At 46.6% G+C, this 63,943-nt stretch overlaps 2 protein-coding genes and 1 pseudogene across 4 annotated transcripts; all 3 read right to left on the reverse strand.

Annotated features, from left to right (window-relative positions):
• Window positions 1-9,494: 9,494 nt before the first annotated feature.
• On the reverse strand, window positions 9,495-16,238 carry LOC123062597 (translation initiation factor IF-2). Of its 2 annotated transcripts, none has more exons than XM_044486184.1 (7): window positions 15,891-16,238; window positions 15,658-15,748; window positions 14,438-14,504; window positions 13,657-13,973; window positions 11,969-13,003; window positions 11,404-11,553; window positions 9,495-10,332 (listed from the first exon to the last, which is right to left on the reverse strand). In XM_044486184.1, the coding sequence occupies exons 2-7, from the start codon at window positions 15,703-15,705 to the stop codon at window positions 9,898-9,900; spliced, it is 2,052 nt and encodes a 683-aa protein (XP_044342119.1). In that variant the 5' UTR covers window positions 15,706-15,748; window positions 15,891-16,238; the 3' UTR covers window positions 9,495-9,897. The 2 variants fall into 2 exon arrangements, with proteins under 2 accessions (XP_044342119.1, XP_044342114.1); XM_044486179.1 differs by having other exon boundaries at window positions 13,657-13,987.
• A 5,862-nt stretch (window positions 16,239-22,100) lies between these two features.
• Window positions 22,101-26,930, reverse strand: LOC123062607 (2-oxoglutarate-dependent dioxygenase 11). Of its 2 annotated transcripts, none has more exons than XM_044486197.1 (2): window positions 26,554-26,930; window positions 22,101-22,969 (listed from the first exon to the last, which is right to left on the reverse strand). In XM_044486197.1, exons 1-2 carry the CDS (start codon window positions 26,782-26,784, stop codon window positions 22,139-22,141), a joined length of 1,062 nt encoding a protein of 353 aa, XP_044342132.1. In that variant the 5' UTR covers window positions 26,785-26,930; the 3' UTR covers window positions 22,101-22,138. The 2 variants fall into 2 exon arrangements, with proteins under 2 accessions (XP_044342132.1, XP_044342140.1); XM_044486205.1 differs by lacking the exon at window positions 26,554-26,930 and adding an exon at window positions 25,647-26,515.
• Window positions 26,931-28,756: 1,826 nt separating this feature from the next.
• Window positions 28,757-33,426, reverse strand: LOC123042284 (TLC domain-containing protein 4-B-like; annotated as a pseudogene).
• Window positions 33,427-63,943: the final 30,517 nt, after the last annotated feature.

Consider the following 63,943-nt stretch of genomic DNA (forward strand, 5'->3'; position numbering starts at 1 on the left):
GTATTGCAACATCTTCAACTCATCCGCGGTAGCTTCACGGTTTGGTTCTCTCCCATCAAAGAAGTCACCTTGCAAACCAACACACACAATAGCCCAAACGGCGGGGTTATGTCCAAGAATATGCATTTTCATTTTATGCTTCCAACTAGCAAAATTAGTACCATCAAAGTAAGGACCTCTACGGTGATAATTTCCCTCGCTAGATGCCATACTCTCCTAGGTTGTGAAACCAAGGCTATGACCACCAAAAGCTATGGAGATCAAGCAAATGGAGACCAAAGCTCTGATACCACTTGTAGGATCGAAAGTATGTCTAGAGGGGGGGTGATTAGACTACTTGACCAAATAAAAACTTAACCTTTTCCCAATTTTAGTTCTTGGCAGATTTTAGCTATTTTAGGACAAGTCAAGCAATCATCACATAATTTAAGCAAGCATGCAAAGAGTATATAGGCAGCGGAAAGTAAAGCATGCAACTTGCAAGAATGTAAAGGGAAGGGTTTGGAGAATTCAAACGCAATTGGAGACACGGATGTTTTTCCCGTGGTTCGGATAGGTGGTGCTATCCTACATCCACGTTGATGGAGACTTCAACCCACGAAGGGTAACGGTTGCGCGAGTCCACACAGGGCTCCACCCAAGGGCAACGGTTGCGCGAGTCCACACAGGGCTCCACCCACGAAGGGTCCATGAAGAAGCAACCACCCACAAAGGGTCCACGAAGAAGCAACCTTGTCTATCCCACCATGGCCATCGCCCACACAGGACTTGCCTCACTAGCGGTAGATCTTCACGAAGTAGGCGATCACCTTGGCCTTACAAACTCCTTGGTTCAACTCCACAATCTTGTCGGAGGCTCCCAAGTGACACCTAGCCAATCTAGGAGACACCACTCTCCAAGAAGTAACAAATGGTGTGTAGGTAATGAACTCCTTGCTCTTGTGCTTCAAATGATATTCTCCCCAACACTCAACTCTCTCTCATAGGATTTGGATTTGGTGGAAATAAGGTTTGAGTGGAAAGAAACTTGGGAAGGCTAGAGATCAAGATTCATATGGTAGGAATGGAATGTCTTGGTCTCAACACATGAGTAGGTGGTTCTCTCTCAGAACATATGAGTTGGAATGGTGTGTGTATTCTGATGGCTCTCTCATCGAATGAGAAGGAGGTGGAGGGGTATATATAGCCTCCACACAAAATCCAACCGTTACACAGTTTTCCAATCTCGGTGGGACCGAATCAATAAGCTCGGTCGGACCAAAAATGTAAACCTAGTGACCGTTAGTGATTTTCGGTGGGACTGACATGCAACTCGGTAGGACTGATATGGTTAGGGTTTGGGCATAACGTAATCTCGGTGGGACCGATTACACAAACTCGGTGAGACCGAATTTGGTAATTAGCTAACCAGAGAGTTGGTCAGGCAAACTCGGTGGGACCGATTTGCTCTTTCGGTGAGACCGAGTGGAACTCGGTGAGACCGAAAAGTTACAAAGGGGAAACATTGAGTTTACATTGCAATCTCGGTGGGACCGATTCGCTCTTTCGGTAAGACCGAAAAGTTACGAAAGGGAAACAGAGAGTTTGCAACCCCATCTCGGTGAGACCGAGATCCTTATCGATAGAACCAAATTGCTAGGGTTTGGCAGTGGCTAATGACAAGTGAACTCGGTGGCGCCGGATAGGAAGAATCGGTAGGACCGAGTTTGGCTTAGGGTTTAGGTCATATGTGGATATGGGAAAGTAGTCGAGGGTTTTGGAGCATATCACTAAGCACATGAAGCAAGAGGCTCATTAAGCAACACCTCATCCCTCCTTAATAGTATTGGCTTTTCCTAAAGACTCAATGTGATCTTGGATCACTAAAATATAAAATGAAGAGTCTTGAGCTTTTGAGCTTGAGCCAATCCTTTGTCCTTAGCATTTTGAGGGTTCCACTTTCACATCCATGCCATGCCAATCACTGAGCTTTCCTGAAATAATCATCTTGGAACAGCATTAGCTCAATGAGTTATATGTTGTTATGAATTACCAAAACCACCTAGGGATAGTTGCACTTTCAGACTAAACTTCCCACCACCTTGTCATGCCACCTACATGGGCCCTTAGAGATCAATCTGAAATTGTCATATGGGCTCTAGGCCCATCTCATAGTTCAACAATCCCCCACCGGATCTCAGGGGCCCAGTTTGTCCTTTGTTCCAAACGCTGTTTTGATATACCAGCATCTCAGTGGAGACCGATTAAGGTTGAGCTCCACCTAGACCAAGTAGTTACACTCCTTCACAACTGAACAATGGACTATGCTTTGAATTGTCAGTTTGGCGTCAAGAAGTTTCACCACAAGTCTCACTGATACGAGGCTGCCGAAGGCCGACCCCTCGGGTGGAGCATATTAGTCACACTCCTGGCCTGTTCATGAGCTTGCTAGAGATCACCCCAATCTCATAGACTGTGACCAGCAGTCGGGCTCATATACGTGTGTGTTCCTCCAAAGATCGCTCTGTAGGATAGCATCTTGCTTGTGCATATAAGCCTTGGAACACATTAAGAAAGTAGTCATCGTTCCATACAGTTTCCGAGAGTATTGCATCTCCAATGGAGTGGGTTAGTAAAGTTACTCTCCTCAGTTCACCACTGGCTTGTTTTCCCAGGTCCTACTTCACGGGATCTCTGATCACATAGATTGGGTTACTAACATGGCAACTCATGTGGGTCTCATACCCATCTCCATTGATGTGTTATCTATCACAACACGTGATAGCCCTTTAGTAAAGGGATCTGCCAGATTCTTAGCCGTTTGAATATAATCTAACGCTATCACTCCGGAGTTCCTCAATTTTCTGACAGCTTTCAATCTCATTCTTATGTGTTTGTTGGACTTCATGTTATCCTTTGAACTCTTCACCTTGACAATAACTGTTTGATTGTCACAGTTCATAAGGATGGACGGAACCGGCTTCTCAACCACTAGCAAGTCCATCAACAGATCTCGAAGCCATTCTGCTTCACCACTCGATGTGTCTAATGCTGTTAATTCTGCTTCCATTGTCGATCTTGTTAAGATCGTTTGCTTGCAAGATTCCAGGAAACAGCACCACCTCCAAGAGTAAATATATACCCAGTTGTGGCCTTCATCTCATCAGCATTGAGATCCAATTCGCATCACTATACCCTTCAAGTACCGACGGGTATCCGGTATAGTGAAGTCCATAGTTCATAGTACCTTTCAGATAGCGCATAACTCTCTCAAGAGCACGCCAATGTACATCACCCGGTTTGGAAACAAATCGGCTCAGTTTGCTAATAGCAAATGCGATGCCAGGCCTCGTTGCGCTCGCTAGATACTATAGTGAACCAACAATCTGAGAGTATCTCAATTGATCTATAGCTGTGCCTTTAGACTTTCGAATCAGCACACTAGAATCATATGGTGTTTGAGATGGTTTGCAGTCCGAATATCCAAAACGACTCAACACCTTCTCAACATAATGGGATTGCAAAAGTGTAATCCCACCCTCATCATCTCTCAATAGCTTGATGTTCAAGATAACATCAGCCACTCCAAGGTCCTTCATCTCAAAGTTCTGAGATAGGAAAGACTTAACCTCCTCGATTAACTTGAGATTAGTCCCAAATATCAGTATGTCATCAACATACAAACACAGTATAACTCCTTCGCCCCCACCATAGCGATAGTATACACATTTGTCAGCCTCATTAACAACAAAGCCAACAGATGTCAACGTTTCATTAAACTTGTCATGCCATTGCTTAGGCGCTTGTCTCAGGCCATACAAAGATTTCACCAACTTACACACCTTTCCTTCCTGACCATCCATCACAAAGCCATCAGGCTGTTGCATATAGATTTCCTCCTTTAGCTCTCCGTTCAGGAAAGTCGTCTTAACATCCATCTGATGAATGAGAAGACCATGCGAGGCCGCCAACGAGAGTAATACTCGAATGGTGGTCAGTCTGGCCACAGGTGAATAAGTGTCGAAGAAATCTTCTTCTTCTTTCTGGGCGTAGCCCTTGGCCACAAGCCTAGCCTTGTACTTTTCTATCGTACCATCGGGCCTAAGCTTCTTCTTGAACACCCACTTGCATCCCAATGGTTTGCAACCATAAGGACGTTCAGTAAGCTCCCAAGTCCCGTTAGCCATGATGGAATCCATCTCGCTACGGACCGCATCCTTCCAGTAGTCAGCTTCTGGAGATGCATACGCTTCTGAAATAGAAGTGGGATTATCCTCCACGAGGTATATGAAGAAATTATCACCAAAGGTCTTTACAGTCCTTTGTCTCTTGCCCCTACCAAGGGATTCCTCATTATCCTCCTCAGGATTTTCATCATGTGTTTGATTATAATATTCCATCGGAATGGCAGGTTCAGGAGTCTCCTCAGATTCCTGTCTAGAAGTGCTTTGTACATCTCTCATGGGAAAAATGTCCTCAAAGAATATAGCATCTTTAGACTCCATAATTGTACTGACTTTCATGTCAGGTACCTCAGATTTCACTACTAGAAATCTATAGCCAACACTATTCATAGCGTAGCCCAAATTAACACAGTCCACAGTCTTTGGTCCAAGCTTACGCTTTTTGGGGATCGGCACATTAACTTTCGCCAAGCAGCCCCAGGTACGTAAGTACGAGAGTGTTGTCCTTCTCTTGGTCCACTTCTCGTAAGGAGTGATCTCGTTATCCTTTGTCGGAACTTTATTCAGGACATGACAGGATGTCATTATAGCCTCCCCCCACCATGCCTTGGATAAACACGACGTATCTAACATGGCGTTAACCAAATCAGTTACAGTACGATTTTTCCGCTCGGCAACCCCATTTGACTGGGGTGAGTAGGGAGGCGTCCTCTCGTGAATAATGTCGTGTTCCACACAAAAGGCATCAAACTCTTTCGAGAAGTACTCTCCACCATGATCTAACCGGACTCGTTTAATTTTCTTTTCAAGTTGATTCTCAACTTCTGCCTTATAGATTTTGAAGTAGTGTAGAGCCTCATCTTTAGTATTTAACAGATACACATAGCAATATCTAGTGGAATCATCTATCAAAGTCATGAAATATTTCTTTCCACCTTTAGTCAACACACCATTCATCTCACAAAGATCAGAATGTATGAGTTCCAGTGGCGCCAAGTGTCTCTCCTCTGCTGCCTTGTGAGGCTTGCGAGGTTGCTTAGATTGCACACACGAATGACACTTAGAACCTTTGGCTAAAGTGAAACTCGGGATTAAATTCGATTTTGCTAGCCGCGTCATAACACCGAAACTAATGTGACAAAGACGTGAATGCCATGCTTCAGATTCATTAACACTCAAATGAATATTGTTCACGACTTTATTACATAGATCTGCAAGAGAAAGGCGGAACATGCCTCCGCATTCATAACCCTTTCCAACAAATAGTCCATATTTCGTAACAACTAATTTATTAGACTCGGATACCAACTTAAACCCTTCTCTACATAGAAGGGAGCCACTAACGAGGTTCTTCTTGATGGCGGGGACATGCTGCACGTTCTTCAGCTGCATGATCCTTCCCGAAGTAAACTTCAGATCGATCGTGCCAACACCAAGAACAGAAGCACTCGCGCCATTCCCCATCAGTACGGACCCGTGACCTGTGGCCTGGTAAGAAGAAAATAATGAAATGTCAGCACACACATGAACACCTGCACCTGTGTCGACCCACCAATCGGTGGACGGCCAAACTGGAAATACAGCAAATAAATTACCGTACCCAGATGCACCACTCTCATTGTTGCTCACAATCATATTGACAGACTTGGAGTCCTGCCCTTGCTTCTTATACTTGTTTGGGCACTTGTTGGCCCAATGTTCAAGCGAACCACAAGTAAAGCAGCCCTCATCCTTCTTGTTCTTCTTGAAGGTCTTCTTACCTTTCTTCTTAAAGTCGGCACTCTGTTGGACACCGTTCATTCCCTTGGGCTTGTGGGAATTGGAGTTCTTCTGATGCACCATGTTGGCCACAGAAGTTCCTTCGACCCCTTTTCCGTGCGAGTCATTTGCCCTTGAATTCTGCTCAACACTCAGATGGCCAATGACATCCTCCACAGAGAATTCACGCCTCTGATGTTTCAGAGTGGTGGCAAAGTTCCTCCAGGAATTGGGAAGCTTAGCGATTATGCAGCCCGCGACAAACTTGCCCGGTAACTCGCACTTAAGAAGCTCAAGCTCCTTAACAATGCATATTATCTCATGAGCCTGCTCCAATACAGGACGGTTTTCAACCATCTTGTAATCATGGAACTGCTCTATAATATACATCTCGCTCCCTGCATCGGCAGCCCCGAACTTAGATTCGAGCGCCTCCCACAAGTCCTTGGCAGACCGCACATGCAAATATGCGTCAACCAGCTTATCTCCAATCACGCTCAGAACTGCCCCGAGGAACACGACACTGGCCTCCTTGAACGCCTTCTCCTGATCAGGAGCGATCGTTCCTGTAGGAGTCACACCGGCGACCCAGAACACGTTCATGGCAGTGAGCCATAAGGTGGTTTTAGTCTGCCAACACTTAAAGTACGTCCCCGTAAACGGCGACGGTTTCAGTGCAGCAGCAAAACCAGAATTAGAAAAACTCCTACACACATTAGGTTTTTGGATTGGTAAGCAAATAGGCAGTTTTCCGATTAAATTAATCCATGAATAAATCATGAGCATGACATTGACAGCATTGATAACACACTGGTTACGATCTAATAGAGCATGTACTGCGCATATAGTAGAAACATCTACGCATATCGCTAGTACTGCTACAACAGAAAGAAACATGAGAGGGGTAAACGATGTATACCCTCCAATCGGCCATGCGGCGGCGGTGGCAGTAGCCGCGGCATCCTCGGCGGCCTTCTCAGCGGCGGCACGATCGGCGTCGGTCGACATGGTGATGTGGACGTAGATGAACAGAAGCGAGCAGTCGCGTAGTCGCCACCCAAAAACCTAATCGAAGCGCATAGAAGTGCGCTCGGCTCGGCTCAATGCGTGGCGTGGCGAGGCGAGCGGAGGAGGAGGAGTGCGCGTGGGCCTCATCTCTTCACAAGCTCCAATGGCATGAGGAAGAGAATCCCTTATAAACCACTCCAACTCTCCTTCCACTTCCGGGGTGGGACTAAACTTCCCACCACCTTGTCATGCCACCTACATGGGCCCTTAGCGATCAAATCTGAAATTGTCATATGGGCTCTAGGCCCATCTCATAGTTCAACATTCCTTGCTTGGAGAAATTGTATATCAAGGTGGCCTTCCTCATTTATACAGTCCATAGCGTACTAGTGGTCACTGTTCACCTGTTCTATTGATCTACCAGCTGTTTTCAGGTGGTTAATTTTTCTTTTCCATGCCTATTTTCAGAGAGCTCAATCAGGAAAACCAAATTTGTGGCGTCAGAAACATCACAGTCTTCTCAGATCTCTTGACATCCGTTTGAAGACAATAGTGATGGGATTATATCCGGGCATCAAAACACAAGTTAGCTTTTCCCAATTCTTTGTGCTGAACGCGAGAGTCCTAGAATCACTTAAACTGGAGGTTGAATCTTGTGATTACAATGATGAATTTTTCGCTGAGCAAACATAGGATGCTTCAGATGGAGAAGAGGGCTTCTAGAGGTGCTCGTCTTTGTTTCAAAAAATATTGCCGGCATGCTGCTTCGGGTATAGTTCATCTCGGTGATTTGGATTCGACTGATCCCTTCACATGTGAATGTTGGAAATTGGGTTGGCCTTTCATTTTTCTTGCCTGTCTCGTTTTGTGCGCTTTTAGTAAGAAACGCTTGTATTATACCAAACCTTTATGATATCTAAACAAGTCATTTGATGGAGCCATGCACAATCGCACTGAAAATAAATTCAGGACTGTTTTCAGCGAGAAACTCCTCGCGGTGCTGTTTTTGATTCTCCAGCGGAGCATCGTTGAAAATTTGCATGCTACTGAACTCCATGATTTGACTGATGCTGAGTGCACAAAGCCTGAAGAAACAAGTTGGCTTTCTGAGACATGCTGCCGAGATTGTATTTTGAAAAGAGAGTTGCGGGCATAGAGGAAATGTTCGCCTAGTTTATGGTAACATTAGTTGGTCTGGTGGAGTGAATACTGATGTACACCTGCAATTTCTGGGCTGAATCACGCTGTCAGCTACTGGTGTTCTTTATATCCACCTTGTGGCTGAAGCTGCAGGAAGGAATGTTCAGGTAACAGTTAAACTGACGACTCGGACCCTCTATTTTTGCTCTATAAGGCGAAATTGTCATAGTATTTCAACTTTCAACACTGCAGGTTCCAGTACTGCAAATAAGCCACAAGATCCACCGCCCGATACATAGCAATTGTAGCAAAAACATGCCGCCAATCTTTACCTATATAATGCGACATCTACTTGCATTAGCTCTTTTAATTTAATTTATGTTTTGATGTAATTCTGCATGGGAGCACAAAATTATACATACATTAACACAACACGGACATAACATTTTCTGGACTACGAAACCAATGCTCTAAGGTAGCCTTTTCAAGTACTTTTTTAATTTTGGCCGAGATCAAAACATATGACATTTCGTCATGAAATTTTGCACGCAGTTAGAAGACATTAATATGCTGTTAAATTTTCCAAAAAAAAATTCAAATTACTGTTCACCCAGGAGCATGTGAGCTTGAGCTCCATTTTGAATATGTTCGAGCCATGGTATCTATAAGCGGGTAAGCGCTTCATATCTTCCATTAAGGATTGAATATTTGAATCATACTTCAAAATATGCTTGACTCGGTTCATTAGTTTGTCAAACTGGGAACTATCTACCATGGCACAAATAACGAGCGCCTCACTTTTGCCTGAATGGCAAATTCCAGCAATTGTATTGCATGGCGAAGTGATCATTGAACAAACATGATAAACTTATTGTTGTGTTTAAGCCTAAAGTTAGCCTGAAATTATGATTCACTCTTAATCTTTAGACCACACTCTATCCGCTCTAAAATATAATGTGTACACGCTTCTTAACTTTTATCTTAACGGGAAATTTGTTTAAGAATATTTGAACTATGTGAGACACAATCGATATTGATGTGTTCATATCAACAACACTTTACATTGGCATCAATTTTGTACCAAAAAATACACACAATTAACTATCGAAAATATCCACACGAATCTCAATGTAAGATCAATGACATAGTACTTAGATGTGCAATATTTATGACACATCTAGATATGTTTTAGCAAAACTGTTAACTAATAACCTGCCAGACTTGTATCTTTGAAGAAATCTATTTTAGTTGTCCAAGAAATTGGCAATCCTAAACAATGACAATAACACATTTTAGTACCAGTCATGCTTCATCCCAGTAATTACAAATATGCCAATCACTAGTCTAATGATGATTTAGAATCTTAGCTAGAACATTCCGTTGGATCACAACCGATTGAAAAAAAAAACAAGATATTGAATGCAATAAGACAACAGCCGGTTAAATATTAGCTTCTCAAATATGACTTCTAGTTTCAGACGTGCAAAGCATCAATACGATTATATAGTAGTAACATTGAATTGCACCCTTTGGGTCATTTGGGGGCTAGTAATTAGCCATCCTTGTACCTTATGAAAACTGCAAGTATATACAACTCGAGTTTCCTCTCTTAAATTTCACACAGTTCGTCATCACTGAAAGCATCACGATTCTTTTTCTAGGCGTAAAACATAAAGGTAACTTGCATCTAGCCGTCTGCGTGGTGCCAAAATAGTAAGCATGCCAGCCTGGTTTTTATCTCGCTATATCGTCAAAACTTCGGTCAGTTCAAAAAAGTAGCTGAATTCGCAGCAATGCGATCATGCCAGTGACAAACAATTATTCTCAATCAGCACTCTATACGGACTGCGCCGCTTTGTGTCGATACGAACTTGGGCTTCCTGATCACCTGCTCCAAGCACTGGATGGTATCCCCAACCTGGTATTCGTCGCAGTCCTCGATCACCAATCCACAGTCGGTACCCTTGTCGAGCGTGTCAGCATCCTGCTTCTCTCGCTTCAGCGAAGAACACGGACCCTCAAAGACAACGTCTCCGCTTCTCAACAGTCTCATGGTTCCAGTTCTGCTAAAGCGCCCATCGGTTATCCGGCAGCCGGCAATCTTTATGTCTGGCCCTTTTGACTTGCTACGCCCTTTCAGCTCGAATATGTTCAGAACCTCAGCCTCCCCTGAAATTTGGGTTTCAGCAGTCCCTGGTGCCTTCTCCACAATCAGCCTTCCCATTTCCTCGAGGAGATGGTAGATCACCTTGTGCAGCAAAATCTGAAGAGTAGGCATGGTCAAGTCAGCTAAATTCATTTTCCAGTTTCAAAGTTAAAAAGACTAAAAAAAATCAACCAGCGAATTTAGACTCTTAACAATATGTATCATATACTTTCCTTTTGGGGAACATATGTTGTGTACTTGTGGAACATATAGAATGGGACCAGATTTAACTCAGGATACTGAGAACTAGCGATATGAGAACTAAATCGAGTTTATATAGGCAATATTAGAGGGACTTTGGGCAATCTCACTTCCTGTATGACATTCAAAATTGATCAGAGGTTGAGATCAGGATTCTCTTATCATATTTCAAGTCCAGTATTTAACGAGGTCAATATGATGTAGGCCATATCCTCAATTCCCCACACACATAAGAGCTGAATTATGTTTACTCTTCCTAAATTCACTATAACATATCCTAGTGTCTACACAATATAAAGAAACATCAGAAACAAGAGAAAGAGAAGGGACGCGGAGTTTCTGCTCCCGGGCTCATCTGCACCCCCTCTCAGAAAAAAAAATCAAAACAAATGCTAAAAAAATTCAAAAAATTCCAAAATTTTTTGGGTGATAGATAATTTGATGTGTGAGGTCCACTCCAAATTTCAACCCATTTGGACATCTGAGAAGCTCTCGGCAAAAAAGACAAAGTCGGGGTCTGTAAAAATGTTTACTGTTCACACACTGTTCTGACCCGATTTGTCTTTTTTGCCGAGAGCTGCTCAGATGGCCAAATGAGTTGAAATTTTGAGCGGACCTCACGCACCAAATTATCTACCACTCAAAAAAAATTGGAATTTTTTTAATTTTTCTAGTTTTTTTTTTTCCTAAGCGGGAGCAGATGAGCCTGGGCACCGAGTTGGATTTCCGAAAATGTTATCTTAAGTAAGATCTACCCTTTTTGCACGTAACCCAGGTCCCAGAAGGCATATTTACATCCTATACTGAGCATTAAAATATGACATAAAAAATCACAACCAATATCCAAGCCATAGAACTTGATTTCTACCAAAGGTGTACACTTAATCAAAAGCAGTACAGGCACTAGAGCAATAATAAACATGGTACCTTTATGTTGGCTTGTGTTGCTCCTAGAGTAATCGCACTCGGTGGATCACGAACGTTGAAACCAACTATGCATGCTCGGCATGCTTGTGCCAGATCAATGTCATGTTCACTTACAGGGCCGACGCCAACATGAACAACATTCACAAACACCTACAAAGAAGGTACCATAGGCATGACTGAATCTAACAGAAATATCGGCATACTGTAAATAGAACATGGGTGTGTCTAGGGCACATCTAGATGTGCCCTAGTTATTGCACATCTAAGTGAGTGAATCAAGTAGAAAGAAAAAAGTTAGAAAGAAAAAGAAAATATTCACACGAATCTCAACGTAAGATCAATGACATAGGACTTAGATGTGCAATACTTATGGCACATCTAGATGTGCTTTAGCAAAACTGATAGAACATATATCATACCAAACCACTGGAACAAACCTACGTTACGTATGGTCTAAAATGCAGTGTCAGCGATCAGGAATTCAGCACTGCTTGAGTGCTTATATAGTCAAGTTTGTGAGACTACAAAAATAAAAATGAGGCATTCAATGTGGTCAAGAAAATACCTGTGGGCTATTAAGACTTCTTAAGGCATCCGTAACTGCTTGAACACTGCCCTGTACATCAGCTTTCACAATTATGGGCATCTCAACTCTTTCAGGCGTCTCTTCTCCAATTTCTGCCTCCTCTGTCATGTTTTCGTCAATCTTCCGAAGCCTATCTTTCTCCTGTTTCTTCTTCCGCCCTTGACTAAGCATTCTTGCCCTTTCCTCGGAGTCAACAACCACTACATCATCCCCAGCCATTGGGAGGCCCCTCAGCCCCTCAATCTCAACAGGCATGGCGGGTTTTGCAGACTCTGTTACTTTCCCTACCGTGTCTCTCAGTGATCTAATTCTTCCCCACTCTGCACCCACAACAATGTATTGTCCACTGACTAATGTGCCGGACTTAACTATAGTTGTTGCAAGTGGTCCCCTGCCCCTGTCCACCCTTGCCTCCACCACAAAAGCTTGAGCAGGCCCATCTGTTCTGGCTTTCAGGTCCATTATCTCGGCCTGAAGGAGCAAAGCCTCTTCCAATTTATCCAAACCAAGTTTCGATAATGCAGAAATTTCAACAACCTGTACATCACCACCCATATCCTCCAAAAGCAATCCTTCAGAACCAAGCTGAATTCTGACCCTCTCAGGGTCAGCTCCAGATTTGTCACATTTGTTTATGGCGACTACAATTGGAACATTTGCTACTTTTGCATGCGACATAGCTTCAAGTGTTTGAGGCATCACACCATCATCTGCTGCAACCACAAGCACTACAATATCTGTGACAGCTGCACCTCTAGCCCGCATAGCACTAAATGCAGCATGCCCTGGTGTATCAAGAAATGTGAGAGAGGCTCCAGATTGCATCTCAACAACAAAGGCACCTATATGCTGAGTGATCCCACCAGCTTCTTTAGCAGCAACAGATGTTTGCCGCAGGGAATCCAGAAGCGATGTTTTACCATGATCAACATGACCCATAACTGTTACAACAGCAGGCCGTGGTTCAACTGTGCCTTCACCTGTGTGCATTCTTCTGATATTAACACCAAGTTCCTGTGCAAGAAGGATGAAAGATATCGATTAATATCATGATTCATAAGAAATAGAAGCTTTCCTAAAGCTGCATAAATATTTCATGATGACAAAGCTTAGGTGTAAACTGGAGACAATAGTACATATAATTAACAACAACATCAGCGTATGTGAAATTTGAACATGTAAGTTTGCGCCAACATAATATCATCAAAAAAAGTAAGAATTCCATTTTTAGTGAATATATGGTCAGAAAGGGGGGGAAACCTGGGCACAAAATAAGCATAGAAAAAAGATTGCAAACCAAGGCACAATGCACGACTACACTTGCTAAATGGAAGTCAACCAGTGAACACAAGTTGGATCCACCCTTCTCATAATCGACAGCTTGAACTTGCTTAATGAGAGCACTAACAAAATAGCAGAATATGAAGAAATAAAGAATGTGTTTTAGCATCACCATATCACACCTTGCAACAAGATCATTTTGATAGATGAGGTCAAATGCAACATCCAGAGTGATTTATAGCCATTGTCATAATGAGTTATAGTCTCATATGACATGATATACAACAAATAAAGTTATCCTGGTACGACTGGTTACTAAGATGAATATGCTTCAGAGTAGCATACAGAAACATAGAAGTCGCAAAAGGAAGATTATAAATACATACCATACCCACTAGCTCAGCTAGATCGATGGTAATAGAATCGAACTCTGATTCAACCCTTTCGCCAAGATCTGCAAGTATGCTTTGAAGCGCATTGATTTTTGCACCAGATCGTTTAGATAGGTCACGCAATGTCATCCCATCAAAAATTTCAACAATTTTATCTGGCGCTGATTTGGTCAGCTTTGGTTTTGGTGCAATATATGGCGCTTCTACAGGAGGTTGACTGCGAGTTTCCTTTCTCACTCGCTTCTCCCTTTTCGGTGCTTTTAGCCCAACAACATCCTCCTTTTTCTGGTGCCATGCCAACATATACACACCTGCATGAAAATTCCTATAAAGAAGACAGTACTGTCACCTAATATATAAATCCTAAAATCTGCATCAAATAACAATGTACCGATAGTAGCATACCTACAAAACAAGACCTACATTTAACGACTAAAAAATCTGAACAGTCGCTCCAGAAGATGAGATAAACAAAGATAGAGTAGAATTAGAGTATGATAAAAGAACCTAGTGAATGCCTTTCCCAAGCAAGGTCAGATAAGATAAGAGGTAAATACATGACTCCATGCAAAAGTTGCAAGATCATTCAGTGGGGTGCAGGAAATTAACATGGTGTCGAGGTTGGCTTTTCCAAAGAAATATGATTCAGATTCCTTGTGTGAGATAACACTCAAATTCAATTTGATGCACTGAGTGCGTGCCATAGTTTGTTGAATATGTCAATGTAACAAGAGTAGCGATGCCACCTGAATAATAGGAGAGCAGATTGACACACCTGATAGTGGACTGTTTAAAGACTGTACAGTTAGCAGCACCTTGGAGTCCATTGCCATGGACGAACTCTGCAATTGAGAATTAAATACTGATCAAATCACTGAAACATAGACTTATGAGGTATCCAATAAGGAAGAAAGTACTTGCTCTTAGAAAAGTGACCAAAAAGGACTTCATGAAGATTCACTATGCTAAGCTAGAGTCTGAGTCCATTAAGTTCATCGTGTAACATATGAAATACTCTTCTCTAACCAATAGAAATCATAAACCAAGAACCGAGTATAGCCCAGCAATGGGTGAGCGGTGGCGTTAGCGTGAAGGTTCAAATCCTATGGTGTGGATTTAGCCTCGTTTATCATTTCCCGGATGGAATAAAGCTGAGCGTATCACTGCTTCTTAAGATATGCTGAGGGGATTCTTCCTGCACTGTAATCTATTTATTTTTAAATAATAACATAGGAGGTACAGACACTATGGGCCCACTTGGAATGCAGGAGTTGAATACACAGGAATAGGAACAACATGGACGAGATATAGGATCTAAAAACAAAGAAAAATAATATAGAAGGGTGAAAGGAGAAGGAGAAGAAACTGAAGTGTGCGTACTCCCTCCGTTTCTTTTTAGTCTGCATGTAAAATCTGTCTGAAGTCAAACTTCGTAAAGTTTGACCATCTTTATAGGAAAAAATATTAACACTCACAATATAAAATAAAAATCATTAGATGCATCACAAAATTAATTTTCATACTATACATGACCATAGTATTGTAGATGTTCATATTTTTTATTATAAATTTGATCAAACTTTGTGTAGTTTGACTTCAAACAAATCATATATGCAGAGTAAATACATCTTCATCTCACTCAAGCGAGGTGCTACACATAAGTGCCCTCCCCGTGTGAGACAGTACTTGTAACAAACTTTGGAGCAGGATGGTACAGAGGGAACAAAGCAATATCACAAACTCACAACTATAGAGATGATACTATGGCAGAGATGGAGGTGACTTTCCAGAAAATGACAGCAGCAGTCAAGAATTATTCATGTTAATGAAACGATAAGATACTTAGCACGCAAATAGTGATCGTACTAGCAATGCTTGAGGCCTTCCCAGAAAACAATGCTAGAGGCTAGAGCTTAATTTGGCAAAACAATGATTGGACAATTAACAAGCTAAAATGGATCTATGCAATTGCGGTACGACATCAATTGAACTTACGTGATAGCTTTCCCAATGTCCCACTGGCGAAATGCTTCGTTCGACCATGATCTGAGCGGAAGGCCAGATTCAAGAGGCCTGTGTGGACATCCTGCAAATTATGTCTCCAATTGTTAGTCCCGTGCTGCGGAGGCTCCAGCCGTATTTGTTCCATGCGAGGAAATCGAGTATGTTCTAACTGCGCGCTCTAGGAACAGGAAATGCAACAGATTTCAGAGAAGAAGGAGCCCTACCTTTCTTCGCAGCATCCGCCAGGCCATCATCGTGCCCTGGGCAAGAGAGGCGCGGCGTCCGGTGGAGGAATGGCAGAGGAGAGGCGCCGCGTGTGACAGAGGAGCGGTGGCGGCGCGGCCGCGTGACCTAGCGCGCTAGCGCCGCCGGCGGGGTGGGGACCGGGAAGCGCGATGCGAGGAGGCTTGGGGTCAGGGTACCCGGCGGCGGGTCCAGGGAGGAACGGTCGCGGGAGCGGCGGGACGAAGGGGACGAGGAGGCGGGATGACGCGGCGGAGGCGGCCCGGCGGCGGAGGGGCGCGGAGGTGGAGAATTTTCCCAGCAGAGCGACTAGGTCCGGCTCCTTCCTATCGACCCGTCGGACCAGCCGCCCACCGTTGGATTGGGTTGGAGCAGTCTGGTCCGTCGATCAGCCGGTAGAACGTGCCCCTCTGCTGTCAAATGGGTGGCTCCACCGTGAATCTGTAGCAGCAGCAGCTGACTGCTGGCGCAAAATCACAAACACAATTGCATCAGCGCTCTCTCTCTCAATAAAAAAACACAACTGCATCAGCCGAAATGTAAAAAATCACACCGGAAACACAAGCAAATCACCACTAATCTCGGTCTCCAGAGTTTTGTTGGGTCCCTACCGTGAAGCTACTGGTCACCTGCTCGGTCATCCGTGGGTGATGGACCTTGGTCACCGGCGTCGTCCTAGTCGTCGACCGTGCAGAGAAGATTGAGGGGTGGGACCGGTCGCCGAAACCCGCTGTCAGACATGGCTGCCGTCGAGGGTCAAAGACATGGGGAGAGATATGGTTACCATATAGGGAGATGGCGAGGAATGGTACCTTTGGATGAAGGTGGAGGGTTGGGCAAGGAGGCGAGCAGAAATCAAGACGGTGGCGACAGCCTGGCGATCTCTAACCCTAGTTGGTCGCGTGGCAATGGCAGTGCGATGTTGGTTTCGTGTGTGCTTTTTTCGAGACAGAGCTGGTGTCATGCGTTGTCGTGATTGGTTTGCTTGACTGTTTTTTGTACATGGACTCAAACGGTCTCAGCCTGCACCAGACTAAATTATCGTAGGGGCCTGACCCATTCCAATCAAACCAAAGGCATCCAAACACGAAACCACTAGTTAAGAGTTACCCCTTGCAAAGGTCACTCTCATCTTTTCGGACGCCAAAGTTATGAGTTTTTGCATGGAGGTTAGGGCAACAAAGTCTACCTATATCAGATGTTGCTAATCACAGACATATTGCGGAATAAAAGTACTTGCTTGGTATGTGGATGGGGGGCTGACTCATGGAGACATTCTTTGCTTGAGTTTCGTATGGCGCCCTGTGTATGGGGCTTGGTGGATGAGGAGCTTTATGATGATATTCGTAGGTGCACCGAGTCGAATGCCAAAAACTGGATGTTTGAGCTACAGGACATGCTCTCTGAACAAAAATATGCGAACGTGTTAGTGACGCTTTGGGCAATATGGAAGGCAAGGAGTGATGTGATATATGAACAGATTTCTCAGTCGCCTTTCGCCACTAGTGGGTTCATTGCAAGAATCATAGCAGAGCTAGATACGGACGCCGTAAGGACTGATCCCCCCACCCCTCACTTAGTCCAGCCGTCGATACAACGATCAGGATGGATTCCTCCTCCTAACGGGAAGCTTAAAGTAAACATCGATGGTGCTATGTCTGAAAGTTGGAGGAAATATGTTGTTGCTGCAATATATCGTGAAGAGGATGAAACTTTCTTGGAAGCCTCGGTACTGGTCATGGGAGGAAATATGGAGCCTAGAACTGTTGAAGCGGTAGCTTGCAGGGAAGCATTATGCCTTGCGCATGTTATGAGACTGAGTTCACCGGTTATAGCTTTAAAATATGTAGGGGTAGTCAGGATCATTGAAGAAGGAACGTTGGGTGAAAATGTTATGCTCATTAAAAAGATCATAGAGCTAAGGCAAGGAAGAGATGATGTCATTTTTAAGTTTGAAATTAGGAAGTGTAATGGGGATGCCCACGATATTGCAAGGTCTTCTCTCAACCTTAGCATAGGGCGCCATTTATGGCACTTAGAGCCTTTGGACTATGTAGAAATCTACTATCAGTGTTAAATAAAGTTTGTGGGTGTTTTGCTAAAAAAACTTCTCAAACGCAGAGAAGTGGGAGTTTTCTTTTTTTTCGTAGATCCGTTTATTCAAAAAGGTTTATCTTTTGAATCATGTGTCCAAATCCCAAACCATTTTTATCGTTAGATTTCTCACGTTGATATCTTCAAAACTAGATCACATGTTACTAGGTGTTAATAGGTTTCGGGTAACTTTTTCCACGAAAAAACAGGAAAAAAAGGGAGCCAGAAGCATTTTTGTTCCCTTTTCCCTTTTTGAGAAGCATTAAATGTATGCCTTCCTCGCCTTAGAGCACAAGCCAGATAGCCAGTTATAGTAGTATATTTTGTTGAATAGATATTGGAAACAATAACACACAAGTATTGGAGTTCATAGGTATATCTTTTGTGTATAAGTTTTTGATCCATCAATCCAATGAAACTTAATTATGGTATGAGGTCGTTGTATAGATATACCATGTTAGGGTTCAATTAATCTTTGCATGAGGATGATGAGCAAAGCTGAAGACATGGCTATGATACGTGTAGCTTCCGGCATGAAAAAAATAAAATAAAAATTAGAATAATGAAGTTCTATAATGAACAGTGAATTAGTCGCATTGGTATTGCCTTTTTAGAAGAAATAAAATAAAACAATAAAAGAAGATAATAATAAAAATAAACACAAACTTACACAAAAATTGTGTTATTACAAAATATGCAAGAATAAACATATAATAGTGGAATTAACCTTAAAGATGAAGAACATAAAACAAATCAAAATAATGAAGTTTTCTAATGAAGAATGAATTGGTGAATTTAGTATTACCTTTAAGAAGAAAAGATAATGAAAAAACTAAAAAATATATAAATAATGATGTTTTGTAAGAAATAATAAATTAGTGGCATTGGTACTACCCCTTAAGAAGAAAGGAAGTGAAACCAATAAAACAAAATGATGACAAAAGTTACACACAATTTACAAGGAAATTGCACTTTTTTATAATATGCAAGAATAAACATATAATAGATTTTTGCAAAATCAAATAGTTTCCTAAGAATTAATGAATTAGGGGTATTGGTATTATCTTAAAAAGATAGAAAATAAAATTACAATAATGAAGTTTTCAAAGAAATAATGAATTAATGGCGTTGTTATTACTACCTCCGTCCTGGTTTATTAGTCCTCCTTGTATTCATGGCCATATTTTGACCAAGATTTTCACTAATAAAATATAAGTTGTACATAGACAAAATAATATCATCGGAAACTATATTCAAATACGAATCCAACAATATTTTTTTATGACACACATTAACATTTTGTTAGGTAAATTTGTGGTCAAAATTTGACACAAAATACGAAAGGGACCAATAAACCAGGACGGAGGTAATACCTTGTAGGAAGAAATAAAACAAAAAATATAAAATAGTGAAAAACAAATGCACACAATTTACATAGAAAATGTGTTTTTACAATATGCAGGAGTAAACATATCATAGTGGAGTTGTCCTTAATGATGAAAGAAAATAAAATAAAAACAAAAATAAAATTTAAAAATAATGAAGTTTTCTAATATAGAATGAATTGGTGACTTTAGTATTACCTTTTAAGAAGAAAGAAAATAAAAACTAAAACTAAAACAAAATATAATTATTGAAGTTACTAAGGGAAAATGAATTAGTGGCATTTGTATAACCCATTAACAAAAATAAAAAAATAACGACAAAATTTACACACAATTCACATAGAAATTGCCCTCTTTTTGTCATATGCAAAAAATAAACATTTAATAGTGGATTTATTGCAAGAATAAAATCTCCTAAGAAGGAATAAATTAGTGGCATCGCTATTATCTTTTTTTTAGAACGAAGGCTCAAGAAGAGCCCGGCTTTGAATTAACGAAGCCATCAACCGGCCAGGAAATTAAGATACAAGGGTGTTGAACGACAGCTTACAACACAACACACACCACAAGGCACTAAGGAAATCTAAGAATGAAACACAGTCTGAAGTGGAGTCGCCCTACAAGAAGGGAAGCCCAAGGAAGGAGAACAGAACAACATCAAAGGACAGACCAACGCTCAGAGAGCGAGCATGGCGACTACAGCACCAGGAGACAATATGACCACACACCCTCCTTCTCCCTCGACGAAGGGGAACCCTTTCCCCTCGTCCAGGCTGGTGGACGCCGCACCGTCGGCCGAGAGGAGGCACTCACCCTAGAGCTGGGAGGAATGCGGACCGGAGTACACCTTCGTCTGTTGATCACATGAGCACCTCATTGCAAAAGATGTCCTTGTCAGAAGCCAAGCCGCACCCCTTGGACGACCAAACAGAGGGGGTAAACTGCAGAAGAAACCTTGGAGCAGAGGAAGCTGGGAGCCAGAAGGCGGCGAACTGAACCGGAGAGGCCTGTCGGTGCTCCAAACAGGGGAGCTCGCCGGACTGGAGTCACCGGAATCCCAACCCACCAGCCAACCGACACCAACCACACTCATAGCCCACACACCTACGCCTCAGGTTCCCCCAACGCCGCCCCCAAGGAGGACACGACGCAAAACGCCGACGGCGCCGAATCCGGAGGATACTAGACTTTCATCCGGGAACCGAGGGGGGGGGGATGGGGAGAACAGACCTTGTCGATGCCTCCAGGGAGGGGCGCGACGTCCGTGGACGTCGCCATCGGCAGGTCATCCGGGACGGCCTAGGGATTTCTCCCGGTCAGGAGCTCACACCACCGCGCCCGGCCGGTAGTCGGACGGTGACCGGGGTCACCAGCAGCTGGATCCGTCGGCGGCAGAGGCCAGAGGAGGTGGGCGGGCGCCATACTTCAGATCCAGGCACTGGAGGCCGACGGCGCGACCCCGGGCCACAGGAAACTTCTGTTGGAGCCTCGCCGCCCACGCGGCCGAGGAGCCGATCCAGCATCCGCGGGCGCCCCTGGCAAACAAGCGGGACCGCGCCACCACCCGAGGCCGCCGCCCCGGCGCACCAGAGACCCTCCGCCCGAACGACGAAGCAGCCGAGAGCCTCGCCATCGCCCTCCTCGACGGCCGCACGGGCTTGCCCGGCGGTTGCCTCCGACGACGGCGAGGGAAAGGGGATCGATGAGGGTGGCGGCGCGGCGGAACCCTAGTCGCCCTCGTGTCGCCCGCGGGGCGACGCGAGGGGGGGGGGATCGCATCGGTATTATCTTAAAGAAGGATAGAAATAAAATAAAATAATGAAGTTTTCTAAAAAACAATGAATTAGAGACATTGGTGCTACCCTTAGAGAAAAAAGGAAATGAAAGAAAACTTAAAACAAAATCAAAATAATGAAGTTTTCTAAAAAAGAATGAATAAGTGGCATTGGTGTTATCCTTAAAGAAGAAAGGAAATAAAACGAAAAGTAAAACGAAATCAAAATATTGAAGTTTTCTAAGAAAGAATGAATTAGTGGTTTTGGTATTACCCTTTAAAAAGAAAGAAAATAAAACAAAAACTAAAACAATCAAAATAATTAAGTTTATGAAAAAGGAATGAATTAATGATATATTGATATTATCTTTTAAGAAGAAGGAAAATATATTTTTCTAAAAGAAATAATGAGAAAATTGACGCACTATTTAGCCCGAAATTGCGCTTTTTTATAACATATGAAAGAATAAGCATAATATTGATTTTTCGTGTTGGGCACTGTGTCTGTTGGTGATGGCAACTGTGTGTGCTGGTTGTGGATGATGCATGGTTGCTCTTCATGTCAGTGGGTGGTCTGTATTAGTTGTGTAATATGTGTGTTGTTTTGGCAGGGCTGTAGGTTAGGATTTTTCGTCATATGACAGACTTGGTGTCGGGTGTTTCAGATCTTTTCAAGGGTTCAACAACGATGAATGCGGCTCCAGGCGCTGGTTCTTATGGGCATGTGCATGAAGACTTTCCGGTTGTCATCGATAATGTCATGCCGACTCAAGTGATGACAGCGGCGTATCGACGGCTCGTTCTGGCGGCGGTAGTTGTAGTTCGATGGTCTTGAAGTCTTGATGTGATTTTTATTATGTTTAGGGTGCTTTATACTACCGGTGAACTTTGATGATATATCGGAATCATTTTTGAAAGGAAAAAAAACACAATGCCCAACACCAAAAATCAATATCTTGTCTTTCTGGCGTCGTCTTTAGACTTCCTTCTCGTCATGCGTTACACTGATCTGGAGACTATCCACGAACCTCGTCCCTTCAGCCAGTGCCGTGTAATTCCCCTCGAAATACTCAGCATACTCGATAGCTCTGTACCTCGCGTCGCCGAGCCCCGGGAGCGGCCTCACCATGCCGCCGACGCAAGCCTCCTGGAACACCACCGCGGTCGCCCGGCCTCTCTCGGCGTCCGCCAGCACCCTGTGCTCGGGGCTCTTGTATCTGCCGTTGGTGAGGATCTGGAGCATGTCGCCGACGTTGATGACGAGGGCGCCCGGCAGCGAGTCCAGCGGGAACCACCTGCCGTCCCTCCTCACCTGCAGGCCGGGGGTGTCGTCCACGTGCAGCAGCAGCGTCAGGCCGAGGCCGTCGTGGTGCGGCGTGATGCCCAGCACCTTGTCCGGGTGCTGGCACGGAGGGTAGTGATGCAGGGCCACGGTTTGCTTCTTGCCCCGGAAGGCCCCGGCGAGCGCCTCCGGCTCCACCCCGAGGTCGCTCGCCATGAACGCCAGGAGCCGGCTCGTGAGCTTGGACATCTCCAGCGAGTACTTGTCCAGTGAGGACCTAAATGCTGCCGGATCGGCCGGCCAGAACTCCATGCTCCTCTCCTCCATCAGCTGCGTCTTGAGGACCAGGCTCTCTGCCCAGTCCAGCTTCCCGCGGGATGCTCCGAGGAAGTGGTGCCCGAACCCTTCGACCCCGCCGGCCTTGGTGGCCACTGCTTTCTTCTTGTCCAGCGGCAGGCGGAAGAACTGCGTAGTGCTATCTTTCATGTCTTGTGCAACTGATTCCTCAACTCCGTGGTTTGTTAGCTGCAAACGAAGAATACTCTAGTAAATTCGATACACACAGTCCCGTAGACAGATCAACGGAGTATATCATCCAGTGCAGATAGTTTTTGGGCGAGTGAATCGTAAAAAATATCGACACTCCAGGCTAGATTTACAGGAACCATATATTTACGGAATTGTGCCAAAAAGCACTACTCCCTTTGTTCACTTCTGTAAGACGTTTACTGTTTTTTGTCTTAAATGCCTAAAATGTCTTACAAAAGTGAACGGAGGGAGTAATTTTTTTCATAATTTTTTTACAAAAAACACTAGTCACTGGCTTAGACCGTTTTGAGCATGATTATGACAGGTGGGTCCTGCCAGAAGGGATGACGTGGCACAACATAACGGTTCGCAAATAGACAGAATAACAGGGACTGATTTGGAAAAGAGCCTGAGAGGATAAGGTCATCTCCTCAGCTGTGCGCACGAGCTCCCGGCCGGCGAGCTCGGCATGGACGACGGCTCCGCGACGCCCCGCCTCCTTCTCCTTCTCCTCCTCTATTCCCCCGCCCCCATCTTCCTCCCACTTCCCGGCCTCGGCCTCCCCTTGTTGCTCACATGCATCGGCTCCGGCGAGGAGAAGAGGATGCGCGACGGCGGCCCGCGTAGGCGTGAAGAGGAGGCGCGACAACGACGGCCATGGATGAGCTCCGGCCGGAGCTGTGCATCAGCGGGGCAAATCCACTAACGGTGGGCATGGAGGTGCGGTCCATGTCCCTCGACCGTGAGCTCCTCTGCCGGCGGTGCCCTCCCCTATCTCTCCCATCTCTCTCTCTGAGGTCGGTGCCTTCCCCAATCTCTCCCATCTCTCTCTGATGCGTGCCTGATGCTCAAGCCGACGGCGCCGGAGCTCAATCATGGCTGCTCGATGCCCAAGCTGGATCAGCCGGAGCTCATCCATGGCCGCTGATGCTCAAGCCGCCGCTGGAGCTCCGTTGCCTCGCCGTCCTAACCGACACCGCCGCTGGATCCACGCCCTCTTGCCCGTCCCAGACAACGCCGGACCTCCCCTGTGCCCCGCCGCCGGCGTCCACCACCGGGGCGGTGAGAGATGAAGGTCACGATCTCACGGAGAGGACCCGATTGCTTTTTTTTTTCTCAGGGTCCTTTTGCAAAAAAAAATTGTAACGGGATGTAATTGACTTTTGTTTGCCACGTCACCCCTTCTGGTGGGACCCACCTAATAATCGTGCTCAAAACGGCCTAAGCCAGCTACTAGTGTTTTTTTGCAAAAGAATTATAAAAAATTAGTGTTTTTTGGCACAATTCCGTAAATTTGTGGCTCCTGCAAACCTAGAATGAAGTGCTATGTTTTTTGCAATTCACTCGTTTTTGGGCCCCCGCTTTCAGTGCCAAAACTTTGCAAAAATTCAGGGGAAATCCTTCCTTTTGCCCGACTGATTTTCTACCCGAAATCAACCGCCTCAAAGGATCGCCACGTGTCCCCGTGTGGGCGCAGGAATTGCTCAACCTCCTCTGCCTTATCTCATGCAGCGAAGCCCCTCCACTCGTTCTTCTTCCACCCACACGCGTTGACTACATCCTTTTGGACGTCGCCGGCATGTCTTCACACGCTCCTCCGCCACTACTCCCTCGCTCAAGCTGACTTGCGCTGCATGGACTACAACGAGAGCACCGCTGCTACAAAACCACGCTGCAGTGCTTTGAGTGGAGGAAAAACATTTTTACGAGCGCCTCGACACCACTGCGAGCTGACGTTCGCCGGTGCTCGCGGGGGGTGACGGCAGGTGGTGAGATGTCGCGGCGGACGCTGCTGCGAACGAACGGGACTGCAACCAGGGGCTCTCCGGTGCTACCATGGAGCATCCTCCGGCCGCCGTTTGCTGTGACGGAGCATCGTCAGAACGCCAGAGCTTCACGGTGCTGTGATGGAGCATTTGTCGTGAGACCTTTTACGGTACATTAAGATAATATGAGCCGTTTATTTTTGTGCATGAAGGGTTCAGATGAAGTAATACTACACCTGAATATGAGCAGTATTTTTCAGACAGAAGGATAAATTTGGCATGTTCAATTCCGCTGGGGGACATGGCAACCGGCGCCGCTGCTCCCGTACGTCGTTTCCCGGAGAGATGTGCACTGGTACTGGCTAGTACGTAGCAGATCAACTGAGCAGCTAGCTTCGTACGTGAGTTCATCAAGGATTCCTGGAGATCAATTTGTATGTTTGTCTGTATCTCGACTATTCCACCTGCCAGGTTGCTTTGGGAGATCAGCTTGTACGTTTGTGTGTGTCTCTCGATCAAAAGCATCGGCAAATCAAGTCGTACAAGTATATGCCGGAAGGTATTTCGTGTATGGGGTTGTGCTAACAGAGATTGATGCACCAGGAGGGCTGAGCGAGACGCGAGCAGTCGAGCACGCCATGGTTAATCTCGCAGGGCTCCTCGAGGCGACATGCCATCTTGCCGTCGTGTTGGTGCTCCTTGTATCATGGGAGGTTGGTAGAGGGAGGCAGCTGCCTGATGGAGGCGGGCAGGCCGCGTCAGGATTTCGGCGAGGTCGCTCCAGTGCGTGGCGTTGTGAAACGACCAAGGGAAATTACATATCTGTCCTTCAGTTAAATTTAAAACTGCAGCATAATAACCGTTGGATCGACTTAATACTACCCACTAATTTCGGTAGTATGATGTACCGTAAAAAATCTCGTCGTCGGGGGCAGCCGGAACATCGCCGTTGCAGGGATGGAGCTTTGCAGAGCATCACCGGAGCATCATCGAGGCCGCCGGAACACCATCATTGCTGCAATGAAGCATCTCCGAGCAGTCAGAGCATCGTCGCTGCTACAACAAAGCATCAGCGGTGTTGTGTTGGAGCATTGCCGGGCCGTCGGAGTATCGTCGGTGTTGCAACGAAGCAGCACTGGTGTTGTGTTCGAGCATTGCTTGGCCGTCGGAGCATCGCCGGTGCTGCAACAAAGCATCACCGTTGTTGTGTTGGAGCATTGCCGGGCCGCCGGAGCATCGCAGGTTCTGCAACGAAGCATCACCGGTGTTGTGTTGGAGCATTGCTGGGCCGACGGAGCATCGCTGGTGCTGCAACGAAGCATCACCGGTGTTATGTTGGAGCATTGCCGAGCCGCCGGAGCATCGCCGGTGCTGCAACGAAGCATCACCGGTGTTGTGTTCCAGCATTGCCGGCCGCTGGAGCATCGCCGGTACTGCAACGAAGCATCACCGGTATTGTGTTGGAGCATTGTCGGGCTGCCGGAACATCGCCGGTGCTTCAATGGATGGTTGCAGCAGCGTCGTTGTCGCAACCTGGCGCTGCACCTGTGGCCGTGCATGGCGACCTCGTGGGCGGTTTCCCGTGAGATGACCTGTGAGTCTGTGACGGGGCTGCCGCAACCTGGAGAAACGAGGATGCTGTGCAGATAGCCGATAGCTAGCTGGTCTAGAGATCAAACGGCCCAAGTCAAACCAAATCAACGGCTGACAAGGCGGTTTATAAATCCCTAACATCAGCCGGTTTACTAGCTACTAGGAGCATGCCAAAATATTTGCATTTTCGTCAAATTAAACTTCGAAATAGGGATGTCTGACCTGGAAGAAGCCCCAGTCTCGACACGCAGAGCCGAGCTTGGCCGTCTCCGCCTCCGAGGAGTCCGGGTCGAGCAGCCTCGCCATGTCTACCAGCGGCACCTCGTAGTTCTCGTCGTCGCCCACGACGACCCCGTCCCCGACCTCGTCCGGCCGGGCATACCTGTCGGGGAGCACAGTGGAGTCCGCGACCTCGGCCCTGCTGAGGACGACCTCGTCGACGACGCGCTCCATCGGTCCTCCCTTGCTCGTCACCCACTGCAGAAATGCTGAACTGCGCTGTACTACTCTCCTGCGTTTAGGTAGGTGCTGTGCTGGGTTAGTTGCGCGCTCTGATCAGACTCCAGTACGCCAGCTGATAATGAGTTGTGATGTTGGTTCGATGGTGGGACGTCCGCATGTGCATGTCAATAATGTATCCATGTTTCAGCTCCACTTTAACACATGCAGACAAGAAGTAGATCATCAGAGCAGTTGTCCGTTTAACTCATCCAAACAAGAAGTGGGTCATGGGAGCAGTCGTTGATGTCCCATATACTACCTTCAATCATCAAAGAGTAAATAAAAGAGAGAGCCCCTACATAATGATGGTTTTCACCGGAAGAAGACTACATTTCCGGTGCGAGTTGTACAATGTTTTCCCTTTCCTGAATAAAGTCACATGTTTGCGTGTCTCTGGAAGAGTTGACGATGTCTTGGCGTTGTCCATGACGTTTGGGAAACACGTGCGCTTCACGTTCGTGGAAAAGAATAGCACCGTGGGACGTAACAAAAGAAACGAACAGACAAAAATAGTTGTACCGCCGTTGCCAGGGATCGAACCCGGGTCACCCGCGTGACAGGCGGGAATACTTACCACCATACTACAACGACTTGCTTGTGCTTGCATCGAACTGAAGCTAACTTGACTGTTATAAACTAGCTCCCTCAGGCCCCACCAAGCAGCTAAGCACGCTGGCTCTGTTCTTGCCTTCACTAGTAGATTCCGCCACAGACAAAGTCCCCCTTGTTTTCTAGCAGCACCGTGCTCCACGTGATCTGTGCCTTCTCCTTCATGAACTCCCCCATCATCAGAGAAATCTTTCTCGTCCGCACGCCGGGGACCAGTACACCACCACCGTAATAACCCTTTTTTTTTCAGATTCCGCAATATAACCCTACTCATGAACGCCAGGGACCGAGCACCCTGAGTTGTGGGAGCTATGGACGTCTACGCAGAGCTAAGCCAGACTCTCGGGATGTGGAGAAGAAGGTTGGACTTGGAGTTGGCCTAGAGATGCCATGCTCACTGCCACATACCAAGCGCTAGTAATCATATTATTAAGATACTGAAAATGGAGGCAGAGATTAACGATTACGGTGTTCTTGCCAGAGAGCTCCATTCTATATATGTCCTACACAGATCACATAATCTAAGCTTTTCAAGGTAGAATGGGCACTTTGTAGGCATCTGATTAGCTGGTATATACTCCCTCTATAACAAAATACTCCCTCCGTCCTGAATTACTTGTCTTGCATTTGTCTACATAGGAATGTATCTAGACACGTTTTAGTGTTAAAGCTACGACAAAATTTTGAGGGCAGAGGTAATACAAGACATGTTTGAAGTTCAAAATTAAAAAACATCTTATATCTAGTTGCAGAGATCGTACCTTGGAGGAATCTCGGTATTTTGATTCACCTACAACATCCTTCACCCAATCTGCCTTAGTAAAGACAAAGCAAAGCCAATCGAGCTTGTTGAGTGTGCTAAAAATTTGTTTATACTGGGCCTCCAGCTCTTCTTTCTTTTATTCATCCTTTGCATGTTGGAACCCACAAATGATCCTCAAAGCACTGCCAAACCTAATAGCCTGAGTTTGCACCAATTCTAACTTATCGTTTTGAAGGCAGACTGTCTAGACCACTAGGGATCTCCGGAACTGATAGAAAATGACAAAAATATGCAACTCAAACACAGAAATTGCTCAAAAGATACAAGCACATATACACAACTAAAAGATTTAACATACAAATAAGTAAACGCAGCTGTAACCAGACATATATACAAATTGAGCACTAGGAAAGGTTGGATAGTCAAACACCGAAACATGACAGCCGAGCTGGAGCTATGGTAGTAACTACTCGGAAGCTATATGCAGATGTAATCAGATCTACAGATGATCGGATGGTGGTTGTATGTTAAATCATGAATATACTCATTCCACTACTCAGTATGCCTCTTGGCTATCGTCTCCTTGAGACCTTTTACGATCTTGGAGAACCAAAGCACATTCATCAGAAAGATTATGCAAGGCGCAATAAATACTAGAAAATAGCCAAAGGGGTTCATCTTCTTAATCTATCAATGAACAAGTATAACTTGGAATTATGTGTGCAGTACCTGTGGTGTATAGTGAACTCGGTTGAATCGTAGTGTACCTGATCATAATGTACAAACATGTGATGGAACAAGTACATGAACAGAATTATCCTTGCAACCTTCATGAAGACATTTGTTTCGAGATTAGGAACCAATTGGTGGTAATAAAAATATATAATATTTGTTTTTTAGACATACACATCATAATACTAATTTAGCAAATAGATTTGAGTAAATCTAAGTGTTTGCATCACTGGTCGTGTTACGGTTGTAAATTTGATAAATTTATCTCAAGTCCCCCAGGAGTTACAAAGGCCACGTTTGCCTTACAAACAATCCAATACTTATATGACCTATCAAAACTTATGTGATGTATGCTACCAATTTGAAAAAGGTGAAATTCAGAAGATCCAACGGATAATTATTCCCTTTGTGGTGTGCAACAGAAAATTCCAGTTTCTAATGTAGGACAAAAAGACTTATGTATCAGTAATATACCCTCGAAGCCAGCCACTTGTCAGATTCAAAGTAGTCAACAGTCAACACAACTACACCGCGTTGTGAATCAGAAAATTGTAGGACTACTGCAGTCAACAATCTTGGATGCGGTTATACAAATTCAATGTTTTCCTAGACATGTATATGATGTGTCATTATAAGTGAATAGTGTCTTGTGCTTATCAGACAAGCAAGAACAATTACAAATAAATGTCATTCATAGCAACTAGTGTCGTGTGCTTACCAGCCAAGTAACAACCATTGCAACTCCGTTAACAAGTAAGCTTTGGAGTTTTTCATTCCAGCAACATCAAGGAACGTTGATGAGATCAGGAGACATAATATCAGTTTAGACGGATTGAAGTATGACAATATATAAACAACAATTGTGTAATTTGTTCACATATCCAAGTTACCATCTTAGACCGATTCCTCGTTGTAGTCTCACTGATGAGACCCATGTATATGTATACATGTGCTTCCCCAGAAAGCATAGCGTACATTGTAGACATAAGTGACAACATGTGGTGGATAACCTAACAAGTAAACAATAGAGACAGAAAAGACAGTTTAGAAGAGTCAAACGAGAGTAGTAGGCAAGATTAGTCAGTTCAAAATGCTAAACAGGATGTAGAGAAGGGAAGGCATGGCAAAAACATATTTACTAACATACTCCATTCCACCAAGGGCAGGGTAAAGCCAATATGTCATGGCATATATGTAATGAAATACCCAATAGAGACCTGGCAAACATGAGATTCAGCTCACAACGAGGCACGGGGAAGACACATGTGCCAAAGAAAAGCTTTTTGTGCATTCTCTCAAGAAAAGTAAATGAAGTAATAGCATACAGATACCCCTAACGTAAAACTGGAGAGGCTTGAACTTCTAACCGTTACTGGTCCATCCTGCTGGTCAGAAAACAAACCCAGGAAGAACACTAGGTATACTGACATAACTGTAATGAATATTGCATGGACATTGGACATGCCCCTAGATCCCGCAAAAAAAGTGAACATGCCCCTAGAACATAAAAGAGTCATAAAAATTATGCATAACAAAGGAGGGAGTTAGATATTACTCCCTCCATCCCATAATATAAGAGCGTTTTTATATTATGGGACGGAGGGAGTAAGTTGTAAAATTAATCTCACCTGTTGTTCCATTAGATCTTTTGCATCTTGTTAAGAGAAGCATAACCTTTGAAGTTAAATGAACCGATAATGCGCGTGAAATCATAGGCCTGAGCTAGCAAACACAAATAGTGTTATGTGATAGTACATAAACTGTTACAATGATTTGAGTTCAGGTATGATAGATGTACTTAGGACTGTGATATTTGTCAACTGTGTGGCAGATTGCAAAACTACCACACGACCCCCTCCTCTCGAACGAATCACTCCCTTCGATCCTACCTCCTCTCGCGGGCTCCTCTTGATTCTGGGCTGCCAGCCTTTGATCCCACCTCCCCTCGAACAAAGCAACTCTTAGTTTGCGGGGTCCACCCGATTTTTTGGGCAGTCAGCTGTTTAAAAATAGGCGAAAAAATGGAACAAATGGGGATCGAACCTACACTGTCACATATACATAATGTAATGACATCCAGCTGTGCTAGCCACCTTTATTGATTAGGTTCAATCTACATGCCAGATGTATCTACTTGAGACGAGATTAAACAAAAAAAAAGACAACCAACAGTAACTGAAAATCCAAAACACCAGCCTCATTTGGTTGGGTTTTAGGACTATGCATTCTAGTTTCATCTTTTTTTTTCTGCATGTTACATATCGATTCACACGGTTCACAAACCCGGAAGTCCCCTTCCTCCTTTTCAGATGCAAATTACCACGGTGTTTGCACTTAAGTTATCAGAAATGAGGGGCATATATTACCATACTATTTACATAGAAATTATCGGGGTATATTCGTAAACAATGTTTTCCCTTTGTCAAATGTTACTGTGGTGACTGTTACCGCAGTGTTTGCACTAAATTGTCAGATATGTGGTTCGTATATTACCGTGCTATTTTCACATAAATTACCGGGGTACAGTTTTCAGTAACTTTTTCCCCTTTGGACAAAGTTACCGCGATGCTTGTACATAAACTATCCACTATGCGGTTTCTTATATTACCGTGTCATTTTCACATAAGTACCGGGGTATGGTTTTTCAATAACTTTTTTCCTTTGGTCAAAGTTACCGTAGTGTTTGTACATAAATAATCGGGTACGTATATTACTGTGCTATTTTCACATAAACTATGGGAATATTTTTCACCAACTTTGTTTTTCTTTGGTCAAAGTTACCATGGTGTCTGTATGTAAGTCATCGGGAATGCGGTGTTGTTTATCACATAAGTTACCGGGGGTGTATATTTTTCAACAACATTTTCCCCTTCGATCAAAACTATCGCGGTGTTTGTAATAAGTTAACGGGTATGCAGATAATATGGTACTGTGCTATTTTCACATAAGTTACCGGGGTATATTTTTAACAACTTTTTTTTCATTTGGTCAAAGTTACCGTGTTATTTGTGTCTAAATTATCACGTCTGCAGTGAATACATTATCATGCTATTTGCACAGAAGTTATTGGAGGAGGGTATGTTTTTTCAACATTTTTACCCGAGTCAAAAGTTACCGTGTTATCTGTATATGAGTTATCAGCTTTATTGTGTGTATATTACCATGTTATTTTACACATGAGTTATTGGGGTATATTTTTCAATAAATTTTTTCTTGGTTCAAATTACTGTGGTGCTTGTATGTAATTTATCAGGTTATGGTGTGTATATTATTATGCTATTTGCAAAGAAGTTACAGAGGCATGTTTACAATAACTAATTTCCCCCGGTTCAAAAGTTACCACATTGTTTGATCATGAGTGATGTACACAAAAATTACCACGCTAATTTGGCTAAAAAGACCTGCTACTCTATTCTGCTCCCTCCCGATTATTTTTCATGAATACAAGTTCCCTGTTACCCTTGATCAGATCTTTCGCTTCAAATGGGTAAATGTTTTGTAATAGTTCTAAATAAATGTATTTTAGAATAAGCTTAATCAGCATGAACATTAATTAGTGTTGCAGGACACACTCTCTATTGAAGCTCTTCCACATGAACTAAGCAAAATATACTGCTCACAGATGAGATGTAAAAGGTCAACAAAAGAGGTGACTCATATCTCATAATTCATACTTGAATATAGGCTCTGAAAAGAAGCCCCAAAAATTCGTTCAAGAAAATTCCAAATGCTAATCACTAACACAAAAATGTGAGAATCCTCAAAACCCAGTGACCAACTCATGTGCCCAAAGATTATAGATCATGGTAAACCTGATCCTGACCCCAACAAAATGGGGGAAAAGGAAGCCAAAAATCTGCCGATCAGTTTCTTTTGGTTATTGCTCGTCCACCTATCTGAGTATAACTTCTTGCTCGTCAGCATACTGATCCACTTGCTTCTTCTATCCTAGGTGATGTTAACAATTAAACTGAAGCAAGGCATGGGGAATTTGTTAAAAAAAACATGCAAATATTTTTGCTTTGTTTTTTCCACCAAGTTTGCCTAAAATGTACTTCCTCCGTCCGGAAATACTTGTCCAAGAGATAGATGCATCTAGACGTATTTTAGTTCTAGTTACATCATTTTTATCCATTTCAAAGACAAGTATTTCCGAACGGAGGTAGTAGTAAGTACTACTTGTATACTAACCATGTCTTCATCTCAATGAACCGTCTTGCAAAAAATAGAATTGTTCATTCAATCATCATCATCACCTTGCGGGATTCATCACGAGTGGTTAGTAGGCGCTGCTGGAACCAGCCACAGAACTAGTTCAGTAAGGTAAACTGAACCAAGGAGAACACACCATATTCACAGACGAATTCAATAGCAACAGTGGAGTGACGACGTTGTGTGCAGGAGCTGGTGGCTCGGGGCGTGAGTCCGTGGAGGCCATGGAGGCTCTCGTCGGCGGAGGTCTGTGGCTGCTTCGGGTATAGGAGCGACATGCCGCTGCCGATGGCCAGCGAGTAGGGCTGCTTCTGCGGCTCTGGCGCGTGCCTGGGCCCAACGCCCGTCCGCCGCTGAAGTGCTCCTTTTTCAGAATTGGATCAGCACGTGCGTCTGCAGCAGAAGCGCTTCTGTTCATGGTCCCCTATGTTGGATTATGGATGGGCTTAGGCCTATATAAGACACTAATCCCTAGTTAATTTTGAGGCCCATGCATGAGATGGCAGGTGGTGGGAAGTTTAGTCTCACCTTGTTAGTTGAGGAGAGTTGAGACCTCTTTATAAGGGCTGCTCTACCACTTGTCATTGGGAGCTTGGGAAGAGGAGTGATACACGCGCGCTCCTCCTCCGCCGCCGCCCGCCTTGCCGCACGCGCGCACACTATGGGAATGAGCCGAAGCTTATTTTTGCCGCTCAGGAATGAATTAATTAATCAGGGATTAATTAACGAGTCGCTAACATGTGGGCCACTGGCCAAGACGTTGGACTGTGGGCTGACTTGCGTTGCCGGGATTCGTCGACTCCCTTGCCGGGGCGCGACCCTTGCCGGGACCCGCATATTCGTCGACTCCCTTGCCGGGAGTGCAACCCTTGCTGGGAACAACGACTCCCTTGCCGGGAGTGGGCTGACTCGGTCGTGGGCCTCGGCAAGGCCCACGACTTTCTTCCTTACGGACTATATAAGAAGGCTCTGCCCAGTGAAATAACCTAGTTCGGTTCACTCACTCCCTCTCGCGTGACCTAGCCGTCATCTACTGTTCCTCACTCCGTGCTGCCTCCGGCGATCCCATCCCGACGACTGCGTGCACGGCTGCTCGGGAGAGCAGGTGCCTCCAGAACCCTGTCGTTCGAGATCCTGCCCGAGAGAACAGCAATAAGGTTTTTGGGGAGCGTCTCGACGCGACTGCTCCCGATCCGTCCCCAACTATGTTCGCCTCTGCTTCCACTACTTCCTCTGCAACGACACCATGGCCGACGATGCCGCCGCTAAGAAGAAGGCCACGGACGACGCCGAGGCTGCTGCTGTAGCCGCCGTGTTGGCCTGGCCAACCGGAGGGTATGATCTGTTCATCCCTCGTTTACTCGTACTTATGCTAGCCGTATATGTGCTGCTCATAGAAGGTTCGATTCTATGTTCTGTACGTGCTAGTATGCTTAGGTATCGCTATGAGATGCATACCTTTTATGCCATGCTTACTGTTTACTCGTGGATAAGGCTAATCGGAAAAGTGCTAATATTTCCAACAATCCCAAAACCTTATTTTAGGCACTTTTCGATTCAAGGCTTTGCTGCTACTGTGAAACCGAAATTTTTTATCGGGACGCATTTTAAGCGTTGGCAGACTAGGACCACCTTGTGGCTCACAGCGATGAACATGTTCTGGGTTGGTGGTGTGTCCCTCACAGAAACGATTGCTCCTGAACAGGAGAAGGCGTTTAGGGAGGCAACCACAATCTTTCTGGGAGCAGTTCTGAGTGTGAAGACAAGTTGGTTGACGCCTATATTCATATGGGCGTTGCCAAAAACTTGTGGGATGCGCTCGAAGTCAAATTTGGCGCAACTGATGCTGGCAGTGAGTTGTATGCCATGGAGCAGTTCCATGATTACAGGATGGTTGATAACCGTTCTGTATTGGACCAGGCTCATGAGATACAGTGCATTGCTAAGGAGCTGGAGCTGCTGAAGTGTGAGTTGCCGGACAAGTTTGTCGCGGGTTGCATCATTGCAAAACTCCCTCCTAGTTGGAGGAACTTTGCTACTTCTCTCAAGCACCTGAGACATGAATTCTCTGTTGAGGATGGCATTGGTCATCTTAGTATTGAGCAGAACTCGAGAGCAAAGGACTCACACGTGAAAGGGGCAGAGGGTTCTTCTAGCGCCAATGTGGTGCAGAAGAACTTCCAGAAGTTCAAGGGAAAGAACTCTGTCCAGCAGAATACTACCTTTAAGAAGAAAGGTAAGAAGAAAGACAAAAAGAGAGACGGCTACTTTACTTGTGATTCAGATGAACATTGGGCAAACAAGTGCCCAAACAAGTAAAGCCAGCACAGGACTCCAAGTCTGTGAATGTCACTCTGAGCAACAATGATGCGGCATCTGGGTATGGTAATCTGTTTACCATACTTTCAGTTTGTCAGTCCACCGATGGGTGGATTGACACTGGGCCAATATTCATGTGTGTGTTGATGTGTCTTTGTTTTCTTCCTACCAGGTCACACGAGATTGTTCCGCCCTGATGAGGAATGGCTCGCATGCTTCTGTTCATGGTGTTGGCATGGTAGATCTGAAGTTTACTTTGGGAAAGATCGTGCAACTGAAGAACGTGCAACATGTCCCCGCCATAAAGAAGAATCTCGTTAGTGGCTCCATTCTATGTAAAGAAGGGTTTAAGTTAGTATTTGAGTCTAACAAAGTAGTCGTATCTCTGTATGAACTATTTGTTGGAAAAGGATATGATTGTGGTGGTTTGTTCGGCCTTTCCCTGGAGGATTTCTATAATAAAGTCGCGAAACCAAATTCATTCTCATGTGAACGAATCTGAGGTTTGACACTCACGTCTTTGTCACATTAATTTCGGTTGTATGACGCGGCTAGCTAAGATGGATTTAATCCCGAGTTTCACTTTAGACAAAGGCTCTAAGTGCCATGCGTGTGTGCAAGCTAAGCAACCTCGTAAGCCTCACAAGCCTGCGAAGGAGAGACACCTGGCACCTCTAGAGCTCATACATTCAGATCTCTGTGAGATGAATGGTGTGTTGACTAAAGGTGGAAAGAAATACTTCATGACTCTGACTGATGATTCCACTAGATTCTACTATGTGTATTTGTTAAATACGAAAGATGAGGCTCTACACTACTTTAAAGTCTATAAGGCTGAAGTTGAGAACCAACTTGAGAAGAAAATAAAACGAGTCCGGTCTGATCGTGGTGGAGAGTACTTTTCTAATGAGTTTGATTTATTCTGTGCGGAACATGGTATTATTCATGAGAGGACACCTCCCTACTCACCCCAGTCAAACGGGGTTGCCGAACGGAAAAACCATACTCTAACTGATTTGGTTAACACCATGTTAGATACATCGGATTTATCCAAGGCATGGTGGGGGGAGGCTGTATTGACATCCTGTCATGTCCTGAATAAAGTTCCCACAAAGGATAATGAGACTACTCCCTATGAGCAATGGAAAAAAAATAACTACACTCTCTTACTTGCGCACTTGGAGCTGTTTGGCGAAAGTCAATGTGCCGATAATCAAAAAGTGCAAGTTGGGACCAAAGACCGTGGACTGTGTTTTTCTTGGCAATGCCAAGCATAGCGTTGGCTATAGATTTCTAGTGGTGAAATCTGAGGTACCTGACCAGAAGGTCGGTACAATTATAGAGTCTAGGGATGCTACATTCTTTGAGGATATTTTCCCCATGAGAGATATGCAAGGCAATTCTAGACTGGAATCTGATGAGACTCCTGAACCTGCTATTTCGGTGGAATATTATGAACATAAAAGTGATAAGAGTTCCACGGAGGATGACGAGGAAGCTCCTGTTAGGAGCAAGAGACAAAGGACTGCAAAGTCCTTTGGTGATGATTTCCTCGTGTACCTCGTGGATGATGATACTTCCAGCTCCATTTCAGAAGCTTATGCATCTCCGGGTGCTGACTACTGGAAGGATGCGGTCCGTAGTGAGATGGATTCCATCTTGGCTAACGGGACATGGGAGATCACTGATCGTCCTTATGGTTGTCGACCATTAGGATGTAAGTGGGTGTTAAGCTTAGGCCCGATGGTACTGTTGAGAAGTACAAGGCTAGGCTTGTGGCCAAGGGTTATACCCAGAAAGAAGAAGAGGATTTCTTTGACACTTATTCACCTGTGGCTAGACTGACAACCATTCGAGTGTTACTCGCTTTGGCTGCCTCGCATGGTCTTCTCATTCATCGAATGGACGTTAAGACGGCTTTCCTTAACGGAGAGCTAGACGAGGAAATTTACATGCAACAGCCGGATGTCTTTGTAGTAAATGGTCAGGAAAGAAAGGTGGGTAAGCTAGTGAAATCTGTATGGCCTGAAACAAGCGCCTAAGCAATGGCATGAGAAGTTCAACACTACTCTGACATCTGCTGGCTTTGTTGTGAACGAAGCTGACAAATGTGTATACTATCACTACAGGAATCAGCTATTTTGCCATCTGCCACGGCGGACGGCAAAGGCATGAACGGCGGACGGCAAAGCCTTTGCCGTCAGCCGCGGATGGCAAAAGGCTCCGACAAAGTAGGCTACGGTAAACAGCTACTTTGTCGTCTGCTTCCTGGCGGCTGTAACGCCCTCGATTCAATCGTACACTAATCATACACGCAAATGTGTACGATCAAGATCAAGGACTCACGGGAAGATATCACAACACAACTCTAGACACAAATTAAAATAATACAAGCTTTATATTACAAGCCAGGGGCCTCGAGGGCTCGAACACATCAGCTTGGATACAAACGAGTCAGCGGAAGCAACAATATCTGAGTACAGACATAAGTTAAACAAGTTTGCCTTAAGAAGGCTAGCACAAAAGCATCTACGATCGAAAAGGCAAGGCCTCCTGCCTGGGAGCCTCCTAACTACTCCTGGTCATCGGCGGTCTTCGTCACGTGGTAGTAGATGCCCTCGGTGTAGTAGCAGTCGTCAAAGGTGTCATCTGGCTCCTGGACTCCGTCATCTGGTTGCGTCATCCGAGAAGAATGGAAAAGGGGAAAAAGAGGGAGCAAAGCAACCGTGAGTACTCATCCAAAGTACTCGCAAGCAAGGATCTACACTACAGATGCAACATTATCAAAGAGGGGTTGTATATGTGGACTGGGCTGCAGAAATGCCAGAATAGAGAGAAGGCCTAGTCCTATCGAAGACTAGCATCTTCTGGAAACCACCATCTTGCAGCAAACAAGAGGGAGTAGAGTAGCATAAAGTAAAGTGGTAGTAGTGTTATCAACCTCGGCCAGAGATCCTTTCTCGACTCCCTGCGAGAAAGCAATCCCAGAGCCATACTATCCAGTTATCATCACAATCAAATCCTCATCACCATCCAGTTCTCATCACAAGTATCCAGTTCTAGTTGTATCGATCGGGATACAACTCCAAGTGTCCGTTACCGTAGGACAGGCTATCGATAGATTAGTTTCTTCCCTGCAGGGGTGCACCAACTTACCCACCACGCTCGATTGACTCCGGCCGGACACACTTTCCTGGGTCATGCCCGGCCTCGGCCAAACAATACGCCGCAACCCGACCTAGGCTTAATAGAGAGGTCAAGCACGCCGGACTAAACCTATGCCCCCAGGGGTCATGGGCCATCGCCCGGGAACTCCTGCACGTTGCGTGGGCGGCCGGTGAGCAGACCTAGCTACCTCCCTAAAAAGGCAGGAGCTTACCAGTCCAACCCGGCGCGCGCCGCTCCGTCGCTGACGTCTATTAAGCTTCGGCTGATGTACACGACGCAGAACGCCCATACTATGCCCACGTGATGGTTAGTGCTATCAGGCCAGAGGCCCCTCGGATCAAATATCCAAATCGTAGTGGATTAGGAACGCGCGGTAACAAGCAGAGACTCACGAAAGATGTGACCCCGTTGCCCCGTCTCGAGGACTTGCGGCAAGGGCTAAGAATGCCCGGCCACGCCTCGTAATTATCTCTCGGGCACCTTCCAGGTCAACCCGACTCCACATCACTCGCAATTATGCTCGCGCGGGCACCCCTCAGGGTCGACCCGTCTTTAGTAACATGGCTCAGTGTAAAGTCATAGTAACCATAGTAACTGTGTGTTTAAACATCAAGGGGAAAACCCGAGGAATCACCCCCGGTGATTCCACTCAATGTAATCATCAAGGTGAACGTAAGAGGAATCACCCTCGAGGTTCACACTTGAGGGGTTGCACGACAGAGCCGTATCGGAAGTGGTTAAGGAGGAAATCACCCTCGATGACCACGACCGAATAGCTACACTACAGGGTTAACATCAGAAGTGCTGTAGAGGTCTCACCCTCGGCACTCGATAGTAACCAGCAGTGTCGAGCAACTAAGGGGAAAGTGATGTGCGGTGCCGGGGCCTGGTCTTCGATCCCGTTGATCGGGTCTTCAATGATGAAGCAGGGGCAACAAGGACAAGGTGGGGGTCACTGATGGATCACTAACCAACCTATACTAAGCAGTTTAGGATAAGCCGGTAAGGTAACAATAAGCAGGTTACAAAAGCAGGCTATGCATCAGAATAGGAGCAAACAATAACAGTAGCAAAATCTAATGCAAGCATGAGAGAATGGAATGGGCGATATCGGGATGATCAAAGGGGGGCTTGCCTGGTTGCTCTGGCAAGGAGGGGGTCGTCGTCGACGTAGTCGATCACAGGGGCGGCATCGGTCTCGGGGTCTACCGGAGAGAAGAGGGGGAAGAAACAGTAAATATAAAGCAAACATAGCATCACAAAGCATAACGTGGCAATATGTTGTGCCGGGAGTGACCTAACGTATGGCTACACGATAAAGGTGAAGGGGGAATTCAACCGGGAATGTTTTCCCGGTTCCGGACCTGTGTCAGACAGATGACCGGAGGGGAAAAGTTCCATGTTCAGATAGTTAGAGGCATGTGACAGATGAACGGACCGCGTATTCGGATTCGTTGAATTTTTCTGAGCAACTTTCATATAGAAAACATTTTCATCCGAGTTACGGTTTATTTTCTATTAATTTTCAAAGTTTAAACAATTTTCTGGATTTATTTATATTAACAGAAATGGAATATGACGTCAGCATGATGTAGAGGTGATGTCAGCAATCAACAGGACGGTTGACTGGGGTCAAACCTGACCTGTGGGTCCAGTGGGACCCACTGGTCAGTGACTGGACTAATTAAACAGTGTTAATTGGACTAATCTAATACTAATTATCAAGCGGGGCCCATTGTCAGTGTCTAATTGGTGAATAGATTAATTAGTCAATTTAATTAACACATTTTCTATTTATCTAAAACATTTTATTGACTCGGCCCCACATGTCAGTGGGTTGACTCAGTCAACGAGTCAACTGGGCCCACCCGTCAGTGGCTCAGCGGGCCCCATACGTCAGCGCCAGGTCAGCCTCACCGGCGTTGGCGCCGGAAGTACTCCGGCGAGCCTCCCGCGGCGGCGCACGTCGGGAGAGGGGGTCGGGTTTCGCGCACAGGGGGTTTCCGGGGTCGTAGCTAGGTGCGTTCGACGCGGTTCGACGTCACACGCAAGATGGAGGCGACGGCCGGGGCCAGGAACGACCGGAACGGCGCCGGCGACGAGTAGAAACGGCGCCGGAGTACGGGCGCGAGCGGGTTCAGCGTTAGAGCGCGCGAGCGGCCAAACTAACCAACTAGGCGGGGTCTACGGCGCTCCAGGAGCTCGTCGGAGCTACTAGCTCGAGCGGAGGAGCTCGGTGGCGAGCCCTACGACGGCAATGGCGGACGGCGGAGCTCGGCTTGCGGGCGAGCTGGCTACGGCGAAAGGCACGGCGCGAGGAGAGGAAAGGAGGAAGGGAGGAGCTCACCGGGCGGCACACACGATGGCCCTCGGAGGTTTAGGAGCTGCAGTGCAGTGGATCGATGCCGGCGAGCTCCTGTGATCCGAAGTGGAAGACGAGGCCGGGGGAGCGTTCTGGGGCGCCCGGCGTCTTGCAGCTCGTCGGGGAGGCGTAGCCGAGGGAGGCGGAGCGGTTGGACAGGTCGGCGAGGCGAACGGGTCTTGGTGGCCGCGAGGACGACGGAGAACGGCGGCGACCGCGTCGGTCTCCTCTCCAGAACGAAGGAGAGGGAGAGGAGAGAGCTGGATCTGGGGGAGAGGGGGCAAGTGGGTGAGTGGGGAGGGAGCCCGAGGCGTCGGGCTGCCCTTATCCTCCCCGCGACGCTTGTAGCGGCGTGGCCGGCGAGGTGGTTCGGCGGCGACGTGCACGCGCGGTCGCTCGCACAGTGGAGGAGGGGGAAGCCGACAGGGGGGGAGTGGGCCGGCCTAGCCTGGGCCAGTTGGCTCGGGTGGGCCGAAGCCCACTGGGAGGCCAGGGGCTCTGGCCCCTTTCCCCTTTTTTTTGCTTTCCCTTTTTTTCTTTTTCCAGCAACTTTTGCCTCTGCTTTTAGCCACTATTGACTTTGCAAAATTATGCCACTGGCCAAAACAATTTCAAATAATGATTGGGCACTGCCAAAAAAGATTGTGAGGCTTTAGAAATAGTTTGCCATTTTTATAAATTAAAAAGGCATTTAATTTATTTCTTAGGTCACTGTTTTAAGTAGTTTAGACCACTCAAACTCTTTGCAAAAATGTTGGTTCACCACCAATATTACTTGTGGATTATTTGGCACATGATGAACATTTTAGTTTTCATGTTTGACCAATTTTGAATTTCACTCAGAATTTGAATTTGAGTTCAACTGGAATTTGAAAAAGATAAGAACAATGATGAACAAACACTTGTTTAGCAAAAGGATTATATTAACCCCAGGGATTACTATAGCATCATTACACCGGGGCGTTACAACTCTCCTCCTCTAAAAGAAATTCTCGTCCCGAGAATTAAGAGGTAGAAGGGAAAAGATCGGGGTATTCAGCTCGGAGGTTATCCTCGCGTTCCCAAGTGGCTTCATCTTTAGTATGATTTGACCATTGCACCTTGAGGAACTTGGTAACCTTCTGGCGGGTTCGACGTTCAGCTTCTTCAAGAATGCGGATAGGATGCTCTTTGTAAGTGAGATCATCTTGAACTTCAATCAATTCCGGATCGACTTCACGTTCCGGGTCCTTGAAGCATCGACGAAGTTGCGACACGTGGAAGACGTCATGGACGTGAGAGAACTGAGGTGGCAACTCCAATTGATAAGCCACCAGTCCACGACGGGCGAGAATACGGAAGGGACCAATGTAGCGCGGAGCTAGCTTGCCCTTGACTCCGAACCGATGAGTGCCTCTCAAAGGAGTGACTCGCAGATAAGCTTGTTCACCAGGTTGATAAGTTGAACCCCAGTGTTTCCGGTCATAGTTGCTCTTCTGGCGGGATTGGGCCGCCTTGAGATTATCCCGGACAATGCGAACCTGCTCTTCAGCTTGTTGAATAATGTCCGGACCAATGAGTGCTCGTTCCCCAGTTTCTGACCAATTCAGAGGGGTTCGGCACTTACGTCCATAAAGCACTTCAAAGGGTGCCATCTTCAAGCTGGCTTGATAGCTGTTGTTATAAGAGAACTCCGCATAAGGGAGAGATTCTTCCCACTTCTTGCCGAAAGAAATAACACAAGCTCGAAGCATGTCTTCAAGAATTTGATTGACTCGCTCGACTTGGCCTTGGGATTGGGGATGATAAGCAGTGCTCCAGGTAATATGAGTTCCCATTGCCTCTTGGAAACTATCCCAGAACTTAGAAGTGAAAATACTGCCGCGGTCTGAACTGATCTCCTTCGGAATGCCGTGGAGTGACACAATTCGGGAGATATACAAGGTTGCCAATTGACTAGCAGTGATAGTCTCCTTGACTGGCAGAAAGTGAGCAACCTTCGAGAATTGGTCGATGACGACAAAGATAGCATCGTTACCTTTCTGAGACTTGGGAAGGCCAGTGACGAAGTCCATTTGGATCTTATCCCACTTCCATTCAGGAATCGGAAGCGGTTGTAGAAGTCCAGCCGGTTTCTGATGTTCTGCTTTGACGCGACGACAAACGTCACATTCTTCAATATATCGAGCAATGTCTTGCTTCATCTTAGACCACCAGTACTTCTGACGGATGTCAAGATACATCTTGGTACTTCCCGGATGAATAGAGAGAGGGGTGTCATGCGCTTCTTTCATCACCTTCTCTGTCATAAGCTCGAACCGGGGTACTACAATGCGATCTCTGAAGTATAAGGTTCCATCTTCACCAAGTGAGAAATCTCTGGATTTCTCTAAGGCAAGATCCTTTTTCATCAAATCAACGTGAGCATCTTTGACTTGAGCAGACTTAATTGCTTTCAGCAGAGTTGGTTCCAGTACAAGGTTATTCAGAGAACCCTGTGGAACTAGTTGAAGGTTTAGCTTGCATAGCTCTTCATAAAGGCGGGGTTGAGCTTTGTAGACCTGGTGATTATTGCAATAAGACTTTCGGCTCAGGGCATCGGCCATTACATTAGCCTTGCCAGGTGTATAAGATATACCGCAGTTGTAGTCAGCAATAGCTTCCATCCATCGCTGCTGACGGAGGTTCAGATCTGGCTGAGTAAACAGGTATTTCAGACTCTGATGATCGGTGAAGATCTCACAACGATTACCGAGAAGGTATTGTCGCCATAGTTTCAGTGCAAAGATAACCGCAGCAAGCTCGAGGTCATGAACTGGGTAGTTTTCTTCGTGAGGACGCACTTGACGGGAGGCATAGGCAATCACTCTGCGCTCTTGCATTAGGACGCAGCCTAATCCTTGACGTGAAGCGTCGCAATAGATGACAAAGTCCTTGCGAGAATCAGGGGGAGCAAGCACTGGGGCAGAAGTCAGTTTGTCCTTGAGTGCCTGGAAACTTTCCTGACATTTGTCTGTCCAATCGAACTTAACGCCTTTGTGAAGCAGATTAGTCAGTGGCTTGGCGATCTTGGAGAAGTTCTCGACAAAGCGGCGACAATAGCTGGCCAGTCCGAGAAAGCTTCTGACTTGCTTGACAGTCTTCGGAGGGGTCCAGTCAAGAATAGCCTGAACGCGCTCTGGGTTGACGGCAATACCATCCTTGGAGATAACATGACCAAGGTAGGTGACTTCGGGTAACCAGAATTCACACTTGGAATACTTGGCATAAAGTTGATGCTCTCGAAGCTTCTCCAGAACAAGACGAAGATGTTCAGCATGTTCTTCTTTATTCTTCGAATATACCAGTATATCATCCAGATAGACTACGACGAACTTGTCGAGGTAATCCATGAATATATAGTTCATCAGACGAGAGAATGTAGCTGGAGCATTGGTTAAACCGAATGACATGACGGTGTACTCGTAAGAACCATAACGAGTCACAAATGCGGTCTTTGGAATATCCTCTTCACGAACACGGATCTGGTGGTAACCCAACCTCAAGTCGAGTTTAGAGAATATCGATGAACCAGCCAGTTGATCATACAGATCATTGATCCGAGGAAGGGGATATTTGTTTTGAATTGTAGCTTGGTTTATAGGACGATAGTCTTGGACCAAACGGTTCGTACCGTCCTTCTTCTTGACGAAGAGAGAAGGTGCTCCCCAAGCAGAGGAACTTGGACGAATGAAACCCTTGTGAAGAGATTTGTCGATTTCCTCCTTAAGCTCAAGGAGTTCATGAGGTGGCATCTTGTAGGGTCGTTTTGCAATAGGAACGGTGCCTGGTTTCAAGTCGATGACGAACTCGACAGCCCGGGCAGGGGGTATTCCTGGGAGTTCTTCTGGAAATACGTCTTGGAAGTCGCGAACGACTGGAATCTTTTCAATTCCCTCAAGAGGTGTTGCGTTCAACGCATTCAAGACATAAAGTCGTGCTTCAGCGTTTTGAACAAGCTGAGCATGGTAGCTTACTATCTCATCGGAAGGATGTAGGAGGTGAACGACCTTGGTGGCGCAAACGATAGAGGCAGTATGCGCTTTCAACCATTCCATTCCCAGAATGAGGTCAATATTGGAAGAATCAAGAATAATGGGAGAAACACGAAATTCCAACCCTTCAATTTCAACGGGGACGTCGCGACCAATCATGGTAGTTCGACACTGACCCGCAGGGGTGCGTACCACTATCGGAGTGTTCATGGGCTCGCAACGAATGTCATGTGTGCAAGCAAAATTTTCTGACATGAATGAATGTGATGCTCCTGAATCGAATAAAACAGAAGCCGGTACTGAATTAACAAGAAGAGTACCCATCACAGTGGCAGGCTGGTCTTGAGCTTCATTCAGATCAACATGATTAGCCTGACCATGACCATAAGGTCTGGCATTATTGTTATGGGGCTGATTGTTACGGCCAGTTGAAGGTAGAGCCAGCTGGCTCTTTTTCTGAGTGCACTCTTTAGCAAGGTGGCCGGGGCGGCCACATCTGAAGCACAGACCATCATTGGGATCGGGAGCAGGAGCTTGGGATGGTACATCTCGAAGAGGCTGCCTCTCTGGTGGAGGAGGCAGACGAGGTGCAGCATAGGACTGTCTTGGTGTAGGTGCAGTTGGACGATACATGCTGTGGGGAATCCATATCCGACGCTTCTGCGCTGACGGGCCCGAAGATGGGCCAGCGTCACGGCTACGCCTGAGGGATCCCTGGTGTTCCTGAAGACCAGTCTCAACCTGAATAGCCTTGTTCACCAAGGTGGCGAAGTCGGCAAAGTCATGAATGAGCAGTGCTAGCTTGATATCAGGGTGAAGTCCATCACGAAACTTCTCTTGCCTACGAGCATCAGTTGCAATGTCTTCTTCAGCGTATCGGGACAATTCCAAGAATTCCAGCTGATAAGCATCTACAGACTTGTTGCCTTGGGTGAGGTTACGGAACTCGCGCTTCTTCCTGTCCATGATTCCCTGAGGAATGAAGCGGGCACGGAAAGCGGCTTGGAAATCCGGCCAAGTGATGACCGTTCCAGCAGGTAGGGTACGCCTGTGGCTGTCCCACCATTGAGCAGCGGGACCCTTGAGGAAGAAGGATGCGAAGGTGACATAGCTGGCAGGGGCAACACTAGCAGACTCCATTTCATACGTGATGTCTCGGAGCCAGTCATCAGCATCAAGGGGCTGAGTTGAGCTGCGGTAGATTGTCGGATTGAGGCCCATGAAGTCCTGCAGAGTAACTAGGGCTGGCTGCTGGTTCATATTCGGACAAGGAAACTGAGCCATCATTCCTTCCATGAACTGGCGGTTCAGCTCAAACTGTTGCATCATTCCAGCAAAGAATTCGGGTGGTGGTGGATCGTTGCCACCACGGCCACGACCAGCAGGTCTAACCATCCTGCTAACATGTAACAGGGGTAGTTCAGTATCGGGCATTTGCAAAGACAAGGATCATTCATGATGAAAACATGCATAATGAAGGAGGTACGATGGATTCCACTCCGTAGTCAACACGACAGGTGTGTGTACTATTCAAGAGGCTATTCTAAGGAATAACTATGGCTTTATCCAACTTCGGGGTGAATGTGGTCACGGGATCCTAATGTTAGTAAATTCGTTTAACCCGAGTAGAAGAGAGTTCAGAGTCCCAGAGTATAGACGAGGAGTAAAAGATGCTAATACCACCCAATGGCGACGTGGGCCCGTAAGCCACACAGCCAATGTTAGTAAAAGTTTTCAGTGACTAGACTCAACTTCGGCCAAGGAGTTGGAAAGGGGGCTACCTACAGGCAGTCGGCTCTGATACCAACTTGTAACGCCCTCGATTCAATCGTACACTAATCATACACGCAAATGTGTACGATCAAGATCAAGGACTCACGGGAAGATATCACAACACAACTCTAGACACAAATTAAAATAATACAAGCTTTATATTACAAGCCAGGGGCCTCGAGGGCTCGAATACATCAGCTTGAATACAAACGAGTCAGCGGAAGCAACAATATCTGAGTACAGACATAAGTTAAACAAGTTTGCCTTAAGAAGGCTAGCACAAAAGCATCTACGATCGAAAAGGCAAGGCCTCCTGCCTGGGAGCCTCCTAACTACTCCTGGTCATCGGCGGTCTTCGTCACGTGGTAGTAGACGCCCTCGGTGTAGTAGCAGTCGTCAAAGGTGTCATCTGGCTCCTGGACTCCGTCATCTGGTTGCGTCATCCGAGAAGAATGGAAAAGGGGAAAAAGAGGGAGCAAAGCAACCGTGAGTACTCATCCAAAGTACTCGCAAGCAAGGATCTACACTACAGATGCAACATTATCAAAGAGGGGTTGTATATGTGGACTGGGCTGCAGAAATGCCAGAATAGAGAGAAGGCCTAGTCCTATCGAAGACTAGCATCTTCTGGAAACCACCATCTTGCAGCAAACAAGAGGGAGTAGAGTAGCATAAAGTAAAGTGGTAGTAGTGTTATCAACCTCGGCCAGAGATCCTTTCTCGACTCCCTGCGAGAAAGCAATCCCAGAGCCATACTATCCAGTTATCATCACAATCAAATCCTCATCACCATCCAGTTCTCATCACAAGTATCCAGTTCTAGTTGTATCGATCGGGATACAACTCCAAGTGTCCGTTACCGTAGGACAGGCTATGCATAGATTAGTTCTTCCCTGCAGGGGTGCACCAACTTACCCACCACGCTCGATTAACTCCGGCCGGACACACTTTCCTGGGTCATGCCCGGCCTCGGCCAAACAATACGCCGCAACCCGACCTAGGCTTAATAGAGAGGTCAAGCACGCCGGACTAAACCTATGCCCCCAGGGGTCATGGGCCATCGCCCGGGAACTCCTGCACGTTGCGTGGGCGGCCGGTGAGCAGACCTAGCTACCTCCCTAAAAAGGCAGGAGCTTACCAGTCCAACCCGGCGCGCGCCGCTCCGTCGCTGACGTCTATTAAGCTTCGGCTGATGTACACGACGCAGAACGCCCATACTATGCCCACGTGATGGTTAGTGCTATCAGGCCAGAGGCCCCTCGGATCAAATATCCAAATCGTAGTGGATTAGGAACGCGCGGTAACAAGCAGAGACTCACGAAAGATGTGACCCCGTTGCCCCGTCTCGAGGACTTGCGGCAAGGGCTAAGAATGCCCGACCACGCCTCGTAATTATCTCTCGGGCACCTTCCAGGTCAACCCGACTCCACATCACTCGCAATTATGCTTGCGCGGGCACCCCTCAGGGTCGACCCGTCTTTAGTAACATGGCTCAGTGTAAAGTCATAGTAACCATAGTAACTGTGTGTTTAAACATCAAGGGGAAAACCCAAGGAATCACCCCCGGTGGATTCCACTCAATGTAATCATCAAGGTGAACGTAAGAGGAATCACCCCCGAGGTTCACACTTGAGGGGTTGCACGACAGAGCCGTATCGGAAGTGGTTAAGGAGGAAATCACCCTCGATGACCACGACCGAATAGCTACACTACAGGGTTAACATCAGAAGTGCTGTAGAGGTCTCACCCTCGGCACTCGATAGTAACACTGCAGTGTCGAGCAACTAAGGGGAAGTGATGTGCGGGTGCCGGGGCCTGGTCTTCAATCCCGTTGATCGGGTCTTCAATGATGAAGCAGGGGCAACAAGGACAAGGTGGGGGTCACTGATGGATCACTAACCAACCTATACTAAGCAGTTTAGGATAAGCAGGTAAGGTACAATAAGCAGGTACAAAAGCAGGCTATGCATCAGAATAGGAGCATACAATAACAGTAGCAAAATCTAATGCAAGCATGAGAGAAAGGAATGGGCGATATCGGGATGATCAAAGGGGGGGCTTGCCTGGTTGCTCTGGCAAGGAGGGGGTCGTCGTCGACGTAGTCGATCACAGGGGCGGCATCGGTCTCGGGGTCTACCGGAGAGAAGAGGGGGAAGAAACAGTAAATATAAAGCAAACATAGCATCACAAAGCATAACGTGGCAATATGTTGTGCCGGGAGTGACCTAACGTATGGCTACACGATAAAGGTGAAGGGGGAATTCAACCGGGAATGTTTTCCCGGTTCCGGACCTGTGTCAGACAGATGACCGGAGGGGAAAAGTTCCATGTTCAGATAGTTAGAGGCATGTGACAGATGAACGGACCGCGTATTCGGATTCGTTGAATTTTTCTGAGCAACTTTCATATAGAAAACATTTTCATCCGAGTTACGGTTTATTTTCTATTAATTTTCAAAGTTTAAACAATTTTCTGGATTTATTTATATTAACAGAAATGGAATATGACGTCAGCATGATGTAGAGGTGATGTCAGCAATCAACAGGACGGTTGACTGGGGTCAAACCTGACCTGTGGGTCCAGTGGGACCCACTGGTCAGTGACTGGACTAATTAAACAGTGTTAATTGGACTAATCTAATACTAATTATCAAGCGGGGCCCACTGTCAGTGTCTAATTGGTGAATAGATTAATTAGTCAATTTAATTAACACATTTTCTATTTATCTAAAACATTTTATTGACTCGGCCCCACATGTCAGTGGGTTGACTCAGTCAACGAGTCAACTGGGCCCACCCGTCAGTGGCTCAGCGGGCCCCATACGTCAGCGCCAGGTCAGCCTCACCGGCGTTGGCGCCGGAAGTACTCCGGCGAGCCTCCCGCGGCGGCGCACGTCGGGAGAGGGGGTCGGGTTTCGCGCACAGGGGGTTTCCGGGGTCGTAGCTAGGTGCGTTCGACGCGGTTCGACGTCACACGCAAGATGGAGGCGACGGCCGGGGCCAGGAACGACCGGAACGGCGCCGGCGACGAGTAGAAACGGCGCCGGAGTACGGGCGCGAGCGGGTTCAGCGTTAGAGCGCGCGAGCGGCCAAACTAACCAACTAGGCGGGGTCTACGGCGCTCCAGGAGCTCGTCGGAGCTACTAGCTCGAGCGGAGGAGCTCGGTGGCGAGCCCTACGACGGCAATGGCGGACGGCGGAGCTCGGCTTGCGGGCGAGCTGGCTACGGCGAAAGGCACGGCGCGAGGAGAGGAAAGGAGGAAGGGAGGAGCTCACCGGGCGGCACACACGGTGGCCCTCGGAGGTTTAGGAGCTGCAGTGCAGTGGATCGATGCCGGCGAGCTCCTGTGATCCGAAGTGGAAGACGAGGCCGGGGGAGCGTTCTGGGGCGCCCGGCGTCTTGCAGCTCGTCGGGGAGGCGTAGCCGAGGGAGGCGGAGCGGTTGGACAGGTCGGCGAGGCGAACGGGTCTTGGTGGCCGCGAGGACGACGGAGAACGGCGGCGACCGCGTCGGTCTCCTCTCCAGAACGAAGGAGAGGGAGAGGAGAGAGCTGGATCTGGGGGAGAGGGGGCAAGTGGGTGAGTGGGGAGGGAGCCCGAGGCGTCGGGCTGCCCTTATCCTCCCCGCGACGCTTGTAGCGGCGTGGCCGGCGAGGTGGTTCGGCGGCGACGTGCACGCGCGGTCGCTCGCACAGTGGAGGAGGGGGAAGCCGACAGGGGGGGAGTGGGCCGGCCTAGCCTGGGCCAGTTGGCTCGGGTGGGCCGAAGCCCACTGGGAGGCCAGGGGCTCTGGCCCCTTTCCCCTTTTTTTTGCTTTCCCTTTTTTTTCTTTTTCCAGCAACTTTTGCCTCTGCTTTTAGCCACTATTGACTTTGCAAAATTATGCCACTGGCCAAAACAATTTCAAATAATGATTGGGCACTGCCAAAAAAGATTGTGAGGCTTTAGAAATAGTTCGCCATTTTTATAAATTAAAAAGGCATTTAATTTATTTCTTAGGTCACTGTTTTAAGTAGTTTAGACCACTCAAACTCTTTGCAAAAATGTTGGTTCACCACCAATATTACTTGTGGATTATTTGGCACATGATGAACATTTTAGTTTTCATGTTTGACCAGTTTTGAATTTCACTCAGAATTTGAATTTGAGTTCAACTGGAATTTGAAAAAGATAAGAACAATGATGAACAAACAGTTGTTTAGCAAAAGGATTATATTAACCCCAGGGATTACTATAGCATCATTACACCGGGGCGTTACAGCGGCTGACGGCAAAGGCCCTTTGCCGTCTACGGCGGACGGCAAAGAGAGCGGACGGCAATAATTGCGCTGTCAGTCCGTTAAGTGGCTAACGGCAGGCCTTTGCCGTCTGCCGCTGACGGCAAAATTTCTAGTGTCTTTGCCGTCCGCCGTATGATGTCATCTACACGTCACTACATGGCAGGTTCTTTGCCGTTTGCCACTGATGGCAAAGTGCAGGTTCTTTGCCGTCTATCACTGATGGCAAAGTCTTTGTCGTCTGCCACTGTAGGCAAACTGACCAAATGGGTCAGCTCCCAGGAAGCACAGTTGGATGCCACGTGTCTTCTTTGCCGTCCGCGGCAGACGACAAAGAGCCCGTTGCCGTCGGTGGCAGACGGCAAAGAGCCTGCAGATTGGCTCTTTTATCTTTTTTTGTTAAATCCAACAATTTTCATCACAAATATATATATGACATATATAGATATATTTCAAAAGGCCATTACAGAGCAAACATATAAGATATCCAACACATAACTTCATCATCCAACCATATATATTACATGCATAGTTCCATCATACATAACAAGTTCAACATAGAGGCATCCAACCATATATATTACAATAGTTTCATCCAACGATACATGCATAGTTCAACGATACAAAAGAAACAGAGAAAGGGATAAGGAGCACTTCATCTATGCAAGCTTTCGTCAAGTGAATGAAATCTACAAAATGAAAAATAAGAAAGTTAGAACAAGAAAAGTAGAACAAGAAGAAGAGTAGAACAAGAAGAAGACTAGAACAAGAAGAGTAGAACAAGAAGAAGACTAAAACAAGAAGAGTATGTCATTTATGAGCTAACTTACGTGAAATGGATCATATATGAGCTAACTAAGTTGAAATGGGTCGTTTATGAGCTAGCTAAGGTGAAATGGATCATTTATGAGCTAACTTAGTTGAAATGGGTCATTTATGAGCTAACTAAGGTCAAATGGATCGTTTTTGAGGTAACTAAGGTGAAATGGATCGTTTTAGCTAACTTAGGTGAAATGGATCATTTATGAGCTAACTTAGTTGAAATGGATCGTTTTTGAGCTAACTTAGGTGAAATGGATCATTTATGAGCTAATTTAGTTGAAATGGATCTTTTTGAGCTAACTTAGGTGAAATGGATCATTTAAGAGCTAATTTAGGTGAAATGGATCATTTTTTAGCTAACTTGGTGAAATGGATCGTTTATGAGCTAAATTAGTTGAAATGGATCGTTATGAGATAACCTAGGTAAGATGGGTCATTTTGGAGTTAACCTAGGTGAAATGGGTCATTTTAAAGCTAACGTAGGTAAAATGGATCATTTAGGAGCTAATCTAGGTAAAATGGGTCATTTTTGAGCTAACTTGGATGAACTGGATCATTTATAAGCTAACCTAGGTAAAATGGGTCATTTTAGAGATAACTTAGGTAAAATGGATCGTCTATGAGCTAACTAAGCTAATTATGCAATTTTTGACATAAGTAAGCTAGGTACAGATCGTTTTAGAGCTAACTTAGGTAAAATGGATGGTTTTGGAGGTCAGTATGCTTATTAAGTCATTTTGGAGGAGAAGAAGCTAAGTCTAGGTCATTATGGTAAGCATGGAGGAAATAAAGCTAAGTCTAGGTCTTTATGCATGTGTTAAGCAAAACACTAGATAAACTTACCAAGATCCAGGAGGTGTAGGAGCGGGGTGGCTCGTGTCGGTAGCTGGAGAAGGATCGTGCGATGCTTGTCTGGAGTTACGCTGCACCAAAGATCATTTCCAATGTCTTATTAGCATGATGACACTCAAATGTTAAGACTAGCAAGTAATGTCCATTCAAATAAAACTCACCATGGTCCCAGGAGCAATCACTGGCATCGGCAGAGCGGTCTGACCTGTCTTCTCGCACACAGACTACACATTTGGTTTTGATGACTCAGTCATACTAGTTAGTAATGAGACAAACACTACATGAATGTTTTGGCTAATCTGCAGAAGAAACTTACCACAAGGAGCTCGTACATGGCCCTTGCCTGCATGTCATTCCGTGCCCTCTCCTCCTCCATCATCTTTGTCGTCCTCTCCTCCAACTCCCGCTGCCTCTCCGCCGCCTCCGCCAGAAGTTTCTCCGTTCTATCTCTCTCACTCTGTATAGCAGCCTGCAACACCACTCACATGACCATTTGTAATCATTGATGGAAGCGCACACAATGTAATGGAGAAAGATAACTGAGTACGTATCACTAACCTTGATGGCGAGTTGCACTGGCCGTTCACGAGGCCTTATCTCAGGAGCGGAGCTCGACTGGCGCGCCTTGATCTCCGGGAGAGTGCTAGGACAACGGATAAGTCCATCTCCAATGGCTATGGAGCCATGGGACCTCCCGCCACCAGATATCATCACCAGCTCTGGATCAATGGGACCCTGGCTCGGGTTAAAGTCCTCCCCTTTCCTCGCCTTCCCCTCATCTCTATATCTCACGAGCTTGTTGTGGGAGGAGATGTTGGTGAAGTTGTTTGCATCATCGAGGTCAGACTGAGAGAAAGCCTTGACTTTCTTGAAAGAGGCAGTGTGGGCCATGGCATACAGGTCGTACACCTCTGGCACCTTATCCGCCTTATTGTAGCGTGCCTGAAAGAGAGAAACAATGAAAATTAGTAATTAAAGGGCTCAAGCTAGCATGATGAATGAATTGCATGAATCATGAAGCAAACCACATACCCAGTTGCGCCCGAACTGATATAAGTTGGAGCTGCCTTGATGGTGTGGCACACCTTCCATTTGGGCACGTTTGTCCTTGGCCTCGTTGTGGAGGGCTAGCCATTGTTTTGAGCACCACTCATCGACCAACACCTCCCAACAATCCATCCGATCCGCACACCATCTCGGAGGCGCCTAAGTTAGCAAATAGAAACTTGAGCGCTACGGCTAAGAATTACTAAATGAAGGAACTTAAGTAGAGAAGGCCTTAAGAATTACCTTCATGTACTGCTCCTTACTCAGGAACTTATCGCGGCACGCCGGCTTGGTCTTCTTGATACCACGCAAGGCGTAGTAGTCTCGAACAGCCTGCACCCGAGCCTCGTGCCGTAAGTTCTAGAGTAGGCGCTTGCAGACGTTCTCGATAACATGTGCCGCGTCCTCCTCGTATCCCTCCTCACACCTGTAGAATGTCTGCAATCAAATGAGACAATATTGATTAGTACAATTAATAACTAGCTAGTTGAAGATTTTTAAATGTGTAAAGGAGAAATTACCCAGAACTTTCTGATCACCATGTCTGCCCTCGTGTCGCACACGACACCGTCGATAATCTCATCCGGCGGGGCCAGGGCAGCCACGTAGTGCTCCCAGCTCAATCCAAGCTCTGGAAGCCGACCCTCACCAGGCAACGTGACAAACCCCGGGAAGTTTTGCCGGCAAAGAACTCCAAGGACGGAGTTGGGCCGGCGAACACTATGATGGTGGTCCCAACCCCTGCAGCATGACAAGGCCAACGCATTAGTTATTTGAAGAAACGTGAATGTAGAAGGTACAAAAATATTAAATGCACTTACGTACCTCTCCCCATCAGGGAAAATCAACCACCTCTGCTTGCGGGTCACCGGCACGGACGGGAGCCGTGTAGCACCACGCTGGTAGACGTTGCCCCCCTCCTCCCCCTCCTCATCAGTCGGCTCCCCGCCATCATCAGCATGGCCACTCGGCTCCCCGCCATGCTCAGGCTGACCCGACCAGGTACCCCATCCAGACGTGTGCTCCTCCGGGGTCTCGTGGGCCCAAGTCTCGTGGGCCGAAGGCCCGTCGACCCGAGGCTCGTGGGCTGAAGACTCGTGGACCGGAGGCTCGTGGACCGGAGTCCGCGCAGCCTCCTCCTCAGATGAGTCCACCCTAGCAGTCACGTGCTCGGGTGAAACAGCTGGGGGCGGTGGCGAGGAAGGCGCCGTAAGAGTCACCCTACCTCCTCTCCCGCGACCACGTGCTCCACCTCCTCTCTTCTTCTTACCTCGTCCCCTGCTGGGCACCGCGGTCGACGAAGAAGGGCCCGGCGGTGTCGCCATACTGTCCAGCAACGCTCGGTGGAGAGGTGCGTGTGGAATGGAAGACCTCGCACCACGCGCCGACGAAGAAGGGGCCTCGGCACGCTCCCGACCAGCATCCACCATCTTTCAACACCTGCCATGACAAAGAATAAACGAAATTAGTACAACATAAAAAAGTACCGACATGAATAATAATATGTATATCACTTAAGTGTATCATCATCAAGTACAACATAAAAAAATTGAATACCTGACACTACTAATAATCTCGATCAGTATCATCAATAAATGCATAATCATCATCATCATCTATAATCAATGATGGGCTCATAGGGTTCATTGGCATCAACATGTGCAAGGCCACCTTGACGTAATCGGTCAAGCATTGACAGGTCATCCGCAGCAGTAACCTCTTCTTGTTCCGGCTCTTCTTGTTCCTCCTCTGGGGTGATGTCGGATTCATTGTCGCTGTCTACTTCAATGTTTTGGGGTGAAGTATAGCGGTTCTTGAAACGCTTTTTGGAAAGACGTGTCTCTTGGAAGAATTCTCCTTCATATGTGTCTGGGTTAATGTGAGGTTCATAATCCTCTTCCTTTGGGGGAGAAAGTCTAGCACGTGGCGGCACTTCATAAACGACATCCCAACCTTTCAGATTTGGATTAGTTTGGCAGGCCCACGGTAGATAGAATACTTGGGTCGCCTGTTGAGCCATAATATAGACATCAGGAACATCTAAATGAGTGCTTTGGTTGATTTCAACTAGCCCTATATGTTCATGAGTCCTTCTAGTCTCCTTCGGCTGAAACCAATAACATTTGAAGACTACGACATTCGGTGGGTTTTCACCATAGAACAGAAGTTCATAAATTGCTTCAACTCTCCCATAATACTCGGTACCTCCTTCGCCGATAGCAGATACACAACAATTTGTAGACTTTCGGTCGGCCATAGATAGCTCTTTGCCATAGGTACGAAAGCGATACCCGTTGATGTCGTACTTGTCAAATGAACGGACCTTATAGTCAAAACCATTAGCGACTTGTCTCAATTCGGCGTCCATAGACTCTGAATTAGCCTACAAGTTTAATATGAAAGGATTGTTGCATTATGCACAAATTAGCGAATGAAATGAAATTGTCTAATAGAAATTACCGTTTGTTTGAACCAAGAGATGAAACCGGGATAGCCACCTCCTTGCTTTGCGAGAAGCTCATACTCTTCGACGGAATCCTTTTGGATCTCCGCTCCATACGAGAATATGGCGACGTATCGACTGTATGACATATCCAGGAATAAGAGTAGTTCAAAGGAAATAGAAGTTGCGAAACAATGTACCGAGAACTTACTCGATGTACGGCCGCACTTCTATCAGGTTGTTGAAGATATACAACGAAATGGTCCGCCATTCTTCGTTATCCAAAGATACTGGATGTGAAACACTAGCTGGTGCGAGATTCCCTTTGAATAGGCTGAGGTTGGATCCACCCTTTTTAGGCTCGTCAGCATTGTACCGAGGCTTCGGATTATGCAAATGACGATTTTTGGCTTCGTAGTGCGCTGTTACGAAGTTTGCCGCCTCCTCTGTGATGAATGCCTCAGCCATCGATGCTTCAATTCTACGTTTATTTTTACATTTTTCTCGAAGCGTCTTCTGCATCCTCTCAGTTGGGTAGCACCAACGATTTTGCACGGGCCCCCCCAATCTTGCCTCGGTCGGGAGATGCAAAATCAAATGCTGCATTGGATTAAAGAAGCCCGGTGGAAAGATCTTCTCTAACTTGCAGATCAACTCCGGCGCCAACTCTTCCATTTCTTCTAGCACGCCAGGCGATAGTTCTTTCGCACAAAGAACACGGAAGAAATAGCTGAGTTCTGCCAGTACTAGCCATTCATCCTCAGGGATGAAGCCACGCAACATCACCGGCATTACCCGCTCAATCCATATGTGCCAATCATGACTCTTGAGACCAAATATCTTCAGTTTATCAAGATTCGCTCCCCTCTTTAGATTCGCTGCATACCCATCGGGGAACATCAACTGCTGTTGCACCCACAAGAGAATTTCCCTCATAGCTGGCCTTCCAAGATTGAACCATGCCTTTGGCTTCGTCCAGTTCTGCTTTCCTTTCGGTTCTTTCATGTTTTGTAACGGCCTATCACATAGCGCCTCCAGATCGACTCTAGCCTTAGTATTATCCTTTGACTTCCCATCTATGCCGAACAATGTACCAAAAAGTGCCTCGGCGATATTCTTCTCAGTGTGCATCACGTCGATGTTGTGTGGGCAAAGGAGGTCTTTGAAGTAAGGCAGATCCCATAAGCATGTTTTGTGAGTCCACGCGTGCTTAGTATTATACCCCTTGAAGTACCCTGGACGTTGTGGATCTGGCTCGAGAGCGTTTAACTGATCCAGGGTCTGTTGGCCTGTCAATGCAGGTGGTGCAGAGTTTTTGACAACTCTACCCCTGATGAAGTTCTTCTTGTCTTTCCTGAACTTATGGCGAGGATCCAGGAACTGTCTATGCATGTCGAAGCAAGAAAACTTGCGACCGGCCTGAAGCCAACGAAACTCAAGAGCTCCCTTGCATGTGGGGCACGGGAACCTTCCATGCACACACCAGCCAACGAATAGCGCATACGCCGGCAAGTCATGCGTCGAGTACATGTACCAGACACGCATTATGAAGTTCGTTTGCTATAGGCGTCGTATGTCTTGAACCCATTATCCCAGGCTTCTTGCAATTCGTCCTTAAGCGGCTGCATGTACACATTCATATTTTTCCCCGGATAGTTGGGCCCTGGAATTATCAACGTCAGGAAAATGTTCTTTCTTTGCATAATCTGTCCGGGGGGAGATTGAGTGGAAAGACAAATACGGGCCAACAACTGTATTGGGCTGCCGTCATACCAAACACACTGAACCCATCGGTGCTGATGCCGACTCGAGGATGCCTCGGATCTGCCGCTTTGTCAGCATGTAATTCATCAAACCTTTTCCACGCAACACCATCCGATGTGTGTACCATCATCAGTTTCCCATCTGCATCTAGTTCGGTTCTTTTGCCTGTTTTGTGCCATGTCATCTGTCTGGCCGTCTCTTCGACCATGAAAAGACGTTGAAGTCTTGGTACGATTGGCATATACCGAAGAACACTAACAGGGATTTTGGTCTGTGTCTTCTCACCCATACCGTTGTCTACCACAATATACCTGGAACACTTGCAAATGGGACAATAGTTCAAGTCCGCATAGTCAAGCCTAAATAAGGCACATCCTTTCTCACAGGCATGTATCTTCTCATAGGGCATCTTCAGTGCACGGAGGATTTTGTCCGACTGGTACAGGTTTGCAGGCATTACATGGCCTTTGGGTAGAAAGCGTCCAAATACTGTCATAATTGCGTCATAGCATTCTCTGCCCAAGTTGAACTGAGCCTTCAGAGCCATTACTTGTGAGATGGCATCCAACTGACAAAGCTCAGTGTGCTCGTGGAGCGGACGTTTCGAAGACTCCAACATTTCATTGAAGGCCTTTGCAGATTCCTCCATCTCCTCGTCCGAATCCCGAGCATCATCATAGCCTTGCACCATGTTTTCCATCCCGGTACCATGCTCGTCGGTGCGACGATGATCCACCTCAGCTCGGTCACGTTGGGCAGACTCACCATGAAATGTCCACACCGTATAATCGGGCGTAAAACCATTCTTCTGCAGGTGTTTACCCATTTCCGCCTCTGTCCTCTTTTCCCAATTGCCGCATCGGAAACAGGGGCACCAAGTTTTCCTCTGGCCATTTGCAAATGCGGCTTGCACAAACCCCTTGGTTTTTGTGAACCATTCAGCGCTCCATTTGTTCTGACCAGTGTGACCGGTATACATCCAAGCACGGTCACTCATCTTGACTTTCAGAGCTACTGGACACACAACAATTATATATGTAATTCACCATGTATATATTCATCAGTTGATCTACTTTGTCAATTTTATTACGTCCATGCAACCTACACTCTAATAGGTAATGATAGGTCCTAATCCCACCCGAGTATGTGTAGATTGGGTTCATTTTCCCATATGCTATGCTCCGGATCCGACGCAAAATTTCGGCAACACCTCCCCGCTGTTCTCCTGATACACGTCTCTGCAATAAACAGAGAGGATGTGTACCCGGAGAACAACAGGGGAGGCACTGACGAAATTTATGCGTCGGATCCGGAGCAAAGCATATGGGAAAACGAACCCAATCTACACATACTCGGGCTGTCCGTGGATAGCGTTGGACAATTCGAAAGAATCAAGGTTATAAATATGCAAATGCATGCATATTTATAACTATGACGCTTTCGAACGGGAGACACATATTGGTTATGCATACTGATGATTCAAGACACATATATAGCTAGCTATCAAATTTCATGTCATTTGTGCAAATAATTAATGGGGGAGAAGGACATGTCATTTGTGCTCACCCACGAACGAAGGGGCAGAGCTCGTCAAACGCACGGCGCGGTCGTCGAACACCAAACCTCGCAGCGATGAAACAACTGCACATTTAAATCTACCCGATCAACACAATTATATATGATGTTTTTCATAACAAAATCGAAAAATATATGACCTAACTAATAATTCACAAATATATAACCCCGTCGGCCTCTGGAAGGCCAAAGAGCACCTTTTCGGGAGGTTTAGGGGGTCGGGGTGTCATGTCGGTGTCGGGGTGCTGTTTCGGGGTTAGGGTGTCGTGTCGGGGTCGGGGTGTCGGGGTGTGGTGTCGTGGTCTGTGTGTCGGGGTGTGGTGTCGGGGTCGGGGTGTCGGGGTCAGGGTGTCGGGGTCAGGTGTCGGGGTGTGGTGTCGGGGTCGGGGTGTCGGGGTCAGTGGTCGGGGTGTTTCCTTCTATCCTTCTTCTTCTTTCCTTCTCTTCTTCTTCTTTTTTCTTCTTCTTTCCTTTCTTCTTCTTCTTCTATCCTTCTTCTTCTTCTTTCCTTTCTTCTTCTTCTTCTTCTTCTTCTTCTTCTTCTTCTTTCCTTTCTTCTTCTTTCCTTTCTTCTTCTTCTTCTTTTTCATCTTTTTTCTACTTCTTTTACTTCTTTTCTTCTATTCTTCTTCTTCTACTTCTTCTACTTCTTCTACTTCTTTTCTTCTTCTTCTTTTTCATCTTTTTTCTACTTCTTTTATTTTCTTCTTTTTCATCTTTTTTCCACTTCTTCTTCTTTTCTTCTACATATTCTTTTTTCTAACACTAACACTAAATTTTCTTCTTTTCTAACACTAACACTAACACTAACAATTAAACAAGAATTAAACAGCAAAAAAAAGAAAAACAGAAAAAAAACTCACCGGAGCAGGGGGCGACGCTGGCGCCGGGGTGGTGGGTGGGTGGGGGGGCGGCGGGGCTCCGGGGCAGTGGGATGGCCGGGCGGCGGGGGTGGGGGCGGAGCCGGGCGGGAGGGGCGGGGGCGGGAGGGGCGGGGGCAGCGCCGGGCGGCGGGACGATGGGGGCGGTGGCGGGTGGGAGAGGGGGTGGGAGCGGCGGCGGCGTCGGACGGCGATGGGCGGTGGCGGGTGCGGCGAGGGCGGGGCGGCGCCGGGCGGCGGGGCAGGGGCGGCGGGGGCGGGGGCGGAGGAGGTCGAGGGAGAGAGATGAGTAACGGGCGGGGGAGGGGGCTCGGCCGTTAGTTAGGTTAGTTAGGGTAGCCTTTGCCGTCCGCCCTCCTTTGCCGTCCGCTTTTCTTCATATTTGCCATCTGCGGCAGACGGCAAAGTGGGGGGACGTTAAGTATTTTTTAACCAGCTCCTCAGTGGGCCCCCCTTCCTCTTTGCCGTCAGCTAGCGGACGGCAAAGATTCTTTGCCGTCAGCTAGCGGACGGCAAAGAGCTGGCTGATGGCAAAGGCTTTCTTTGCCATCAGCCGATTCTTTGCCGTCTGCTTTCGGGTAGCTGATGGCAAAGAGCTTCTTTGCTGTCCGCTAGCTGACGGCAAAGAGCTGGCAGATGGCAAAGTAGCTGATTCCAGTAGTGTATCGCTATGCTGGGGCAAAGGAGTTATACTGTGTCTATACTTCGATGACATACTGATATTTGGGACCCACCTCAAGGTCATTGAGGAGGTCAAGTCCTTTCTATCTCACAACTTTGAGATGAAGGACCTGGGTGTGGCTCATGTTATCCTGAACATCAAGCTACTGAGAAATTCTGAGGGTGGAATTACACTTTTGCAATCCCACTATGTTGAGAAGATTTTGAGTTGTTTTGGATATTCGGACTGCAAACCTTCTGCAACACCATATGATCCTAGCGTGCGGATTCGAAAGTTCGAAGGCACGACTGTAGATCAATTGAGATATTCTCAAGTGGTTGGTTCACTAATGTACCTAGCATGTGCTACTCGTCCTGACATCTCATTTGCTGTGTGCAAACTGAGCCGGTTTGTTTCCAATCCGGGAGATGTGCACTGGCATGCTGTTGAGCGAGTGATGCGTTATTTGCAAGGTACTTCGAACTATGGAATTCACTATTCTGGGTACCCGACGGTACTTGAGGGGTATAGTGATTCGAATTGGATATCTGATGCTGATGAGATGAAAGCCACAAGTGGACATGTCTTCACACTTGGTGGTGGTGTTGTTTCCTGGAAGTCTTGCAAGCAGACGATCTTAACCATATCGACTATGGAAGCAGAACTCACAACATTAGACACATCATGCGTCGAAGCAGAATGGCTTTGAGAGCTTTTGATGGATTTGCCGGTGGTTGATAAACCAGTGCCGGCTGTCCATATGAACTGTGACAATCAAACAGTGATTGCCAAGGCTAAGAGTTCAAAGGACAACATGAAATCCACAAAGCACATAAGAAGAAGATTGAAATCTGTCAGAAAATTAAGAAACTCCGAAGTAATAGCGTTGGATTACATCCAGACAGCTAAGAATATGGCAGACCCTTTTACGAAAGGGCTATCACGGATTGTGATAGAAAATGCATCGAGGGAAATGGGTATGATACCCACGTAAGTTGCCATGGGGGTAACCCAACCTATATGATCGAAGATCCCGTGAATTAGGACATGAGAAAACAATCCAGCGGTCAACTGAGGAGAGTATCCTTAATTAACCCACTCCATTGGAGATACACAATACTCTCAATTTTGTAAGGCAGGCTGACTTTTGTCTTAATGTGTTCCAAAGCTTGTGTAAGCAAGATGCTAACCTACAGAGCATTCTTTGGAGGAACACACTTATGTAAGCCCGACTGCTGGTCACAGTCTATAAGATTGGATAATCTCTATTAAGCTCAAGAAGGTACGGAGTATGACTAATAAGCTCCACCCGTGGGGTTTAGCATTCGGCAGCCATGTATCAGCTGACAATAGGCGAAACTTCTGCACGCCAAACTAACAATTCAAGGCATAGTCCATTGTTTAGTTGTGAAGAAGTCTAATCCTGATGCTCTAGGTGGAAGTTCAACTTAACAGTCTCCACTGAAAATTCTGGTATATCAAACATTGTTTGGAATAGTTGACAAACTTATGTGCCTCGAGATCTGGTGGGGGATTGTTGGATTATGGATGGGCTTAGGCCCATATAAGACACTAATCTCTGGTTAATCTTGAGGCCCATGTATGATTTGGCACGTGGTGGGAAGTTTAGTCCCACCTTGCTAGTTGAGGAGAGTTCAGACCCTTTTATAAGGGCTGCTCTACCACTTGCCATTGGGAGTTTGGGAAGAGGAGTGGTACACGCGCGCTCCTCCTCCTCCGCCGCCCGCCCGCCTCGCCACGCCTCGCGCGCGCCGCTGGTTGCGGGAATGAGCCAAGCCGAAGCTTATTTTTGCCACTCATGAATGAATTAATTAATCAGGAATTAATTAACGAGTCGCTAACATGTGGGCCACTGTCCAAGACGTTGGACTGTGGCGTTGCCGGGATTCGTCGACTCCCTTGTCGGGGGTGCGACCCTTGCCGGGACCCGCGTATTCGTCGACTCCCTTGCCAGGAGTGGGCCGACTCGGTCGTGGGCCTCGACAAGGCCCACGACTTTCTTCCTTACGGACTATATAAGAAGGCTCTGGCCAGTGAAGTAACCTAGTTCGGTTCACTCACTCCCTCTCGCGTGACCTAGCCATCATCTACTGTTCCTCACTCTGTGCTGCCTCCGACGATACCATCCCGACGACCGCGTGCACGGCTGGTCGGGAGAGCAGGTGCCTCCGCAACCCTGTCGTTCGAGATCCTGCCCGGGAGAACGGCAATAAGGTTTTTGGGGAGCGTCTCGACGCGACTGCTCCCGATCCGTCCCCAACTCTGTTCGCCTCTGCTTCCACTACTTCCTCTGCATCGACACAATGGCCGACGACGCCGCCGCTAAGAAGAAGGCCACGGACGACGCCGAGGCTGCTGCTGCAGCCGCCGCGTTGGCGTGGCCAACCGGAGGGTATGATCTGTTCATCTCTGTTTACTCGTACTTATGCTAGCCGTATATGTGCTGCTCATAGAAGGTTCGATTCTATGTTCTGTACGTGCTAGTATACTTAGGTATCGCTATGAGATGCATACCTTTATGCCATGCTTACTGTTTACTCGTGGATAAGTCTAATCGGAAAAGTGCTAATATTTCCAACACCCGACGCCAAGGAGGTCCAGCCATGCCTGCCGCACTTCCAACCTATGCCTATCGGCAGCGATGTCGGGAACTCGTGGCGCGCGCTCGGTCGCCGCCCTGGACGACCATGAACCCAATCGTTTCTCGTCGTCCTTGGGAACGGTCTCCCCTGCCACCCTTGGACTGCACCTCGCTGCCGCAGCTCATCTCTGTCGACGGCGCCATTCCCGCGGCTCGCCCTCCTTATCGTCGTCTTCC

This window comes from Triticum aestivum, chromosome 1A (assembly GCF_018294505.1).
Source record: "Triticum aestivum cultivar Chinese Spring chromosome 1A, IWGSC CS RefSeq v2.1, whole genome shotgun sequence".
NCBI lineage: Eukaryota > Viridiplantae > Streptophyta > Magnoliopsida > Poales > Poaceae > Triticum > Triticum aestivum.

Bases quoted from the DNA above. Each gene is read 5' to 3' on its own strand.
- LOC123062597 (XM_044486179.1), bottom strand. From the start codon at position 15,920: ATGATGGCCTGGCGGATGCTGCGAAGAAAG. The intron at 13,988-14,437 runs GTGTGTCAATCT...TCTTCTTTATAG, and splicing joins TTTAAACAGTCCACTATCAG to GAATTTTCATGCAGGTGTGT. The intron at 10,333-11,403 runs GTACCATGTTTA...CCTACTCTTCAG, and splicing joins CAACACAAGCCAACATAAAG to ATTTTGCTGCACAAGGTGAT.
- LOC123062607 (XM_044486197.1), bottom strand. From the start codon at position 26,784: ATGGAGCGCGTCGTCGACGAGGTCGTCCTCAGCAGGGCCGAGGTCGCG. The intron at 22,970-26,553 runs GTCAGACATCCC...CTTCGTTTGCAG, and splicing joins GAGACTGGGGCTTCTTCCAG to CTAACAAACCACGGAGTTGA.